The 72089-nt window shown below is 36.4% G+C and overlaps 4 protein-coding genes and 1 pseudogene across 6 annotated transcripts; 2 read left to right on the top strand and 3 right to left on the bottom strand.

Annotated features, from left to right (window-relative positions):
* Window positions 1-28722: 28722 nt before the first annotated feature.
* LOC122293999 lies at window positions 28723-28839 on the bottom strand (annotated as a pseudogene).
* Window positions 28840-29365: 526 nt separating this feature from the next.
* On the bottom strand, window positions 29366-30194 carry LOC122316098 (small EDRK-rich factor 2-like). The gene is made up of 3 exons (XM_043132639.1): window positions 30040-30194; window positions 29779-29881; window positions 29366-29657 (listed from the first exon to the last, which is right to left on the bottom strand). Exons 1-3 carry the CDS (start codon window positions 30044-30046, stop codon window positions 29558-29560), a joined length of 210 nt encoding a protein of 69 aa, XP_042988573.1. The 5' UTR covers window positions 30047-30194; the 3' UTR covers window positions 29366-29557.
* A 9909-nt stretch (window positions 30195-40103) lies between these two features.
* On the top strand, window positions 40104-51827 carry LOC122316080 (ubiquitin carboxyl-terminal hydrolase 2). 3 transcript variants are annotated; one of them, XR_006244244.1, is made up of 4 exons: window positions 40105-40293; window positions 40819-43595; window positions 50713-51059; window positions 51100-51827. XR_006244244.1 is itself a non-coding variant. In XM_043132616.1 (3 exons), the coding sequence occupies exons 2-3, from the start codon at window positions 40825-40827 to the stop codon at window positions 50948-50950; spliced, it is 3009 nt and encodes a 1002-aa protein (XP_042988550.1). In that variant the 5' UTR covers window positions 40104-40293; window positions 40781-40824; the 3' UTR covers window positions 50951-51827. The 3 variants fall into 3 exon arrangements, 2 of the variants coding, with proteins under 2 accessions (XP_042988550.1, XP_042988539.1); XM_043132616.1 differs by having other exon boundaries at window positions 40104-40293; window positions 40781-43595; window positions 50713-51827; XM_043132605.1 differs by having other exon boundaries at window positions 50713-51827.
* A 2651-nt stretch (window positions 51828-54478) lies between these two features.
* LOC122316090 (PLASMODESMATA CALLOSE-BINDING PROTEIN 3-like) lies at window positions 54479-58047 on the top strand. The gene is made up of 3 exons (XM_043132626.1): window positions 54479-54983; window positions 55090-55123; window positions 57433-58047. The coding sequence occupies exons 1-3, from the start codon at window positions 54647-54649 to the stop codon at window positions 57644-57646; spliced, it is 585 nt and encodes a 194-aa protein (XP_042988560.1). The 5' UTR covers window positions 54479-54646; the 3' UTR covers window positions 57647-58047.
* Window positions 58048-58814: 767 nt separating this feature from the next.
* Window positions 58815-65841, bottom strand: LOC122316075 (purple acid phosphatase 15-like). Its single transcript, XM_043132596.1, has 9 exons — window positions 65595-65841; window positions 65228-65505; window positions 64369-64560; window positions 62574-62907; window positions 61348-61565; window positions 60903-61093; window positions 60143-60427; window positions 59496-59612; window positions 58815-59069 (listed from the first exon to the last, which is right to left on the bottom strand). Exons 2-9 carry the CDS (start codon window positions 65490-65492, stop codon window positions 59055-59057), a joined length of 1617 nt encoding a protein of 538 aa, XP_042988530.1. The 5' UTR covers window positions 65493-65505; window positions 65595-65841; the 3' UTR covers window positions 58815-59054.
* Window positions 65842-72089: the final 6248 nt, after the last annotated feature.

Genomic DNA, 72089 nt, shown 5'->3' with positions numbered 1-72089 from the left:
CAATGCTAGCCTAGTAAAGACCCCTTAGAAGAATGAAGAGATGAAGAAAATACATCATGACTTACTGAGCTTAATGGATAAATAAGAGGAAATGGCCAAAAAGACAGGGACATCTTCTTCGGTCGATCAATTGATGTCTAGCACAAATTTGCCATTCCCTATGGAGATCATGGAAGTACCTTTGCCTCCGAAGTTCAAAGTCCCCACAGTGGATCTATATGATAGCTAGGGGTGTAACCGATCCGATTTGGATCGATTTTGGACAAAATTTAGGACTGAACTGGTATGCACCGGTTTTACATTTTCTAAAACCGATTATGCACCGGTTATCCTTCTAAACCGATAATCTGGTTTTACCGATTTTTGATCCGGTTCATTCGTTTTTCGATTTTAATATATTATAGTATATATTATATAATATATAATATAGTATATTATAGTATATAATATTATAGTGATAATATATTGTAGTATATTATAATATATATAATAATTGTATTATAGACTATAGTGATATATTATAATATATAATATAGTGATATATTATAGTTTATTATAATATATAATGATATAATATTAATATAACTATTAATACAATAAACTATAGTGATATAAGATTTTAAAATTTAATATTATATTAATTAGTAATTTATCATATAATACAGAACTATTTTATATATAATTATATATTATATATAAAAATTATATACAATTTAAAAAATTAAAATATATATATGAATCGATCCGGTCCAATCTGGTTTTAAAAAAAAAAAAATTGAAATCAAACTGATTTTGACCAGTTTTAAGAAAAATAAAATCAGTACCGGACTGAACTAAACTTGGTACCAAACCAAACCCACCGGTTCGGTCCAGTTTACCGATTTACCAGTTTTTTTTACACCCTTAATGATAGCTCCCTCTAGAGACTTTTAAAGCCCATATGATACTCCACAGATTCTCTGAGGAAATTTATGTCGAGCTTTCCCTTTGACCCTGAAAGGAGTGGCGAGAGGTTAGTTTGGGACACTGCAACTAGGGGTTTGTAGACAGTTTCAATGAACTGGGTTGGCAATTCTTAACCCAATTCATGGTGAGCAGAAGGTGTAGGAGACTAGCCGTGTACTTGTTAACCGTCAAGTAGAGCGAGGATGAAATTCTGAAGGCGTATCTTGTTTTAATAAAGAAAGAACGTTAGTCGATGATCAAGATGAGAAGATTATGCTGGCAGCACTGCTCGAGGATATTTGGCCGAGGAGCCCTTTCATGGCTGAATTGGTTAGGAAGACCCCCTCCATGTAACAAGAATTTAAGGACATAGCATACAACTTCGTCAATGTCGAGGACACACTTATCGCCCTAACTACCCGATCTGAAGGAAAGAACGATCATGAACCGAGAGGGAATCAAAAGAAAGACCGAGAGGGAGGACAAAAGGCGAGGAGGGACCAATGGGACCCAAGGCATGATGGCTATTTAAAAAGGCATAATGGATTTTACATACACTACTCCAGTGTGCATAACCAAGATAAGGCAAAAGATGTAGGGCAAGATGATGAGAACAAGCGACAAACTTGAAAGTATTGCACCTATCATAAAACAAATGGTCATAAAACTGAGGGCTACCATAATTTGAAGCGAAAAATCAAAGACATGAGAGATACTGGTGAGTTAGAGCGACTAGTCGCCTAGAATGCTAACCCCCCCCCCCCCTACGGTGTACTAGCGACCGAAAGCTTAAGCGTAAAACTCGACGAAGTGAGAGCCCTAGGCAACAAGAATCCCCAAGAAGGGGAAGGAGATCGTAGGAACCTCATGATTAGAGACCAAGGATGAACATGGATTGGAGAAACCCACCCTTGGTGAGAGATACACACAATCGTCGGCAGATATGCTAGAGGTGGTCTAATCTCCTCAGGGAGAAAGGCATATGCAAGATGGGCAAGGTATGAAGAAGTTTACAATATGGAGAGACCTGTCAAATAGCCTTGGGTACAGGAGTCTCCCACAATATCTTTTGGCAATGAGGATTGCTGAGGGGTTGTATACCCACATGATGATGCTTTGGTGGTAACCATGTTGATGGCAAATTACAACACAATGAGGATATTGATCAATAATGGAAGTTCGGAAGACATCCTGTTTTGGGATGCTTTCAGCAATATGGGAATTAGTGCAGATCAGTTGCGACCTACACCAACTACATTAGAAGGGTTCACCGAGCACACGATACAACCCATGGGGTCCATCACGTTGCCAGTATCCGTGGGCATGGATCCCCATATCGCCACTAATATGACAGAGTTCTTAGTGATAAAAACTCGGTCAACATATAATGCAATTATCGATTACCTACATTAAATGCGTTAAAGGCAATTACCTCAATACACCATTTGAAGATGAAGTTCCCAATGAAGACATGAGTGAGGGAGGTGGTCTAAGAATGCTATGTACAAGAACTCAGGCAGGAACAAAGAGAAGTGAGTATAGTAAAGTCAGGAGGAGTAGTAGACATGGTCCCAATTTTTTATGACCGAAGCAGAAACAATGGATGAAGATGCCTTGAAATAGGGAGAAGTGGATGAACCTCTGGAGCTGGTCACTTTTGATCCAGTTCATTTAGAGGGTTATGTGAAAATAGGAACCAAGCTAACAAAGGGAGAAAGGCACCTATTGACCAACCTCCTCCTAGAGTACAAAAACATATTCGCATGGAGCCACAAGGATATGCCCAGAATAGGCAAGGAGATTATGGAGCACAGATTGAGTGTGGACCCAAGAGTACACCCGGTCAAACAGAAGAAGATGAATTTCAGTACTGAGAAGTACGATGCATTAGCAGAAGAAGTAGACAGGCTATTGGTGGCTGGATTCATCAGAAAAGCACATTACTCAGAATGACTGTCAAATGTAGTGCTTGTGAAGAAGTCCAATAGAAAGTGGCAAATGTGCGTAGATTCCATGGATCTCAACAAAGCTTGCCCGAAGGACACCTATTTGGGATACAACCAAATCAAGATGAATGAAGCCAACTAGGTGAAAGCCGCTTTCATAACAACCCGAGGATTGTATTGCTACAAAGTTATGCCCTTTGGTTTAAAGAATGCTTGGGCGACATATCAGAGGTTAGTAAAAAAGATGTTCAAGAATCAGATTGTGAGGAACATGGAAGTGTATGTCGATGATTTGCTAGTGAAAAAACATGGAGTTTACCCAGCATACAAAAGATCTTAAGGAAGCCTTCCAAGTTTTACGGTGGTATCGGATGAAACTCAACTCAACCAAGTGTGCTTTCAGAGTACATATGCGGAAGTTTCTCGGGTTTGTAGTGTCAGAAAGAGGTATTGAGGCCAATCTTGAGAAGTTGTAGGAAATTATTGAGATAAAATCGCCCATGAATTTAAATGAGGTATAGATGTTGGCAGATAGAATAGCAGCCCTCAACAGGTTTGTGTCCCAGTCAACAGACAATCACCTTCATTTCTTTCTAGTACTTAAAAAAGCTCACAACTGGGATGCCAAGTCCGAAGAGGCATTTAAGCAATTAAAAGAATACCTGGCCCACCTGCCATTGCTCAGCCAAGCAAAATAAAGAGAACCTCTGTCACTATACCTAGCCGTGACCCTAGACATTGTATCAGCAACATTAGTAAGAGAAAATGGGAAGGAAGAGAAGAGAGTATACTATATGAGTAGGGCCCTAAGAGGAGTTGAGGCCAGATATCCAAAAATTGAGCTGGTCGCCTTCACCGTAGTAATAGTAGCCCAGCGATTATGACCTTACTTCCAGGCCCACCCGATAAGAGTTATTACTTTGTTGCCTCTACAAAAGATACTACAGAAGCTTGACACTTCTGGCTAATTAGTCAAATAGTCCATTGAACTCAGCGAATAGGACATTTGTTATGTACCCAAAATACTGTGAAAGGAAAAATCCTGGCTAATTTTGTAGTAGAATTTTCTAGTTTCTGAGAGGAAGTCCCTAGATCACCCAAGAAGAAACCACGGCAAGTAAATGTGGATGGGTCATCTTGCTGAGCAAGGGGAGGTGTTGGTGTGTACATGGTGTTGAATGAGGGAGAAGAATCGTACCACTCCATACGATTTAGCTTCAAGGTGACTAACAATGAAACCAAGTACGAAGAAGCAGTGCTCGCGAGATTAGCCTTAACGAAGGTATCTAGAGGCAAGGAGATACAAATGAAAGCCGATTCGCATGTAGTAGTCAGGAAAATCATGAGGGAGTATTTGGCAAGGGGAGTCAAACTAATAAAATAACTCCAACGGGTTCAAGAAAGTTGCAAGTGCCTCAAATACTTTCCGATCGAGCGAACACCTTGAGGAGGCATTTTTAAAGCTGATCAATTAGTATGAGAAACCTTAGCAAAGTAAGAAGAGGCCTTGTCGTGGAAGGTTAACCTTCGAGGGGTAGACAATCCAGCCATAGGGGAGGAGGCTTTGCAAATTGGAGAATGTATACTAGGATGGGTTGATAGACTAAGCAAATATCTGGAAACGGGTGACCTCCCCCCATTTAGGGAGGAGGCGAGAAAGGTGAAAAGCAGGGCAGCTAAGTTTACTGTGATAGACAGGATACTATATAGACGAGGTTTTACAAACCCATTGTTGAGATGCATAGCGAAAGAAGAGGCATAATATATGATGAGAGAAATACATGAGGGAATATGCGGCAATCACTCAGGAGGACAGTCGCTTACTGCAAAGATTATCAAAGCTGGATATTATTGGCCAAATGCACTTAAAGACGCAAAAGAGTTCGTAAGGAAATGTGTCCAATGCCAATTACATGCACTAGTCTTGAGCGCACCTCTTAAGGAATTAAGGTCAATAACCTCGCCGTGGCCATTCGCCCAATGGAGAATAGATTTGGTCAGCCCCATGCCTCAAAGCAAAGGAGGGACCAAATTTATTATTGTTGCTGTTGATTACTTCACTAAGTGGACAAAGATTGAGGCAATAGTGACAATAATAGCCCGAAGTGTGACAAAATTTTTGTGGAAAGTTGTAGTGTGTAGATTTGGAATATCCCAATGCATCATATCTGACAACGGCAGGAAAATCGATTTTGATTACTATCGTCAATGGTGTACGGACCTAGGAATCAAAGTCAAATATTCTTCGCCCAGGCAAACAAGCAAGTTGAAGCAACCAACAAAACCATCATCAAAATACTGAAGAAGAAGATAGGTGAGAAGAAGGGATTGTAGGCTAACGAACACCCAGAAATCTTGTGGGCTTACAGAACCACACTGAAAACCTCAACATGAGAGACACCTTTCACTCTGGCATATGGGAGCAAAGCCATGGTCTTGGTGGAAGTAGGGTTGCCAAGCCACAAAAGGAAAAATTTTGACGCATAAGGCAAGATTGGAGGAAAATTTAGATTTGCTAGAGGAAAGCTAGAGCATATGTAGAGGCCATAGTAGAAGCTTCTAAAAAGAAAGTAGAATAATACTTTAACAAAATGGTGAGACCCAGGTCATTCAGAACCTAGGATTGGCGACTTGGTTCTAAAAGAAACATAGGTGACCACGGCAAAAGAGGGGAAATTGGGCCCACGGTGGGAAGGCCCAAATGTGGTAGTCCCAAGTCATCGACTGAGAACCTACCACCTCAAAGAAGCCACAAGGTGTGAGCTACCTCATCCTTGGAATGCAGAACATTTAAGGAAATACTACACTTAAATGAGAGATATGTAAATTTTTATAGTTTGTTGATCCGTTTATTCAATAATAAATGCCAGTATATGCCTCCCCTTCTTTTTTTTATCACAGCTCTTCTTGCCAAGGTGACGTGGTCGAGGAACTCTCCCACTAGCATAAAACTTAAGATAAAACAATCGATAGATCTCCCGTTACACCTTCTCGCCAAAAGAGTAGCCCAGTCGAGTGACTCTCCCTCCAAGTTGACATGGTCGAGTAACTCTCCCACTAGCCTAAAACTTAAAGGTAAAATGGTCGAGGGATCTCTCCTTACACCTTATCACCAAAAGAGTAGTGCGGTCAAGGGACTCTCTCACCAAGCTCTTCTCGCCACGGTGGCGTGATTGAGAAACTCTACCACTAGTCTAAAACTTAAAGGTAAAATGGTCAATGAATCTCAGGTTACACCTTCTCACCGAAAGAGTGGCGCAGTTGAGAGACTCTCCCGCCAAACTTTTTTCACCAAAGTGACGTGGTCGAGGAAATCTCACACTAGTCTAAAACTTAAGGGTAAAATGGTCGAGGGATCTCCCGTTACACCTTACCAAAAGAGTCGAGCGGTCGAGGAACTCTCCCGTGAAACTTTTCTTACCAAGGTGAGTAGGGGAACTCTCCCACTCGCCTAAAACTTAAAGGTAAAACTGTCAAGGGATCTCTTGTTACACCTTCTCGCTGAAAGAGTAGCGCAATCGAGGGACTCTCTTGCCAAGCTTTTCTCTCCAAAGTGACATGGTTGAGGAACTCTCCCACTAGCCTAAAAGGCTAAAACTTAAGGTAAAACAGCCAAGGGATCTCCCATTACACCTTCTCACCGAAAGAGTGGCACGGTCAAGGAACTCTTCCACCAAACTTTTTTCACCAAAGTGACGTGGTCGAGGAACTCTTTCACTAACCTAAAATCTAAAACTACACATTTGAGGTGGTTTCCCATTACACCTATCGCCTAAGGATAAGGCAGTTGAAGAGTTCTCCCACCACACCCCTTTCGCCAAGGGAATGTGGTTGTAAAACTCTCACACTAACCCATCTATGGAGTCTTCTCGCTGTCCTAATAAAAGGAAGGAAACAAATGGAGATGAGCAAATAAACATCATCCTCAGGATGGGCAAGGAGGAGGAAAAGCATCCGACATCTCGGCCTAACCAAGGGAGTCAGAAACATGGTAAGCAACCTTGCTGGCACGAATAGATTTCCAATCCAAGGTATGCAAATTTGTCTTAGGTTCACAAAGGAGTAGCTCACAAAGCTGCTTAATACTGAGCTTGAGATTGAGACCCTAAGCTCACGACTGAACTTTGGGGGCAATCGCCAATTGAGGAAGGATCCGAGTAAGTTTGTGCTGGGATTTCCCCAAAGCAACGTTCAGCACTCTGTCACTCTCTTCTCTGAAAGGACCAATTTATTCTTAGCGGTCTCAACAACCTTACTGAGTTGAAGGTACTAGCAATCGCTATCTTTAAGATGGCTCTTCACCTCAACCAGTTTCTTCTTGGCCTCACCTTTCTCCCATTCTTTTATGCTCAGCTTCGTGCTTAGTTCTCGTCGACCATCTTCAAGAGAAGCTAGGCGAGAGGCATAATCAAACTTGGTCTTCTACCCGCGCCTGATCAAGACTGATAGCCAAATCATCTCGCCCTTTTAAGGAAATTTTTGCCCGAGCAGCTAGGTCATCTCGTTCTTTTAAGGCAATCTCTGCCCAAGTAGCCAGATCATCTTGTTCCTTTACAAAGGCTTCAATCTATGTAGCCAAATCATCTCGCTCTCTCACAGCTACTTCTAACTGGCTGAGGTGAGCAGCTAAGTTATCGTGCTCCTACTCAACTGCCACCACCTAATTTAGGCGAACGGTGAGATTGTCTTGATCCCTTCCAATCGCCACCACTTCTTGGCAATAATGATCAACGTTTGCTCCGTAACTCTCTAGCACTTCCCAAAGCAAATCAAATTGAGCATGGAGAGAAGCCAAATTGCCATCAGCCGCACCGGAATGAGCCTCGATTTGGGCTAACTCATTGTCATCTGATCCTTCTTGGCACGAGCCGCGCAGACGACACTATGGGCTTGATCGATGAAGGACAGCATAGATTGATCCTCCACCAAGTCGGTAGCCAAGCGATCAACTCCCTGTTTTTTTTTTTTTTTAATCCTTATTTTTTTGGAAAAATCCTTGAACATACAAAAGCGACAAAATATATACAAGGAAATTATTGGTTAAAAAATCTTCCTAATAAGTTGAGCGATGGCATTGAAAGCCTTCTTGCAGCAAGCATGTGGGGATGGCGATGAGCTTGGTGGGCAAGAACTAGAAGACCCTCTCGAATTAGGAATCCGAAAAGAGACATTAGCAAAAATCACTCGGGTAAAAGGTCCCTCCATCGATTTGGGAGGAGCAAAAGAAGGAATGTTGGTAGGTATGTCAGCATGCAGACTCAAAAGCACCTCAACATCATCAGTCTGGGGAGGAGACGTCCGATTAATCGAAATATTCTCCCAAGGAAAACTCAAGGATGCTTTGCCATTGCCTGTAGGAGAAACACTAAAGGGCGGAGAAGGAATGGAGACTCTGCTCCTACTAGTAAGAGACACCATCGAAAAGATGAATGGCAAATTAGGAGTAAAGACGCCAGAAGTTATGGGAGCAAGGGGTGAACCAGACACTGCTACAATTTCCTCAACATGTTTGACCCGAGGAGACCTCATGAGAACATCGAAAGATTGAAAATTTGCAGGAGTGGATGAAGGCACGGTAAGCATATCAAGATTCGAAAGGACAATGTCCTCATCCTCCTCCAAATGGATGCTATCGCATTCCTGACACACCACAATGATAGGTGTGACCGGGGATTGAGTGGCCCGGCCACCATTACCTTCAACGACGATTTGAGCAGAGGCTTTGGCGGCTATCATGGCCTTTAGGTCCTCTTTAGCCATAGCTATCACATCATTAAAGGAAAAGATGAGGGGTGTCACAAAGGAGGTCAATCCGCTCAGCTGCACCTGAGGAACAGTTGACTTAACACAACCACTCGCCTGAGGATGGAACGAGGGATCATACCTTAACTTAACATCATCACTCGCCTTAGGATAAGGTGAGGGATCACGCCTCGACTTAACACTACCACTCGCATGAGGAGGAGGCTAGGAATTGCATCTCGTCGAACGGGGTAAAATATAAGCTTTCTTGCTCTTCCTCTTCTTTTTCCCACTAGCACCAGGTCGGGATTTCCTTTTCAAATCACTTGCTGGTAAGGGGGCACCCAAAAAATCATGACCCAATATATGTGCCCAGCTAGGCACCATCACAAACCTTTCGATGTTACTGAGAGTCAAAATAATGTCCGAGAAGCATGATTTGTGATTACTGGTAGTCCGGGTCATCACCAGTTTATGCGGGCCTCTTCACGAGGGGAAAGGATGACTCCAAAATTACTCTCGTCAGGAACAAGGCCCCAACAAGCCCTAAGACGGAACTCTCAATCAGAAATTTCATATGAGGGAAATTCCCATCCCGTACCAAAAACAAAAAATAATTTATTTCCCCAATCTTTGGCGTGAGAATATTTGCGTTCCAATTCAACTAATTTATCATGGGATCTAAAACTACAAAGGTTCCCTTCCAAACGCCTGAACCCGTGAAGCGACAAGAATTTACGGGCTGTGAGATCGGGATATTTGTCACCCGTTGTCTCCAATACCCTTTGCCAAAAAACACAACAAGCCATCAAGATTCTTCAGGCATTGGGTACCAGTTGGGCAGGAGCAAGTGCTAGGAAATCCAACACATTGCGAACTAGCTGCATAAAGGGCAATCAAAGCCCCATGGTGAGCATAGCAAGATAAAAAGCAAGGGAAACAACCATACCTCTCATATCTACTGCTCTCTGATTTGGAGAAGGTGCCCTCAAAAGCACCAAGTCAAGAATATTGAAGTTCTTTCTCACGTTCTCCAACTCGAGAGAAGAAATGCTTGAAGACCATTGGTGACCTTGAAAGATCGATGGCGGAGCCTCTCCGTTAGGGTTTACAGGAACATTTCCAGCACACGAAGGAGAATCGCAGGGTTGCGCAGAACCAGCCCCGCTCAAAGAGGCCAAACCCTTGCCCTTAGAAGAAGAAGAAGCCATGGAAAGAGATTAAGAGTTCACAAAAAAGGAACAAAAGAGAGAGCAAGAACCTAAGAGTAGCAAGAAATTTGCAAAGAGGAGAGCAAAAGAATCGGGAAAGATGAAGAATAGGAAAATGAGTTTAGGAGCCTTAAGTAGGAGCAATAGTTGAGGCATAAAAGGGCGAGAATACAAAACGACGCCCTGACACACTCGATTCACGAAACAATGCCCTAACAACAGCACTCAGTTTGGGAAACAACGTCATAATAATTAATCCCGATCTGCAAAACGGCGGCGTGGTTTTAAGTCCCATCACACCACATGTGATGAGACTTCACGGGGTAACTAGAGAGTATTAAATATCTATATACGAATCAATCTGGGCCATCGATTGCCTCTTGGCCCATTGCGTTTGTAAGAGCAAGGATGGGTCTAAGAGGCCCAATTCATAGGTCTAGCCCATCTCTTATACCGATAAGCAACTATTTGAAAACTACGTTGGATAAGGACGGTTACCATTTAATTTAAACATCAAATGTGTCTCTTATCCACAAGATCAAATTTCAAATAGCAGATAAGTCCATTATCTGCTAAGCAACATACTGATTACGAACTATATATATGAAAAGCCCAAGTATGAAAAGGATCTGATTCATTGGTATTCAAGAGTTTATTCGATCGATGACTTAGACATCGAAAGCATTTCCTCGAACCCTCCAAGCCGTCTTACTTTTTGGTTGTAAGTGATCATGAGTCGATGGCGGTGAAACACGTCCATAACAATATATATATATAGTATCCATAATTTCTAATGTCTATATATATATATATGAAAAACTGATGAATTGGGGAATTAATTATTACTAATATTTATGTTTCTTTTAAGCAGAAATCCTATACTAATGTCTTATGATCAACTTCTAAGGGATGATGGATGAAGTCAAATGCCTATAACTTGATTGGCATTGCTCTCAACCTCCAAAATGGAGGTCTGGAGTTCAAAAGTCCCTCCCAAAATGTATTAAAAAAAGGGGGATGATGGATATAATCGATGATCACTGAGGGATAATTACAGTCTAATCTGAGTCAAATTAGGTTGCAGATCGATGTAGCATTCTTCTTTTTCTTTGTTTAGACCCTAGGGTAGTATATTATATAATATATAGAGGCAATGAAGGAACTAATAGAATTAAAAATTGCAAAAAAAAAAAATCGCCTGACCTATAGAATTAAATATGGATAGCATAGTACACATCTGCAAGCTATTAATACTTGGCCCATGTTAATTTTATATTTTAAACGGTAACGTTTCTCTAACTTTCAGATTACCCAAGCAACCTACAGACTACCACATCCGCATGATAAAAGAATTCATGAAAACTTCGCTTAAGTGAAGTAGAGACATGTTCATGATTCCTTCATATAGCCAACAGAAACTTCTTCAATACCCAAAGCTTTGAGTTAGCTTATCAATGTAACATATTATTGGATATATTGATACTAATCTTCATCTTTAAATTTTCTTATATCTTTAATCCTATAAAATAATATGTAAGCATGACATATTTTAAATGACTTCATAAGTCAAATCTTAATAAGAAAGCCATTTAAAATGAGACACTTTTATTAATGTGAAATAAAATTCAAAATAAACACTTTTCTAGTATTTGATAGTGTTATAAAGCCGGGAGTGTCCCTGTTGCACACACGTTATCCATATTGTAAAATGCCAAACATTTATATATATATATATATATATATATATATATGTTATGTTAGGGAATCTCTTCAAGGTAGAGTGCCCTTCAAATCTACCCCTGCAAAGTAAATCTCGGTCCCGTGCACCGCACCCTTAAAAGTTTTTCTATATAAAACTAGTTAAATCGTTGGCTTTTCATAAGGAGGTGTGGCCCTAAGGATTGTTTGCATCCATGAGGTGTTGAACTTTGGATTTTGAAGATATTAATACCCCAAGACCTTGGGCCTTCACTACTTGGACCAACCCCTTGAGATTTTGTAAAATGCCAAACATAACCTCAAACAAATTTGGATGTGCTATATTTCCTAGTATTTCATGAATTATTGTAGGATTGTACTAATCTCAATTTCGTATGTAAATTTGTGCAGACACTTGCAAAAGACGTTTTTTTTTTTTTTTAATTCATAATTTTTGCATCATAGCAACTGGTACATGTATACTAAGATAGGGTTGTGCATGTTACCCGTATACCCGCTTAATCCGATTAGGATGATCTGAACCGATTCGTATTTTTATCAGGTTATTATTTGAGCGGGTCTCCAACCCGACTAATAGCAGTTTGTATAATTGTACTCAACCCGTCCAACATAATTTAAGTCCTCAAAACCCTAGCTAGTAGCCACCCAAGTCTTGTTCATGAGAATCCCAGCCTCCTTCCATCGGATCAGCTAAAGCAGCTCAAGAACATCTTCCTAAGCTGAAGCATCGAAATGGATCAACATGTAAATTACGCTACCCATTGATTTGCCAAAGAGAAAAGAAGGCAACCTGCAAAACCGAGTCTCTTGTTTGAAAAAATTGCATATGAGGCCACAAGTAGGAGATAAGGTGGAGAGCGGAAAACCTTGGCAGCGAACGGGCACCGAAATCAATGACGGCAATATTTTTCTATGGGTCTTGAGTAGCGAATTGAGGGAACCCAAGTTCAGCGAGGCAATCTTTTTTCCTTTAGCCTTGCGAACGAGCTCATTGGGTAGCTGCAAAATAGTCTGGCCAATGAATGCTAACTATTGGATGGCGAAGGTTCCAATAATCTAATTAGCCTCTTGGAGGTGGTGGTGTTGTAATATTTGCAACAAAGTGAGAGAGGGCAGTCTGGAAAGAAAGCTGATACATGGAGGCAGAGGGTGGGATCCGAGTCTGCGTGAACGACCTTGAGGGCGTAGACATTGTGGGTATGTTTGTGGCGGACTGTCATGGCCAAGGACTTGAAGCTTTTTAAAGTTGGAGAGGAAGATTGCAGCAGAGGTCGGAGGCCTATTATGTGATTGTTTCATAATTTAAACCCAGGTCGAGTCATACGGGTTTGACCCGATTTCACTCTGATGGATGCAGATCGGATCGAGTTGCCTCCTTGTAATGTGGTTGATCGGGTCGGATCGGGCACAAACCCGATTGAGACGTACCGGGTTGCAGGCCTATATTGAGATATAGATCCCTCGCTATCAATGTCTAGCTAGCTCTTTCACATAGTAAACATTAACCCACTATATATAACATCTTAGACGACTCTCAAGCATCCAGCCCCAAGGGGGAACATGAATGCATCCTCCATGGAGTGTGGATCTACTACAAAACAGACACAATGCACCTAATGTAAACATATGGTTTAAAAGAGAACTTCTTGCTATTTGCAATTAGGCGTGTCAATAAACCACTTGCCGTAAGACCTATTACAACCATTAAAAAAAAAAGTCAACACCAACGCTTTTTCATTCCAACTGATGTAGCACCTAAGATTGACCTACAATAGTCCTCAAACCATTAAGGAACCTCTTACTTACGACATCCCATCTCATCACAACTACTCAATTGACTCTAGTGATTTTGCATCCTCAGTATGATTAATGATACTACTGGTAAGTACCACTGCAGATACACCATTGAGCATCTTCCAAGGAATAAAGCTCATGATTGCCCAAACAAGAAGTACCACAACTAATGTCAAATGCCACTCTCTTACTAGAGTCTCTCTACACTGTATAGTGTCTTCGAGAGTCTCCAAACTAACCATTTCCAATAACACAGATCTTCAAACCTTTCCAGCAATTCGAATTCTCTTCCTATGAACTCAAAGCCACCGTACTGAATCAATCATGGATGTGGAAAATCTGATACAACAAACAGAGACCCTTTCTTGGGAAGATCTCAATCTTACTCTAGAAATAAACACTACAAATGAAAACTTTGAGCTCTCTTATTGGAAGAATAGTGGCTACTCGTCCTCTTAATAGAATATTCCTACATTCAACTTTCAAAGCAGCTTGGAGTTTTATCAAAAATTTCCACATTGAAGATTTGGATGTCAATCTTTTTTTATTCACCTTCCAAACAATAGGTGATAAACAAAGAGTTTAGAACCAGGCCCATTGGAACATCAGAGGCCACCTTCTCATTCTAAAGCCGTGGCCAGCTAGTTATAGTTGGCAAGAGGTAAGTCTCAACTCTTCTATCTTTTATGTTCAAGTATATGGATTAACAAGAGATCATATGACTAAAAAAAATGCTGAGAAAATAGGAAATGCACTAGGGATTTTTCTAGATGTGGATGTGGACCCTTAGTTTGATATTGCATACAAAAAGTCACTCATAATCAAGGTTGAGATAGACATCATAAAGCCTCTAAAAATAGGCTTTTGGCTCCCAAGAGATTACAACATTGATACTTGGGTATCTCTAAAATTTGAACCCTATCAGATTTCTAGTATGCCTATGGTCGTATAGGACATTCCCAAGTCTTCTGCACTTTCTTGAAAAATATTCTCAATCCGCTTTCATTCGAACCATGGCTTAGAGCTAAGTTCCAAAACTCATCCCCATATATTCCACCCCATCAAAATCAGGCTATAATACCTAGTTTCTTCCAATTGGAAAGTTTAACAAAGAATGGAAATCCCCTACTGATATTGGGTCTGAGTGAAAACATGATACTAGATATCCCAAATCCAATTATGCCAAACCCACTTCTCACGGACCAGATTTGCACTACGGAAAAAAACATTGAGGATTAAACTCCATACCCACAGGTAGCTTAGTCATCAGCTACAAGGAAGGAAAAAAGGGAGAAAAAACCCAACAAAGGAAAAAGGTTGATGGTTGAACATCAAAACCCATTACTAGCCGACACAGTGAGTTGGAAGCAGTCAAATGAAAGAATCCAAAAATCCATCAGAGTGTCTCCTCCTCGATGGCACCAATACGAGTCAACTCTCCCAAAGATCTCCTCACATACACATCTAATACAAACATGAGAATGAGTGAAATACAGAAAACCTTTCAGAACAAATGAAAGATGATCATTATCGGGCAAGAAATTGCATTAAACCCAACACACTCGGATCCAATTGGAAAGGATACAATGGATGGACACCAGGAATCAGAAAGGCCTTTCACGTCAATTGAGTGGAAGCCACTCACATCGGGAGATGATTTTTCTGAACAAATTCAGCGAGCACCGCTGTGTATAGGAGCTTCGTCCACTGTAGCACACTACAGTGCTAAGGACATTGTTAGCAATAAAAGCCCGACACCAACCAGTGTATACTCTGCTGCTCCGGGTGTTTACTCCTTCCCACCTAATATTGTTCCATCAATCATTCATTTGCATCACAACACTCAATTGATGTCAACACAGCTCCTCTACTCCAATTTAATAGAGTTGGCACTTCAACGTTTTACACACCTGTCAGTTTTGAACACAAATGCTTAGGCAAGTCAATGGTTAAAGATACAAAAAGTAGTTATGAGTTTTAAAACTCTTCCAAGTCAACAACAAAGGATTGGGCCAACTTCTTTTTCTACTAAAGCCCAATTCTCAGAAGCTCAAGCAAAGCCCACGATGGAGCCTAAGGATGCAAATATTTTTCATAACCAAAAATAGCAGGCTAGGCCCTCGATTTCTGTTTTTATGGATCAACCTTTGGAAGCATCTATTGAGCAATCTATGGAGTCATTTCCAATCAGGTAAAAAATACCCCCATCACCCTTTCTCGGCCCAAGTTCTCTTAATCCTCTTTCTAAGATCCAAAAAAACCCATCCAACCCAAAGCCCAAAGCAACTAACTTCATTCCTACAATTTCTTTTAGCCTAGTCCACCTCATTTCACCCAACCCACCGATAGACAACTTGCAAAACCAACCTCATGGTACAAGACAAGCCTCTTCCTCAGAGTTCAATCTCAAAGGCAAGTCTCTTGGCTTCTCCCAAGCACACATTTCAAGTATTTCAGTGACTTTGACCAAGCCTTTATATACGAACAACCTCCCAATAACAATTGTTATTGGTCCTCACGCTTTTGCTGGTCCACCCCTCTCCACTCCCGTGGGTTCACAACAAATGTTAGTGCCAAAAAGAGAAAAATCCCCAAGTGTTGAAGCAGATTATCAACCAAGCCAGAAAATGAAAAAAAATATCTCCGGGTAGTTCTACCCAAGCATTACTATCAGAAAAAGAGATTAATCAGGAGGACAGGGAAATGGCACTCATGATCTTATCAATGCAAGCCAAAAAATAGGGAAAGTTTAGAAACAAAAAGCAACTGTCAAAGCAAAGCCATATAGCCACACTGCAAGAAAGACAACTACTCTAGAAAATCCAAAAATTTCTGACGATGCGAGCTCCAAGCCTCCAACCCCTTCATGAGAGCTTTGGTATGAAATTGTAGGGGATTTGCCCGCCCCAAAGCAATTAAGGGCAAATATTAGACTACATAATCCTGATATTATCTTTTTGTTAGAAACCATGGAGTCACATGACCAAACCAGTACTATTGTAAATAGTCTAGGTTTCCACCATTTTGTAAACTCCCTTACCTCGAGAAAAAAAAGGAGGCATTTTGTTACTTTGAAGATCAAGTGTTGATATTGAACCGGTTCAAATTATAACTAATGCAATATCTATTTTGGTTTACTCTGATCCTTCTAACAATTCTTGGCTAGCTACTTTTGTTTATGCACCAGCTCAATGGCAAAACAAAGCTCGCTTTTGGAAGCTACTAGAATCAACTCATAACTCTTTCGTTGGACCTTGGCTTTGAATTGGTGATTTTAATGATTTAATAAGCCAAAGAAAGACTGGATCGCAGAATAGCAAGCTCAAAATGGTGATTACTTTTTCCAAATGCAACTATATAGCACCTCACAAATTCAGTCTCGGATCATCATCCTCTATTAATAAATACAACAAAAATAGAGAGAAGAGCTACATCCTTCAAATTTGAAGAATTCTAGACATAGGACCTACTTAGTAGTCTTATCATCCAAGAAACTTGGCAGAAAAATTTCAACGGCAACCCAGCCTTTATACTCTGCATTAAGATTAAGGCTACAAAGGAAGCTCTCAAGCTTTGGAACAAAGTACACTTTGAAAAAATTTAGGTTATTATTCAGCACATCGAAAGGGAGCTCAACTACTTACAAAGTAATCCTCCAACACAATAGAGTTTGCAAAGAGAAAAATATTTGCAACTTAAGCTTCACAAACAGCTTAAACATGAAGAAACATTATGGAGACAAAAATCAAGAATAAATTGGCTCTCGACTTTAGACCTGAACACAAAATTTTATCATCTCTCAACAACAATCTGAAGAAGAAAAAATGGAATAGACTCCATCAAAATAAGCTCAGGTAATTGGAACATGGACCAGGATATCATTGAATCAATTTTCATTAACCATTTCAGGACAATCTATAATTCGTCAAACACCACCGTACCGGAGGAGCTTGAAAATATTTTTGAAAAGCAAATCTCAAATCAAGAGAATGAATCACTTACAGCTTTGCCTACAGAAGAAGAAATATATGGAGCACTGAAGAAAATCCCAAATCACAAAGCCCAGGGTCCAAACGGAATGACGATCCTCTTCTACAAACACTACTGGAAGATCGTTAAAAAAGAGGTTATCGCAGCAATCTAGAATTTCTTCAGAAGTGTAAGATTGCTAAAGTAAATGAATCATACAAACATTGCCCTCATTTCAAAAATAGAAAATCCAAATTTCCCCCAAAATTACAAGCCAATTAGCTTGACAAATGTTATCTACAAAACCATCACAAAAATCATGGCTAACCGTTTGAAGAGAACCCTCCCAAACATCATCTCCCCCCTCCAAACAGCCTTTGTTCCAGGTCGTAACATCAAAGAAAATTCTATCATTGCTCATAAAATGTTTCACTACCTCAAAAAATCTCCTGGGAAAAAAGGATAAGTGGCTCTAAAATTGGATATCATTGCTCAAGAAATTGGATAAGTGGCTTTCGACTACATAGAATGAAATTTTCTGTTCATCATTATGAGAGCTCCGGGATATAGCCAGACATGAATCAATCTAATCAGTGAGTATTTACTACAGCTACTTTCTCTATCCTCATCAATGGCTCTCCAAGAGGTTGTTTTCAAGCTCAAAAAGGTCTCAAACAAGGTGACCCAATCTCCCCATTTCTATTCATTATGTGCACAGAGGTGCTCTCAAGACTCATAGCTAGATCTGAAGCAACAAGGCAAATTGAAGGTATCAAAATTAGTTGTAATAGCCTTCTATCTCTCATTTATTATTTGTCGATGATCTGCTAATCTTTGGGATAGCAAAAAAGAGAACAACAAGATCGATTAGAGAAAATCTGAAAAAATATCAATTTTGGTTTGGGCAAAAAGTCAACCAATAGAAGTAGTCAATCTTTATCACTCAAAAATTCAAAATACCAACATCTCAGCAAGAACGACAATTCTGGCCAACCTACCGTATAAGGAAACTTCAGCCAGAATGAAACATTTGGGGATACAAACTGCTTTTAGTAGATCAAAGAAGAACAACCATAGAGAAATGTTTGCAAAAATAAATAGAAAACTCAAAGGATGGAAAGCAAAGGTATTATCTTAAGCAGGAAGAACAATGCTCATCAGAACGGTGGCAAGTACCATCCCAACATATCAAATGTTGACTCATAGGCTTCCAAAGTCGGTATGCAAATCTCTTAATACCAGTTTTAAAAACTTCTAGTGGGGTACAAAGAAGGATCCAAAGCATAAGCTATATCTTAAATCCTAGAAATCTATTTGTCAACCAAAAAAAGTAGGAGGCTTAGGATTGCACCTCATGGAAAATATGAATGCAGCTTTACTTGCAAAAAGGGGATGGGAAATGAGTCTACCTAATACTAGTATCTGGAAAACACTCCTCTCTAAGAAATACTTGCATTCCAATTCTTTTGAACAAGTTACAATGAAGGCCTCAAACTCAAGCCTTTGGAAAGGCATTCTCAAGACGCAAACTCTTCTAGAAACAGGTACTTGCTTCCAAATTGTTAATGGTTCATCAGTAAGGGTTTGGCTAGATCCCTGGATACCAACTCTGGAAAATTTTAAACCCATTCGACTTAGCCATATTACAAAATTCCCATCAACTCTTAAAGTCTAAGATTTGATAAACCAAGTTTCTAAAACTTGGGATGCCCAAAAAATGAAAACCTTATTCCAAAGAGAAAGCATCACATAAATACAAAAAATACATCTGCCTACCTCCAATCGTAGAGAAGATACCTAATATGGACAAAAAAAAATGAAAAATTCTTGGTTAAAACACCTTATCATCTTGCTTATGAGAATGAGAATATAGCAGTAAATACGCCCTCTAGCTTCCCCATGGAAAAAATATGGAAACTAAAGATTCATGACCGGCGCAAGCTCCTTTGGAAAATAGCTTGGAATATTCTTCCCACAAAAGAGAGACTCAAAAGCTTTATCCCTCATATTTCAACGACTCAATGTCCACTATGTGATGGTCATGAAGAATCTTTAACCTATCTTTTCATTGAATGTCCAATCACTAGAATTCTATGGAGTCAAAGTAACTAGACTCTAAATATCTATTCGTTGATGCTAATTTCTATAAATGACTGGATCATTTTCATCCTCAACCCAAAGAGGAAACTGGGACTAACCTCTCAAGAAGAACATCCTTTCCAGATTTTTACAGCTCTGATCCTAGATTTTATATGACGACTACAAAATGATGTAACCCACAACCAAGTGGAACTCTCTGTAACATCCCGATCCCAAAAGTGTAATTTATTATTATTATTTGAGATATGTTTTCAAATAGCTTTTAAGATGGTATTTGATGTTGATTGAGTTGCATCCCCTATCTCGAACTTTTATCCTGTTAGTTTTTTTTTTTTTAGTTTGAATACGATCCCTGAATCAAAACAAACTCCTAACTCCAAACTTTATCCAATTTATCCTCAAGACTCACAGCATCTCCCTCTCCCTCTCCCTCATCTATAAAAATCTCACGGGACCTTCAGTTTTAAACACAAGAAAATCCAGTTGACACATAGAGAAACTTACTTGTGCAACCCCCTCATTTTTTTCAGCCACCACCAACCACCATATAGACATCGGAGCACTTTCCCGACTGCCCAGAAACTGTCGATCAGGCACCCTGCACCATTTTCGGTAAGTTCCCGACAGGATCTCTCTCTCTCTCTTGCCTCACACCATTGCTTTTTCATCTGCTTTACTCTCAGCGATATCACTTGTTGTCTTTTACTCTCATATGTTTTTTTTTCCAACCTTTGGAGTTCTAGAAATAAATTATATGTTTAAGAAAGTGGGCGTTGGGCTTAATTTTCTAGTTGGTCAAACTAAAACATGGGGTCTCCTTTTATGGTTTATTTCTTCTTTTTCCCAAAATAACCATGTTGTTTTGAGTTAATTCCAAAAAATACCCCTTGAGTTTTGTCGTGTATCACCGACATGACTTTCAAACCTTATATTTTAACTACAGTAAGAAGTCTCTAGATCTCATTGATGGTGAAATTCCATTTGTGCCCATAAAACTTTCCTGTTGAGTTTCCAAAAAGCCAATTATACTTCCAGCCTTTTAAGGGTATATGACAAAATGAGCTTTAAAGGTGTTTTTATTTCGTGGGCTTTGTTGTATGACTCGAGTCAATTTTAAACTCGGGCTAGGTTTGTTTTAAATTGGGCTTGATTCTAGTATATTTCAGAAATTACCATAATGGTTAAGTAGGTTGGATTCATATGGGCTTGATGTTTAAAGTGGGTTGGTTATATTTCTTTTTTTACCAAAACTGTTTAAGTGTTTAAGTGAACAATTTTCTTTAATTGGGCCTTGGGCTTTCCTTTGTTTTAAAGTATACTTTTAGCCTACTATTTTAGTTAATATTTCAATTGACCTTTAACTAGATTTTTATAAAATTATTAAGATATACGTTTACACAGAATATTAAGTAATATGATGTGATTTTTAAATATTATTATTTTATGAAATCTTTGTATAATTGAATATTTATTAAATTAACCCTTTGGTGTTATTTTAAGTATTTAAAATGCTACGACACGTTAGTGACAAATAGTGTCCCATATAGGTAACGAGTTACGATGTAAGATTTTGAAAGTAATGCTAAGAGGTAATTAGTATGATCATATAATTGCATGTGTACTATAAATTTTCTAATGGTGTATGGAAATATGATATTTGTCTACGCTAGGTTACAAGCTAAGTGAATGTTAGATTCCTTTCATGATCTTTGATGAATTATGACATTATGTTTGTATGAATGAATTTGTTGTTTGATGGAGTGAATGATTCTAAAATCACATGGAAGCCATGAAATGTTCATGCAGTAATTTAAATCAAGTATGTCACGTAATAAAATAGCTAGTTTATGTATGTCATATTCATGTAGTACCTAGATCATGTATGTCATGCTCATGTAGTGATTAAATCATATATGCTATGTAATATCATGAAGTATTTACTTATCAAAAAAAAAAATATCATGAAGTATTTAGATCAAGTATGTTAGGTAAAGTTCATATAGAACTCAGATCATATATGCCATGAAATGTTTATGTTTAGATCATATTATATCATGTACAAAAATATGCCCTGTTATGTTATGCCACGAATAAAGATATGTCATATTATGCTATGTCATTTACAAGTATATGTCATGCTAGAAAAGTTCATAATATTAAATAAGTTATCATGCATTAAGAAAGATAAGATGTCCATCACAAAACGGCGCCGTTTCATTTAGTGGATTAACCCTAAGTCCCCAGTCCCCCCCCCAGCGTCGTCCTCTCCCCACAGTCGAAACCCAATCTTCTCGAAAGCTCTCTCTCCCTCCCGTCACCCCCGTGTTCCCTCCTCCCTCTCGCAACCAGTCAATCTGCCGCACGTCGTGTTCCCTCCTCCCTCTCTCTCGCACGACGTCGGACGCACGCCGCACGGTACACGATAAGTTAGCATGTTCTCCTCCTCTTTTGATTTTCTCCGTTGATTTTTATTTTTATTTTTATTTTTATTTTAGTTTTGATCGGAGATTGGAGGAATGATGGGTTGAATCGGAGATGGAGGATGGGATTTGTGAATTGTGTGCTGTGGATTCGTGACTTGTGTGATTGTTGATTTTTTTCGGATTTCAATTTTTTTGGATTCATTGGATTGTTTTTTTTTTTTTTTTTTTTTTTTGTAAATTTCATTGAAACCCCTAAATCAATTTAGGGGTTAGGCTTACGGATTGGGACCCTAAATTAAATTAGGGTTCTAATCCAAAACCCTAATTTTTTTTAGGGGTTTCATCAATTGATTAGGGTTCCAATCCGAAACCCTAATTTTGATTTAGGGGTTTCATTGATTGAAACTCCTAAATTGATTTAGGGTTTCGGGTTCCAATCCTAAACCCTAATTTGGTGGTTGGGGTTTCATTGATAATTAGGGTTCCAATCCGAAACCCTAATTTTGATTTAGAGGTTTCATTGATTGAAACCCCCAAATTGAATTAGGGGTTTCAATGATTGAAACCCTTAAATTGATTTAGGGTTTTGGATTGGAACTCCAATTATTTTTTTGATGTATGCAGTTTTTGATGATTGTGTTGGATTGCACTTTGAAATTTTTTCTTTTTTTTTTTTGTGTTGGAGAATCAGGAATGTCTTCGGATTTCAGTGATAACTCGCATTCCCCAGCCAACACCCCTACCCCAAAACCTAACCCTACTCCTACCCCTATAACGAGTACACCTTGCCCTGCCCCGAAGCCCACACAGGGCAAGAAACCTGTATCCATAGTTTGGCAACACTTTACCAAACTAGAGGGTGATGACCCCAACAACCCACAAGCTAAATGTAATCACTGTGGGAAAATGTATGGATATCAATATAGGAAACATGGTACATCCCACTGAAGGTCCATCTAGAGGAACAATGCAAGAAGAGTCCAATTTTAAAATCTTTAGTAGAGAATGGTCAATCTAGACTAGATTTTAAAATGGCGGATGGGAGTAGTAGGGCCGGGGGGCCAACATTGAAGGGGTATACGAAGTATAACCCCGATGAGTGTAGAAAGAAGTTAGCTCATATGGTATGATTGTCATGGACGAGCTGCCTTTTCAGTTTGTGGAAGGTAAAGGGTTCCAAGAATTTGTCCAAGAGTTGGAACCGAGATTTGTACTTCCTTCTCGTCACACTGTGGCAAAAGATATTAAGAAGATGTACATACGTGATAAAGATGTTTTGAGGGGCCAATTGACGGGTTTGGTAGTTTGCCTCACTACCGATACTTGGACTTCTATCCAAAATATGAATTACATGTCGTTGACTGTGCATTTTGTTGATGTTGATTGGGTTCTGCACAAAAAGATTATTAAATTTTGTCAAATAACTGATCATAAGGGTAAGACGATTGGGAAAGCATTGGAGACCGCAATAAAGGAGTGGAGGTTGGAAAAGGTTTTGTCTATGTCAGTTGATAATGCGTCATCTAATGATGTCGCCTTGGGATATCTAAATAATTATCTTAAAGATGTAAATAAGACATTCTTGGATGGTGAATACTTGCATGTTAGATGTGCTGCACATATTTTGAATTTAATTGTAACTGAGGGGTTGAAAGATGTTGATAACTCGGTTGCACGAGTTAGAATGGCTGTGAAATGGGTGAGGTCTTCTCCTTCTAGATTGGAGAAATTTAAAGTTGCTGCAAAGGCTGCAGGCATAACATCGAAGAAGGGTCTTTGTACTGATGTTTCTACCAGATGGAACTCAACCTTCTTGATGTTGGAGGCAGCCCAAGAATATAAGGCAGCCTTTCAATTATTGGGTGATGAAGACATCCAATATGTCAAATACTTTGATTAACACGGGGGATCACGAAAGCCTAATGATAATAATTGGGTGGTAGTTTCTACTTTCGTTGATTTTCTTGGATTATTTTATGATGTCACATTGAATATATTTGGTTCTTTGTACCCTACATCCCATGAGTTTTGTTAACAAATATGTATGATAAAAGAAAAATTAGAAGATATGCGTAGGAGTTCCAATGAAATGATGAGGGGGATGGTAGTGACCATGATGCTAAAATATGACAAGTATTGGAGAGATTTGACTAGAATGAATATTTTCTTATATGTGGCTGTTATTCTTGATCCCCGTCTGAAAGTTTCAGGCTTGTTATATAGGTTGAGACTTGTTCACGATCAGGTATGGACTGAACTTATTGGTGAATTGGCCCGAGATACCCTGAAAAAATTGTATGATGAGTTTAATGCAATTAAAAGTGGTACTACATCGAAGACACATACATCGACCCCAACGCCTTCTACAGACACCGTGACCGGGCCTCCTACAAAGAAACGCAGAATGTTGTGGACTAAGACCCTCGCACAGAATACCACACTAGTCCATCAATCTACGGAGGTCGTTTCTGAGTTAAACAACTATTTGTCAACGGATATGATCCAAGATGATGATGATAATTTCGATATATTAGGATGGTGGAAGAATGCCTCAAAAAAATATCTCATCATTTTTTAGATTGCCCGCTGTATTTTGGTCATCCCTATTAGCACCGTTGCCTCAGAGTCAGCTTTTAGTACCAGAGGTCGTATATTGGATCATTTTCATAGTTCATTGTCTCCTACAACTGTAAAGGCATTGATATGCACACAGATTTGGACGATAGGAAAGGATATTCATGTTCCGGATATTTTAGATTTTAAGGAGACCGATGAGGGTGGTGATCAATCTGGATCTGGACCACCTGGTAATTGTTTTTTATTTTATTATTTTAATTTATTTATATTTATTTCCGTTTCATCGTTATTAATTTTAATATTAATTTTTGTAGTAACACATGAGACGTCTAGCACCTCTGCAACATAAAAATGTGCTCAAGCCCGGGCCGCCCCAACTGTCACACCTCTTAACTCAAAGACAAACCACAGCTGACAAGCCTCTTTAGAATATTCAATTTTTAATTATTTGTTCAAATTTTCTATTCAATGATTTGTAATGTTGATACAATGTCCCTTAAACACTTTTATGTTTGTAATTTTGTAATTGTTTAACCTTTCAATTTTGTAATAGCTTAGTTATTATTATTAATTTATTACGTATTAGACTCTTAGACTAGTAACTTTTATTAGCCATAAAATCAATTACCATTCATAACACTTTTTTTTAATCTGGTTTTTAAATTTTTTTTTCCTTTTTACTTATAATTTTATGGGCTGAAAAATGAAAATGGCCTACAAGCTTTTTTTGGGCCATAAATACAATCTTGTGGGCCATTTTTGACCCATTCATGAGGTTTCTAGGCCCAAAATGGCCTAGAAATTGCTTCTGGGCCATTTTCGGCCCAGAAAATGCTTAGGGGCCCAAGGCCCAGAAGAGGGGTGCAGGGGGCGGACGAATTGCCCCCCCACACCGTACCCCATCATGCGAGACGGGATACCCCACCCCCGCACACCGAGGGCAGGGGACGGGGAAACATTTCCCCATCCGCCCCATGCGAGGGCGGGGGGCGAGGGGATCTACCCGCACCATATGGTGCGAGTAACACCCCTAGTTCCACGGACTCAAGCGTGATTCACCATATAATAAGTGAAAGACAAGATAAACAAGTAAATTATGCATTCATGTTTATATGTTCGCCATGATTATGTATGTTTCTGCCCATGTTGATGATGAATAGACATGCTATGAGAATATATGAATACTATATGTTTGTCTGAAGAGTCTTTAAAAAAAATGAAGTCTTGTTAAGTTATGTTTTACGGTATGATGTACTATTTATTGAATATTCGACTAATTTTTTGTTTGTTTGTTTATTCTTTATTCTCTTCTACGTTTAACTATCACAGATGATAATTGTAAAGACGTAAAGCTAGAGGACCAGGAGTAGATCTAGTGCAAAGACTTAGTTTCTTTTATATATATATATATTTTTTTTTTTATAAAAGTCACGCATAGGGTTAGTTTATGTTTTTATGTTTACATTTTCAATTTTATGTTTTTAAAAACAGTTATGTTTAGTTTAATTAATGTTTTCAATAAATGAGATATTTCAGGATATGAATCTTTTTACCGGACATTATATTATGTACATTAGTAACATCTACATCCTATGAGAACGAGGTGTTACACTCTCTCTACAAAAAGCATCAAAGCAACTTAACTTCTTATATCAGGAAAATCTTGAAGCTTGGGCCAAAAAAAGAGTCAAAATCGGCAACTAAGTGGCAGCCTTCCTCTATTGATCATTTTAGCATTTCTTTTGTTGCAGCAGTTAGAAATTCATCTTCAACAGCATCAGCAATTTGTAGAATCCTTCACTCATACCAGTTTTAGCGGAAGCTTCAGTAGTAAGTTTGGCTACCAGATTGGCAAAGCATCTAAATTTTCCATTAATTTCTCTAGAATGAGATGCTCAACTAGTAATTTCATCTATCAGGAGAGAACTTACTGATTGGAGAATTTCTACAATTACTAAGGATATTGCATCTTCACTAATTTCTCACAAAGGCTGGTACTTTAAAAAAATCGATCGTTCTCAAAATCAATTTACGCACTCGGTCGCTCAATGGGCTGCAACCAACTTTATGTTTGATAGCATTCCTTTAGCTATTCTTCCCTCTAGTTATGTATATATTGATAGTGGAAAGGACCCTCCTTAGACTATTATCAGTATTTTTCCTTCAATGAAGCTTGAAAAAAAAAAAAGTACAACAGCTAATACCATTAGCATGCTTCAATTGCATGTACAAAATTCACAAGCTTTGTGAAGCATTATTTGGTACTAATACATATTAGGATGCATCACAGATTCACAATCGTTGGTATTTAGACCAACACCTCCATAGCATGGGGTTGGCTCAAGTAGTAAAGGCATTTGTCTTGATGGTATGCATCATCTAGGTTTAAGGTTTGAATTCTCTAAAGTGCAAATAATTTTTAAATTGGACTGGGGGAACTTCCCATTGAACTGCTCAATGTGCACTTACGGAAAACTTATTGTCAAATGCCTATGCACTCCCGAGATTAATCAAGACTTTATTCTCAGATACCTAGTGCCAATCAAAAAACACAATTTCTTAAGAAAATCACGTATATCAAGTAATCTATCAAAATTGTCATTACTTCTTAGTTGTGCAATATATTACTTTTGTAACACCTCAATCCTACATTGAAAACAAAAATAACTTACATGGAATGGGGAAGTAATAAAAGTAGTCATGAATCAACATTAATCCTACATTGGCTACTTGCTAGGTGATCAGCTCTAGTGGGCTTTATAAGTAATTTTAGGAAAATGACAATGCTAGGACCACAAAGAAAGGTGACCCCTACGTTGTACTAATAGTGCAAATTGCACTTTTTTTTATCTTTTTTTTTCAAACATTTTTTAAACGCCTTTAAATATTTTGAAAAAACATATATAAACTCATTAAAAAATATTTTCTTAACAATTAAGAAAAAAAAAAAAAAAAAAAAAAGGCGCACAAATAGCTAGCTTCTCTAGGTGGAAGAAGCATTTTCCTTAGGAAAATTTCAAATTGACGAGTTTGGAATAATGACACAAATATGACTAGCACTTTCCCTGGTTTATTACATTTGACATCAAAGCCAAATTCTCAACTAGAAATGTAGTACTAGAGCCGTGTCACCTACAATGAATGGCCTGACAAGGAAGTCAAGATTTTTTTAAGTAGAAGTCAAGAATTTAAAGAGTGGTGAACAGATCCCATATTGCCTGATTTAGAGAGGTTATTGCCCTTTATAATAATTCTAATGGGTTGTAACATTGACTAGTCCTTTGGAATATAAGAGAAACACTACTTTGCTGCCCGAAGTGTAACACTCAAGTCTACTGCCCGTCGTTTTAAATTTTTTTACTTAATAATTAAGGAAGTGATTTTAAGTGTATGAGTATATTTTTTTATTTTTAAAATATTAAAATATATCTAAAAATGTGAAAAGAAAAGGAAAAAAAAAGGTTTAAAATTTACTAACGGTAACAATGAGCGGTGCTACTCATGATTGTTAAGTAGCACCGCTCGGAATATAAACCCAAATGTGGCTTGTACTTTCCTTGGATATAGAATAGACCTAAATAAGCCTTGTGAAGTTGAAAGATCTAATCCATAATCTAAGGCATCATGTTCTATAGGCGAGCTTTCCAGGCTGTACGATGTCTATAAAATTGCAGCAAAAGAAAGAGTGGTCTGCCTAGAAACATGTTGTCATTTGCTGAACTTCCCATGTGACTGCCTCCCTCCATGTATGTTACACACAAATGAGAATTGTAAAAGTCCTGCTTTCTCTTCCTAGGAGTAATGTGATTGATAAAAAATAGGGGGTATATGTTTTATACATCATTACGTATTGCATCAGTTTTAATCCACATTTTCCCCTGTAATATTCCTAAACGTGGCACAACTCTTAACTCTTTCAATGCAAGGTAACTTCACTCTTAAACACCCCCCCCCCTTTTTTTTCTCCCCTCCTTCCCCTTTCTCTTCTATCTCTTCTATCATGTGAAACATGTTGCTGACACTCTGTTTAACCCAAATGCTGAGTAAAGACACTGTTTTAACCTAAAGGCTGAGTAAAGACACTCTATATAACCTAGAGGGTGGTGAAAGCCACATGTATATTTCTTTTTATGAGTAATGCTACTCATCATCCTATGATGTGGCATTAGATGATTGAAAACTATTTATTATCTTCCATTTGTGAACCTATCATTTAATGACATATCATAAAATGATAAGATGATAATGAGAAAATGGATGATGAGTAGATTTTTTCTTTTTTTATTAGTAAAGTGAGGGATGCAAAAAAGGACTTCCAGGAGGTCACTCATCATAGTACTACTCTCACCCAAGCACACTTGACTATAGAGTTCTGATGGGATCCGGTGCACTGGTGTTGGTATGATCGCACCCAAAGCCACGTGTGTATATATATATATAGGGGAATTACGACCTAATCAACAGACTTCATAGATTTATGCCCTTCAATTCTTATAATCTGTTTCTCCTAAGTAATAAAAAAGATTAAACTTCACATAGTAAAGAAAGAGAGCCCTTGAGTACGTGCAGTGCAAGGAGACTAGGTTTAAGAAAATGTTTTTGCAGTAAAATGTTCATTCAACCAAACCCCTCACACCTTCAATCTGATTGCACGCTAAACCTTCTTTTCACCATCCATTAATGATGGTAATGCTCCACAACTCGGCATATGATGAACTCCATATGAGTCAAATTCACAGATCAAAAATAAAAATAAAAAGCCAATGCTTGCAGAAATGGGTAAAGAGAGAAGAGCCTCGATAATTAGGTCAACTCTCGAATTAACATACCATGCTTTCACGATTCGAAGGCAAATAATACATTCAACAATTTAGAAACTAAAACAACCTAAAAAGAAGAAAATTAAAGGTAAGGATAACTAAAGAAATCAACACAAAACTTCAAAATATTTCTAATCTTCTCTCATTACCGGTTAAAACACAAGCCAACAATAAGATTTTTAAACATATCCACAATAATTATGTTTTTCAAACATCAATAATTCATAGCATGAAACCACAGAAGATCGACCCACATAAACCTAGACAGAACCAACAGCAGATTACACCTCCACGGAAATACTATAATTTTTCTATTTCTTGGTATTGCTTTTACCTCCACCGGAGGCGTCCGCTCCCGAACCCGACTGTGCCGCTTTCTTCGCGGTCTTCTCTTGCAGCGCCTTTGCGTCCCTGCCCACATAAACCAAAATCAAAACCAAACTTATAAAAATTTTCAGAAGAGTGAAAAAATAAGAAGAAAAACAACAAAGTAAAGCGGGGAGAGAGAGAGAGAGAGAGAGAGGAAAACGACCTCTCACGACGCTGTTCAGGGGTCAAACCATCGTCTTTGCCCTTGGCACCCTTGCCGGTGCGAGCCTGAGCCCGCTCGCGATCGCGCTCTCTCTGGTTGCCGCGTGAAGATCGGAATTAAGGGAACCAAAACGAACTGAACGAACGAACATAAAGACAAAAGAAATTGTTAAGTCGTAAAGCAAGTATTCTAACCAATTAGATGCACAAAATTAAGGAATTCAGAAGCATAAGAAAACTCTAAAATCCGGAAAAAGGATATGAGTCATGGTCAGATCTGATCTGATCGAGACGAAGCAGAATTGAGAAATCGGAAGGTAAAGGTCAATGGGAGTGCTGGGAGATTGGATTATTCTCCTTTATTATTGTGCACCACGTATTCTTCATCCACTCTCTCTCTCTCTCTCTCCCGATTTTTCTCTCACGAGGTTAAAGTCAGAACGTTGTCGTTCTGAATGAAAATCGTGATTTAAATAAGTGCTAAATATCAAAATAGTTTTTTTGGTTTTCTCGTAATTCTTGTTTTGAAAATTCTATTTCGTGTGCTTTTATCTTTCATTTAAATCATTTGTTCTCATATTAATAAGTTAATTATGGATAAAAATTCAACGTAAGCACCAATCATTATTTGCCAAGTATCATCTAAACAATAAATATTACAAAAAAAAATCATAAAATTTTTAAAAATTAAACAAATCAACCCAAAAACCAACCTTGGGGCACCGATTAAGATGGTCTACTAAGTACAGCTGGGCAAAAATTCAAAATCCGACTTTGTTCCGGCTTTGTTTCGACTTTAACGTTGACTCTAACTTTACCATCTGAAGAGTGTAAAAATTAATCAAGAAATTGGAAAACTAGATCGGGCTGCCCAAACTGTGACGCCCCCAAATCCCTACACACAGACACGGGAAAATCGAGACGTCCGAATGATGACAACCCGGGTCACCACCCTAAAACGAGTGCCAAGTATGTGTAAGAGCAACAAATGTGTAAAAGGAAACGCAGCGGATAACGAAAGTCATATAACTAAGTACCAGAATTTTTCTTAATATAATACAAGCTGTTTAAAACATACGTAAATAAAATATTACATAACACAAAAATAGTTTTAAAAATAGCTACACAGCACAACTTCAACTCAAAACTCCGGCGAAGCCGCATCCTCGGACTCAGCCTTCTCCTCCTCCTCGAACCCTGCACCAAAATCTACGGAACCAAAAAATGGCGCCGCAGGTAAGTAAAATCCAAACACCACCAGATAAATACATATAAAACTCAAACAATATGCATGAAATATGCCAATGCACATGTCTCATAAGCCACATCTCAAAACCCATAAAAACATATTTTTCCACACACGCCAAAAATCTCATTTGGCCTAAAAACAAACCCTTTCCAAATATCACGCCAAAAGTCACATTTGGCTCATATCCATCTCAAACCATTATCCAATTAATCCATATGCACCATGACCTCCTCTAGGGGTCATCCGCACACCCTGGCTCCAGTGCCACACCGCAGGTTACGACCACGCATATGACACCTAAAGAGCGATGCCCAGTTCCGCGCCCCGCGGGTTCGTAGCCAAGCATCCTCTAGCCCTCGCCAGCGAAGGGCCACGGAGTCGGTGCGTAGAGCGATACCCAGTTCCGCGCCCGGCGCGTTCGTAGCCAAGCATCCCCTAGCCCCCGCTCCCGTCGTCGCCCAGCGACAACTCAGGGGACGTCACTCAGTTTATTCCTCTCCCGAGTGACCAGAGGAGCTCCACCGAGATAATACCTCATCCCGGCTTGGGGTCGTGATACACATGCACCCGAAAATCCACTTATGCTAATAAAACAGGCTTTTCTCAAATTAAATAAAACGCACACGCATGCACCATATAAATGCGATTTCAATGCACAAAACGATCAACCAACCATAAATCAAATAAACAAGCAACTCCGTCCTCCATCCATCCAACCCATGAACTCCTCGGACTCAGTTCGGAATCAGCCAACCAACAGATAAATAAATATTGAATGAGCAAAATATATTTAAATCTGAAAGTAGGATTTGGAAAATACTTACAGCGCTATACGGTATTTTTAGAAAACACGCGGCGTTGCAAACAGCGGAAGGAAAGCAACGTAACAGTAAAAATTCACTGTAGCCGTGGGTTGTAAAATACCCACTTTTGAACGGGGACAAACCAAGGCTTGGGATTGATAGGGAATGGTCTAAGGATGATTATGAAGCTAATGGAAGTGGTGGTTGGCCGTGGGTGGCGGCGAAAACGGTGGTTGATGGCCGGATTTTTTAAAATGGAAAGCTAACTCGTGGGAGCTGTTCCGGTGGCTATTAGAGGCCGGAAATGGGTGGGTTAGGACGGCAAGGAACCGGTAATGAAGTGGTGAAGAGGTGGTGGCCGGAGGTGGAGCGACGGCGGCGGATCGGGGCAAAAATCGTGGGGCTTCTTGGGCGTTTTCCGCCAAACGGCTGGCTGGATGGGGCTGGGGTTCAGTGAGGTGGTGTGCCGAAGGGAGGGGGTTCAACAGATGGGGGTGGTGTCGACCACGGTGGCCGGACGGCTGTGGGTCGGGGCTGAGGTTGCTTCCAACGTGGGAGAGGAGAGAGAGAGAGAGAGAGAGAGAGAGAGAGAGAGAGAGAGAGAGAGAGAGAGAGAGAGACGATCGGGGGGGTTACACGCGGGAAGAAAAGAAAAAGAAGGAAAAAAAAACAAAGAAAAAGAAAAAGAAAAGAGGAAAAAGAGAAAAAGGAAAAAAGGAAAAAAGAAATGTATGAAGAAATGAGGTTCAATCCTTACTCCGGACAACAAAACAAATCCGCCGAGAACGAAATTAAAAACCATAAAACAAATAAATAAATGAACACAACATCCAACAAATAAAAACCAAATTTAAAACGCAATAATTTAAAATAAATAAAGCAATATATTAATTAAATTAAAAACAACCCTTCAGTGAAAATACACGCAAAAGCGGGTCATCACACAAACTGGTGGAACTAGTCTAGTCTGGGATCCGTTTCCTTAGTTTCAAAATCGGCCGATACCGATTCGGTTCTAGTTCTATATTTTTTAGGATCGAATTGGACCGGTTCGCTATATTATATATTTTAAATTAATTTTTTTAATAGTATATATAATTATAATTTATATTATTATATAAATTATAATTATATATAATATAAAGATAATGTTATTATATAAAAAATATTATATATAAGATAATGTTATTATAATTTATAACATAAAATTTTAATTTTAAACATGAAAATTTATTTGATCATATGCTTTAATCATAAAATATATATATTAATAACATTTTATGGCCTAATAAATTTTCAATATATTCTTTTTGATAAGTACATTAGTAAATTAGTAATACTAATATATGTTAGTATATAATGTATATTAATTACAATTTACATTTTATGGCCTAATACTAATAGTCTAATACTATATTACTATTAGTAATATATTTTAAGTCTATATATAAATTACTATATAAATCACTATACTAAATAATTTTATATGAAATAATGATATAGTAATATTAATACTATTACTATCAATGATATAGTTATAATAAATTAAAATCACTATAACAAATATTAATATATAGTTATTCTAATCACTATAACTAATATTAATATATATACTAATACTATTAAAACTGGAAAACTAGACTAAACCAGTAAAACTGGAGATATTGGTTTAGGAGGGTAATTAGTGCATAATCGGTTTTTAAATATACAAAACAGGTGTATACCGGTTTGATTCCAAATTTTATCCAAAACTGGACCATGCTAGACCGATTACACCCCTATGCCCTCTGACCCAAACTCAAACTCTGACTCTAACTCCAATATTCTACATATCTTATAAAAATATGTATTTGTTTATATATTTATCATATATACTAGTATAATTATATAGTTATATAACTAAAACTTATATAGTTAAATTCAATAATATACTAGTATGAGCTAATTTTTAACGTCATGTTTTATACACTTGGACAAGATTCTAGCAACTCAGGCCGGGATCTTCACCTGCAAATAGAAAGAAAAAGGCAGGATTGTCCAGAGAGCTTCAAATGCCTAAGTTAGTCTCCTTGTACGTGTATTGATAGTTTGAGTATTCAGAGTTTAGAGACTTTTTTATACTTGGGTGGGAGGCTTTTATACTAAGTCACTAGGGAACATTTTATTTCTTGTATCAAGGTCAAGTCATCCTACCCACATCCATCTTAGCCCGGCATTTAATGCGACATGGTGACCCAAGTCAGGGCCTTCAATGTGGAGTAGCTCCCAAGGCGACTCATGGTGGTGGGTGAACTATACAATCACTTATGGTCCCCTTCATCAGCGAATGGAGAGTCATCCGTGTCTTTTGTTTATCTTACTAATCTAATTCCTCAAAGCTAAGTGTAACACGAGATGTCAGAGTCGGCAGGTCTCATCTGTACCATGTGTATGGTGTCCCGCATTATATATCCTTCTTTCTCTGTTATGATCTTGAGGGGCTGGATCCTTTTAGTGACTCTAGAGCCTCAAAGTAGTGAGACTTGGACTTGAATGGGACTTAGTGTTGGGCTCAAGCCCATCCAAAATGGGCTAGGTGAGAAATACCCCTCCTAGTTATCCCACCAATTCTTGCTTAACTGGTTCAACAGAAATTCCATTGTTGTTTTCTTTTCTTCTCATTTTCTTCTTTTTCTTCTTCTTCTTTCTTCTCTCTCTCTCTCTCTTTTTTTTTTTGATAGCACATTTCTGACAGATCTAACATGCACTTGATTGAGCCCATTGGGTTCCTCTTGCGTGGGTTGATTGAGAGACAATCCCTCTCCCACGTCGCATCGTGGAGCGCGTGTAATGGACTCGCATCCGTTCACCTCCCTTCGCGCAATGCATGTCTTATACACTACATGGGTCAGTCCAACCATCTCAAGAGGCTATTTAAGGGCCCCCTCCCTTCCCATTTCTAGTCTGTTTGCCTCTACTCTCTTCTGGTGCCTTAGATCTTACCTTCTTGTTTACTTTTCTCTCCATTTCCTTCTCCTTCCTTCATAACCCTAACCAGTTCTATTCCCCCACTTCGATGGCTACTAAGAACATTTCTCGCCCCACTATTTGACACCTTGGTGATGATGACCACTCACTAGTTTGTGAGGCGCCTCAAACCTTTGAAGGCTCCAATTGGAGGTTAGAGGTGTCATCCATGATCCTACAGTCGCTAAAGGTCCCTTATGGGCTTCCAGACTCCGTTGTTTTGGAGGTTCTCGGGGCCCGTGAAGGGGCTGTGGATTCATAGGGCTTCGCATCAAAGGTGGCCCTATACCCTGGTATGTTTACCAGTGGGTTGTGGCTCCCTTTCTGCAGACCAATTCTTGAGGTTTTAGACTTACTCAAATTGGCCCCTGTGCAGCTCCACCTTAATGCATGGAGGATCTTGGTTTGCTACTGCATAGTTTGGTATAGGGCACTAGAGGAGGTTGACCTAAGCACACAGATCTCATTGCTAGGGAGTTCTTCTTGACTCACAATATTTTAAAGTACAAGGGGAACACCTATAGCTTTCCCATCCAAGGCATATGGTGGCCATTTAGGGTCGCAATACCAACAGATCAAAGATTAAAACTGATTGTTCTTCTTCTTGTCCGCCAAGGGGAGGGAATTCCCCTTTGGGCAAACTGTACGAAGGGAGTACCATGTGAGGGCCGTATGGGGGATTATGCCCTATGCAAAGAAATTAGACTAAAGCTAACTCCTGCAAAGGTGAGTCTACTTGAGATCATGCGAGCCTGGGCCAAGGCACACCTGAACGACATTTACTCTGAAACCTTGCTTACTGAGGCCAACATAAGGCGATATCTCACCCCCTAGCACACACTTGTTATGATGATCGTATTATCCCCATGCGAGTCACAACGCTTCAAGACTGCAAGCGGCCCCCAAGCCCGCCCCTAGAGGAGAAAAGGAAAAAAACCCTAGGGCGCAAAGTCAGCAAAAAGAAGTTCTGACTACAGTCTGTTGCCTCCTGTTAGACAGCCCCCCCTCCTCATCTTCATTTGCCCTCCAAAACCTTCCACGCCCATACCAAAGGTTACCATTTCCATCCCGCCAGCTTCTGCTCCTAAGCCTACGTTGCTTCCTACCCCTTCAAGTAAGGCAGGGGCCAGTGAGGTAGTCTAGGAAGCTCCAGTAGCCATTGAGATTACTCAAGTCCCTTAGGTCACGGTCCCTCTAACTACAGTCCCCCCCCCCAAACTCCTCCATTTATGTCTTCACTCGTCTAGGTAGGTGATGTGAGGGTGATCGAAAGTCCGAGACCAAACCATTAATATGACCCAACTTTTTAATTTTGTCTTTTTTTTTTTTTTTTATTACGGTGTTATAAACTTATAACACATTTTAGTATGGCTTTTGTAAGCGAGAACTTCCAACTCATTCTCTTCTAATTAATATAAACAAAACTTTATGTGTTGTTATTTTTATGTATTCCTAATGTATTTCATTAATGTGATTAAATGTATCACTTTTTTTAACATAAAATAACTGTTTTGACCAATCACATTAATAAAGTGTACAAAGAATACATAAAAATGATTATATGTAGTATAACTCTTAATATAAATTGTCTATAACAAACGACAAAATTCAGCAAGCAAATGTAGTCTAGCAGCATGGAAAGCATTGCCCAAATGGCTCATACTAGGTGAATTTATGACAAGAGTTTGTGTTTTTTTTTCCAAACATTAAGATACAAGTTTTCAATTTTGAGAGTATAGGATATGAGTTTTGTAGTATAAAAATACAAAAACAAAAATATTAAGAAAAGGAAAAGCAAAATATTTTACACAAAAAAAAAAAAAAAACCATCTACCATCATTGCCCTGCAATTCCAAATCTCTCAGTCCCAAAGGCTCTCTCTCCTTTTAGAAAACAAACCTAGCTCATTGAAATAGTTAATAAGGCTTCGATTATATTTAGATGTCAAGATCATTTTAATGCATTTCAAATCAATTATTGATGGGATCTACTATTTTTTTAACTTCCCATTAAATATTGAATTTATTTTAACCTATTTCATACATTCAAACACATCAATGAAAGTCACAAAACACTACTATTTATAGATTAACTTAAATCATCTGAGATCACCTTAGCATTCAAACGTAACCTAATTCTCGCATCCTCCACTCCTACACTATTCCAATTTCCAACCCTTCCTTACTCTCCTTTTCCTATTTTTCACTATCTTTTTCCTGCATTTTCATTCCACGTTCATAATTCTTCAAGGCTCTCATCACTTTTGGAGGTTTGAGGATGGATCTATGGCTTTTCATCCACCAAAATATTAAACCCACATTAAAACCGTCTTGTATTTGCTATTTTTTTTAATGTTTGATGGGGTCACGACCCATCTATATATTTCTTTTTATTAACAAATAAATTATCTTATTTAGGAGTGAATTTGGTTTGATTCGGTTAATCCCTAGGGGATTTTTGGGATCGAACCGAATTCACATATAGACCAGATTAGACCATTGCCTACTTGTCCAATTGGTTCGTTAGTCCATTTGGTTCAACTATGTCTAAATGGGCCAATTTTTTGACATTTAATTAGCCCAACTGATATTGCTAGTCAAGTTTTGGCCTAAGTCGTTTTTATCACATTTTCAGTATAAAGTATTATTAACATACAAAAAATAGAAAGAAAAAAAAAACTTGAAAAAGATGCAATATGCCAATAACATTCCAACTCTAAATAAAGGGAAAACATTAAAAAAATAAAAATAAAAATTAACCATATCCATCCAAAAATAAGTTATCAATCATACTTAAAAAAAAATGTGGGTGGGATGGTGAAAGTGAATGTATCCAGCAAAGCCACCCCAGCCCCAACAATCATAGATTCATGTTGTCTAATCCTCCATGCAGGATTGCTCGTTTAATTGGTATTCAAACACAGTCAAGTTATAGTCGTTACCAAATTAAATTTGATGTTCATGAACAGTTTAATTAGTAAAACTGGTTTTGTTTTGTTTTGTTTTGTTTTGTTTTGTTTTGTTTTGTTTTTTTAAATAAAGTGAAAGCCAATGCCAAAATGTACTTGTTTTGTGCTTATATTATGCTTGGATGAGACTGAAAAGGCTAGAAAACTGAAAATGTAACCTATATACGTTTGAATGTTGAAATAAGTTGAGTTAAGTTGTGAATATTAGTATTTTATATATTTGATTGAGATAAGTTTAACTTTTTTATGTTGAGATGAGTTTAACTATTTATGAAAAATTTAAAAAGTACTTAATCTCATCAATAATTAGTTTAAAATGAATTGAAATGAGTTAAATTTGGTTGGGTTCAATAACTAAACACAACCTAAGTCTTGTTATGTGGCAAGAGTTAATGAAAAGACAGAGAAATGCATAAATGTATAGTTTCATCCTTGTCTTCATATATAAATGGTTTAAGGTATGAGTAAAAAGTAGAGTTTAATAGTATACCTACAATTGTTTTTATAACGACTATATTTATATAAAATGATGTTATTTTTATAAATTATTTTATAAAATTATTATTTATTTAAAATATAATTATATAAATAATTGCAAAAAAGTTATATGTCTTTCATTTTTTAAAGGAAAACACTATAGACATAAATAAATCTTTTCCTCACTTTTTTTCCTTTCTTCCCCTTATCTCCTCGTGCCTTTCCACTCCCCTCCTTCCCCATGCCTCTCTCTTCCCCTTTCCTGCATCAGCCATGGTGGTCGGGGACCACCTCAAGGTGGATAGAAGTCGTCGGCGATCTAAGCGATACCACTGGCTAGGACATGGAACTTACAGTAGGGGTGGGGTCGCGACTTGCCATGCACATTTTGTGCACTGTGGTTGGTTGTTGTATGGTCGCGATTGCATGGCAGGGGTGGTCGCAGCTTACATGGCCGGCGTCCAGTGACCAAGGTGGTCGCGGCATGACTAGGGTGGAGCATAGTGTGGCTAGGGTGGTTGCAGCATGAAGAGGCACGGGGTGGTTGCAACGTGGCTAGGGCGGTCACTAGGGGTGAAAATTTAAACTGGAAAATTGAAAAACCGGCTCGAACCGAACCAAACCGGTTGGTCCTCTTTTTCAACTAGTCCAGTCTAGGACTAGCGGTTAAATTCGGTCTAATTTCAGTTTTTTACTTTTCGAAACTGGACCGGTTTATAAAATATATATAATTAAATTTTAATATTATATAAAATATTGTTTATATATAATTTTTTTTATATATAATATATATAATGAATAATTTTATATTATAATTTATAACATGAAATTTTAATATTAAATATGAATATTTGTTTGATCATATGTTATTAATGTAAAATATATATATATTAATTACATTTGTTTGGTCTCAAAATTTGTACAAAATTGAACTGAACTGGACCAGTTATACTCCTAGTGGTCACAGCATACGTGGTCGACGGGCATTATTCGGTATCCAAAGTGGTTGATGGTCCGATGGGCAGGGTGATCGGGAACCACTAGCGTAGGGAAAGGAGAGGGGAAAGGGGAGGAAGAGAGGAGAAATACAAGGGAAGACAAGGGGGAGAAAGAGAAAAAAAAGACACAAGATACACTAACACATCAGTGTATGAAATTCTTTTGTAAAATTTTTTTGTATCTCTAGCAACCCTCTTTTTAAAAAGAAAATTCATATACATTTGTGAAACAACTAGTTTCTTTCCTTACACAGCTCAACTTTGGATCCAAGTGATTTTAGACTTCTAGAATGGATAGGGGGATGGACCCTAACTCCTCACTGCCCCACGCAACTTCTCTTTACCCTTCATTTTTCACTTTTATCATATATTTTTCATTCTTTATTATTTTCATTGAAATAAATAGAAATATAAAAAGCAGAAAATTATACTATCAGAAGCAAATAGTGTTAAATATAACAAGAAAATTAAAAATATTTAAGACATAAATAATAAAAATTATTATTTTTAAGACTTTTCTAATTAGAGAAAAAAAATTAAATATTCAAAGATAAAAATTATAGGTCCAAAAATAAAAAATATATTATATAATATATAGAGATGATGAATAAAATTATTCATTCAAAATTTATCAGAGTTTACCTATCAAATCTCAACGGCAAAGCTCGTTTCTTCTTCGTTATGATGTCGAGTGTTTTACTACAAGTTAGTAATCTTTATAATTTTGTAAATATTAAAATAAAATTATAAATAAAGTAAAATAAATTCAATAATAATTTAATTTATTTAAAAAAAAAAAAAAAACTCACTTCCTTCGTTATTAGTTGCCTTCGGGGACTCTAGAGACAGGAGTAGGAGGTGCGCCATTCAAATGCGAACACCTCAGTCTGTGTCTCTTAAACTTCGTTAGATCCCAACCCTCAAACATCAATCATCGTTTCTTTCCTATGCAAGGTTGTGTCTGAATCCCGTGCGAGGTTCTGCAATCTTTGGTCTTCTTTCTCCAGATTCTTAGGTACAAATAAAATATCTCTAAATCTGTTTATAAAGTTTTTTTATTTTTTATTTTTTTTGAAAAAAAAGGCAAGACTACGTTTGTGCCCAAACTTACGCTTTACTTCAGCTTATAGATTGCTCTGAAACTCTTATTTTCACTTTTCAATCCACTGCGTCGTGTAGGTTCTGCTTCGAAATACCTGAATTATTAAATTGCTTCTTTTACTTTTCTATATCCGTTTTAGCAGATAGTGGGATTTGGGTTTTTGTTCATTTTCGTTGGCTCTCATTGATTATGCTTGAATTTTTTCTGTAGTAATAGAAACCCTGTAATTTTTTGTTTCCTGTTCTATCACTCTTAGTGTATATTAGTAACATACGCGTGTATTTTCGTCGTTGTTTTGCTAGGCCCATTAATGTATATGTGAGTGGTTCTTGGGTTTGGATTATTGTTTACTGGGGCTTTTGTTGATTGTTTGTGGTGGTTTCTTTGTTTATTGATTTAGTGATGTAGTGCTTATCGGTGGTCTTGAATTGGTATTAGGGATAAATGGGGAAGAAAGTCAAGAAGAAGAGCCGAGGTCCTCTGAAGGAGAAGCGGGTTGCGGCCCATTCCCCAAAAAAAGTTCCCCAACAATCTGACCCTAGTCCTGAGACTGTTGGTGATGAAGTTTCAGTAGTAAGAGAGAGAAAACCATGTTTTCATCTTGAAAAGGGCGTTGATTTGAGTAAACTGTCAGCTAGAATTGGGTCTTCAGAACCTATTATGTGTGAAGATTGTAGGGTTGATGGTAAGGGGAGTAAGGGAAAAGGTAAACATGGGAAGAAGAAAAGTGGGGCTGCAGTTGATTCTATATCGGACTCGAGACCCATATGGGTTTGTTTGGAATGTGGGCATTATGCCTGTGGAGGGGTTGGACTCCCAACAGGCCCTCAAAGTCACACCGTTCGGCATGTTAGGCAGACTCATCACCCTTTGGTAATTCATTTCGAGAAACCTCAACTCTGTTGGTGCTTTCTTTGCAAAACACTCATTCCGATTGTGAAGATGGAAGAGAATGGCGACCATAAAAATGTCTTATCAGATGTTGTGAAGTTGATAAAGGGGCGATCATCGGAAGGGTCCTCTGTGGATGTTGAGGACGTTTGGTTTGGGGGTGGCAGTGTTACAAGTGAAATTAAAGCAGGAAGCAGTGTACCAATTGATTTGGATTTAGGTGTCAATTATGTGATAAGAGGTCTGGTTAATCTTGGGAATACTTGCTTCTTCAATTCAGTCATGCAAAATCTTTTAGCCATGAATATGTTGAGGGATTATTTTTTCCAGTTGGACACTTCTAGTGGCCCCCTTACGATTGCTTTGAAGAAGCTCTTTATTGAAACCAAGCAGGAAGGAGGATTGAAAAATGTGATTAATCCAAGAAGCTTTTTTGGTTGTGTCTGTTCAAAGGCTCCACAGTTTAGGGGATACCAGCAGCATGACAGCCATGAATTGCTCCGTTGCTTACTTGATGGTTTATCTACCGAAGAGTTGGGCTCAAAAAAACAACATAAGTCCCCAAAGGGAGATGGCATTTCTTCAAATCCAAGTACTTTTGTGGATGCTGTATTTGGGGGCCAAATATCAAGTACTGTTTGTTGTGTTGAGTGTGGGTACTCTTCAACTGTGTATGAGCCCTTTTTAGACCTTTCCCTGCCAGTTCCAACTAAAAAACCTCCATCCAAAAAGGCACAACCAGTCACTCGAGCAAAGAAAACTAAGCTGCCACCCAAGAAAGGTGGAAAGACTCGGCCCAAAGTTAACAAAGATGCAGATTTATTACCAGCTCAAAGTGTGTCAAACCTAGCAGCCAGCAATGATATTTCCTGCCACGAACAGGCTGTTGAGGCTGTTGCAGAAAAGGCGATGGCGTTTTCGTGTACTTCTATGCCATTAAGTTCCAGTGACCTAATAGTTGTGGCTGGTGAAAGTGGTTCGGCTTCACATAATGTCTTAGCTGTTCAAGCTTCTGAAAATGAGCAAGTCTTTGAGAATGTTGTAGAGCAAACATCAGCTTTATTGAATGATTTTACATGGTTGGATTACATTGATCCGGAGACTGTATCAGATGAATGTCATTTGACACAAAGCAATGGTGTTTCAATAACTCAAGATCCTGAAAACAAGGATATATATCTGAATGACGCACCATTACAGGTTAGCTCTGATTCTAGCAGTCAGACTTTTTCAGCCAACGTGGAGCCAAATCCAAAGCCAGATTCTTCGGTGAATTATTGGGAAGATGAGCTGCCATTACAGGTTCAAGATACCGATGTGCTGTTGCTGCCATATAAAGAAGGAAGTCCCACTACTGGGGAGATAATCAGAGGGGATGAAGCATCCTCATCAGTTGCGGGCTATGGACCAGATGAATTGGACTTTGATGGCTTTGGTGACATGTTCAACGAGCCTGAGATTACTATGGGGCCTGCCCCAAGGCCCTCTTTCGATAACGTGGTTGCAGAAACTGTTGTTGTAGGAAACAACAGTGATTCAGATCCAGATGAAGTTGATAATACAGATTCTCCGGTGACTGTTGAGAGTTGTTTGGCTCAATTTATAAAGCCAGAGCTTCTCTCAAATGAAAATGCTTGGCATTGTGAGAATTGTTCGAAAACTCTCCAACATGAGAGGTTGAGAGCAAAGAGGCAGCTGAAAAATGCGTCGACAGTTTGGCTGAATGGAGATCAGATTGGCAGCCAAAATGAGCAACTGCTCTGTCCTGCTGAAGTTGGAAACTTGGCAAATGGTTATATTAAAAATGAGGCTTCTCTTGAAGATGCTGGTGAAATCTTGATTTTACATAAAGCAAAAATGGATTGTGCACAAATCGAAAATGGTCAAACAGGCGAGCTGAATCCATTTGTTTCTCAATGGGAAGAAGGAACGGGTGTGATAAAAGGTGCACTTCCAGAGAAATTGCATTCTTCAGGTTGCTATAAAACTTGTCATCAAGAAAGTTTCTGCGGTCAAGCAATTGAGTCATGTAACGTTCATGCTCGAAATAGTGTGGAATATACCACTGGTAAAGTGCATCACGGTGAGTCCCTGTCGTTGGCTCAAAGCTGTGAATCTGAGGGAAGTGAGGACGAGGATATGAATTCCAAAAGTGTAAAGGTGAAAAGGGATGCCACCAAAAGCGTTCTCATTTACAAGGCCCCGCCTATTCTCACCATTCATCTTAAAAGGTTTAGCCAAGATGCTCGTGGCCGCTTAAGTAAATTAAACGGACACGTCAGTTTCAGAGAAAGGATTGACCTTAGGCCGTATCTGGATCCCAGGTATTCTCCCGTCCTCTAATGCTTATTTTGACTTATCAAAGCACCATTATTACATTCCCCTTTTTTTTTCTCTCTCATCATGTTTGCATTTTGTTTATATTTACTCAGACAGCCTCTGTCAAAGCTATATTTTCCTCTATTTATAAAGTCAGTAACATCTTAATCAGGATCATTTATTGTTGCTGTTGCTGCAGCAGCAGCTGTTGCCGCCCATTCTCTTTTCTGGTGCATATTAGATTTTTTTTTTTTTTTAATAATATAATGAGTGGGATGGTATGAGCCACTTAAAACACAATACTGATTTAGTTGGCTTGAGCCAGTTGGCTGGAGTGAATAATTGAAAGTCGTGGAAATTTGAATGTTTGGCACAGGTAGAAAAGTTGTGGTGATATAATTTACTGTAGTGGCATAATGTAATATCGTCAAATGTAAAAGTGCCGTGCAAATACAACCTGGCTGGATAGTGTAGAAGCTTTCTGGTCGAAATGCTTATTCTATCCTTGTCTTGTTTTCCCTATTTATAGTATCCATGCTTCTGTTTTATGATGATCAGAAGACTTACGGCTCGTTTGGGGAGTGAGACGAGATGAGAATTTTGTGAATGGTAGTAAGATAGTTTGTGAATAGTAGTGAGATAGTTTGAGTTGAGTATTTTTTGGTTTTGGGAAAAAAGTTGAATAAAAAATATTATAAAGTTAAAATATTGTTGAAATATAGTTTTACAATATTATTTTTGCTTGGGGATTTGGAAAAATTGAATTTTTTTTATTTTTTATTTGAAAGTTTGGGAAAGTTATAATGATTAGTTTGAAAATTTTGTATTTGAATTATGTTTGGGAAGGAGATGAGATGAGATGAGATGAGAATTTTGGGATGAGATTTATTTCCAAATAAGCCCTTAGTTTTAATATGAATAATATGATTCTTGAGAGTGTGGTTTAACATTATTTTCAATTGCTATACTTTTTGAAAAGAAGAAAATAAAATTATAATGTAATTAGTGTCAATCAAAATATTGATGTCAAGATGAGGCTTTGTGTACACTTACCTTTACTCAGGGTAGGAGCTTCATTGTGTTGAGTCAACTCTTTAAAATGAAAAACTGCTCTTGTCAAACAAAAGGGACCCACCAGTAATCAAAGAGAGAGACACTTCAAAATCTAATTTCTTCCATCTAATTAAAAGCTAAGAATGGCATTTTTTTGGAGCTTGTAAATATTACTTTTTTTATTAGTAAACAATTTTATGGATCATAAGATAAGGGCAAAAGCCCAGGTATACAGGATATATACAAGAGCATCATTTGAGCGTGCTATTTCAGCGATACAAGAAATTCATGGAAACATTTTTTTTATAAGAGATAAATATTATTAGAAACTCATTCCATTGAAATCAAGTACAACTGACCAATGAAGTAAAGTATTGAAATACAATTTCCTAAGCTCTTCCATTGATTGCTCTTGATCTTTGAAGCTTCTGTCATTCCTTTCCCTCCAAATGTACCACCATAAGCATGGTGGGATTGTCTTCCATATTGCTGCAATATGAGAGTTAACCTAAAGGCCCATCAAAGAAGCTAAGAGATTGATCACCGTTCTTAGCATCACCCAACAATGTCTTGTTGGTATTGTTCCTCCTATGCTAATTTGCCACCTAGTGGAAACTTTTGGTGCATTTGTCCCCCTCCTTCAACCATAAGGCTGTCGATTTTTGCCTCCAAGATATTTCCTCTAATAATGTAACCCTTTCAAGTTCTGCAAACACTTGGACTTGACAAGCTATCTTCTCTTCAGATAGTTCCCAAACCTCCACAACGTCCAATCCTTTTGAGTTCTTCAAATAGAGTATATTTTTGGCCTTCCACATTGCCAAACACTTGCTCATTCCAAGCCTTCAGGTCCTTCTTCAAAGCTTTCAACTACTTGCCATGACATAGCTTGGGTTTCCTTGAAATTGGTATGAAGACCACAACTATTGGACTCTCTTGATGAATCCTTCTAATTTCAGCCACATATTTTCAAACCTAAAGTACCTTGGGTCCCTCCACAATCGAGGAGGATGGGAAAATGGTCTAAGCAAAGCCTGGAGAGTCTCTTCTGAATAAGATTCAGGTAGTGTGCTCCCCATTCAGGTGATACCAAGAATCTATCAAGCCTTGACCAAGAGTGGTGTTCTTGGTTATTCAACTAAGTGTAGGAGCCACCTGCAAGAGGAAGATCTAGTAAATCTTGTTCAAATATGAAGTTTGAGAATTCTATCATTGCCAAGTTGAAACTAGAGCCACTTGATCTTTCACTCAGAAACTGAGTTACGTTGAAGTTACCATCAATACACCAATGTAGGTCCCATATGCTGTTTACACCAGCCAACTCATCTCATAATAACTTTCTTGCATGGTCTATATTGGGACCATAAACACCTGCAAGGGTGCATTGGAATCCATCCACAATACTCTTGACCGAACAAGCTACCATGTAGTCTCCCACACAATCTTCCATCTACTCCACCACCCTTTGACTCCACATCACTAAGATTCCTCCCAAGGCTCCATTGGATGGCAAATGAAGCCACCCCACTTGACTACATCCCCACAAACTTCTAATTGTATTTAAAGTGATGAGTTCTAATTTCATGTCTTGTAAACATACAACATCTACTTTCCATTCCAAAGCCCATTTCATCTTCCACTCTCCTTAGAAGTCGAGTCACTGCATATCTCACTTCCAACAATTGCTTTTTCAGAGATTTGAGGTCCCCTATTCACTCAACCTGCACAGCCAGCAGTTGCCCATTTCGTGTTTGCCTTTTTCTGAACCACAGATGATTCAAAGTATGTCCTCTTTTGGTTTTGCTGTGTGCTTTTACCAACGGATACAACACCGCCCTCCATATTTTTATTTCTGCCCCTGTCGAACCTACCAACACCGCCTTGTACGATCTTCAAGCCACCATGATCCCCCCTGCCATTGGTGGTTCTCCTTTACCACCTTCGCTTATCTGTAGTGCTCTTCCATCTTTTCCTACTACCATTCTGTTTGGCACACCAGCAATGCTTTTTTTCGATGCATTGTCAGGGGATCTTTCGCATGGCTCCCTAAGCTCCTAGGCTGTCTTTCTCCACCCCTTCCTTCTACTTCTCCAGGGATGAAAAGGATGCCTCTTCTCCCACCACCGCTGTACTCTATAATTGCCAAATATCTGCCATATTCATTAGAGCTGTGTTGTGCCATGAAGGATCTACTGCCATCACGAGAAGTTCTGATAAACTCTTTTTCTTCCAACCAGGAGCACTCCTCTAGTGTCTTCACTACCCATTTTACACTAAATGTTCCCAATACTAGCTCCTTCACCACCTTTCTGCCTCTCTCTACAATACGCACCCATAGACCACCTTTCACATAGAGTTCAAAAAAATTTTATTCTAGGAGGATCAGTTTGGTTGTCCCATCTTTAAAGATTACACCCCTTAATAACACTGACAAAATTACTAACACCAGCACAAATCATTGAACAAGAAAAATGGAATTGAGAAAGGAAAATGGAAAAGTGAAAACAGCTGTTGATGTTCTGTCTCCCTAAAATTTGATAATTGAAAAGTTATCTGCATGGCACAAAGTGTGTTTTATCTTTAGTAACATCTCCATTAATTTTGGAATCAAATTATGGAAATATCTTTTTTTTGGTTGTTGAAGCCTGTTAAGTAGGCTGCAACTTTTTTTTAAAAGGCTAAACTTAATATAAAAGAAGCCGTAGCCCGGGTTCACTGTACACAGGAAAAGAGAGTAATCAAAAGGCAAGCCAGCAGTTCGTTTAGTTGAGTCACTTGTAAGAAGACCTTTGAGAATATCATGGTGGGAGTTAACGGTGATGCAAATATGTGGGAAATGTTAGGCGCATGATAAACTACTGATCATGGTATTCAAAGTAGTCCTTCTACACTACACCAGCCATTTAGTTCTAAAAATAAATTTGGGATTAGTCGGGACTAAGTTCTTGGACACCCAGTGCCAATAAAAAATAAATATATATATATTTGCCAAGCATAAATTAGTCTCTAACAAAGTGATGGTTTTATGTGGTGAGAAAATAAAGATGAACAAACATTAGAATTGGATCCTTCAAGTGACTTTTCCATAATTTTGATATGTGTGCTAGTTCTTTTTCTTATGTAAATATAGAAGAGTCCAGCTCCTGTAGTGTTGTAACACCCAGTCCCACATTGGGAAAAGGAATGACTCACATAGAGGGGGCAAGTTATTAAGGTAGTCATTCATGTATTAAATCCTATATTGAATATTCATTTGGTGAAGCTGGGTTTATAAGTAATTTTAGGAAGTTTCAAATTGACTATTTTTTTTTTAAATTATAGCATAAATGTTAACGCTTTCCCTAAGTCATTAAATATGGTACCAGAGCACTTACTAAGGCCCATCGTGTGATAATGGAGCACTGTATGACATGGTATGGACAACGCCAGCAGAAATTTAAGAAAAAACTTTGTAACATCGCAGTTACATATAGGGAAAAGGAATAACCCACATAGAGTGGGTAAGCTATAAAAGTAGTCATAGGTGTTAAGTCCCACATTGACTAGGTGGTGAAACCAAATTTTATAAGTAATTCTAGGGAAACTTAATATTGACTAATCGTTTTGGGATTATAAGGCAGATGTGACTGGCATTGTCTCTGGATTGATACAAGTGTACAGATTGTATGCAAGAGGTCCTACTATTTCACCCACTCTATAGTTTAACAAATGAAGTCCAACAAAAGATAGCAGGTTGCCCTAAGCTGTCATTGATTCATACATGAATCCTGGCATGGTAGTAGAAAGCTGCACTCCATTAGAAGTCCAGTTATTATGTCCACTAAATAATCCCCATTGTGCATGAGTTGTGTAACAGACATTAAAAGATTGTAGTAACAGGGCAATGGCTCTTATAACCAATGCCATCTTCTCCCTTTTGAAAGGATTGAATGTGAGGTCACATGTCCAATTTTATATGGGTGCAGGATTTGTGTATTTACCTTGAGTAAAACCTAAGTACAGATGATCAATTGACTCTCTTATGAGATTTTGCATGTCATGCCATGTTCATATGCAACTAGCTTTTAACCTACTTTGAGTATTTCGGGAGAAGTTGCTCTCCTTTGTCTTTTTTGTATGTGTCTGTGTCTGTCTGTCTTATGGCATAATAATGATTTACAAGTAGCTGGACCTGGATCTTTGTTGGGTGCGTTGTTTATCATTATCATGTGTAAGCTCTTGATTCGCATAATGTTTGGTGAAAATCTTTGCTGTTCTTATGTGCATTTTCTGTCTTTTTCCTATCCGTCTTTTTGGATTTCTTTACACTTGTTTTTTATTCTTATTTATCTTCAAGACTAAGCTTTGGATTTTGGTTACAAAGTTCTTTTGTTTTTTGCACAAAGACCCATCAGGTGCAGCCTAGTGGTCAAAGACCCATCAGGTGCAGCCTAGTGGTCAAAGAGTGGGCTTAGGATGAGCTGTAGACTCGGACATCCTGGCTTCAATTTCACTTTAGCAGTTCCCCTAAATCACCACATACATGGCTTTGATGGGCGAGGGTTTTGTACTCTAGGTTTACTCCCCAGGGGTGGGTCTGGAGGACCCTACCTTGGTGCTTGGTGAGGTTGTACGTCATTAAAAAAGGCACAAAATGTTACGAAGTTTTCTGCTGGGAGTCCTCTTTCTGATTTAGTTTTTGTTAAGTAGTGGAACAACAAACGTCAAAGAATCTGTACATATTCGTGTATAGGACGAATCTGATAGGGATGACAAGTCGTGTTCGCAGGTCAGGTCGTGTCGTGTCGTGTCGTGTCGTGTCATGAGTATTAGACTATATGGGTCAATCCAAACATACTATTTAATTAAATGGGTCAAATCCTAAAGCCCTAGCACGACCCTCTTAACCCGTTTAATAATTAACTTTTATTGGGTTAACCTTGACTTGACGCATTTAATCCGTTTCATATAAATGGGTTAAGCTTACCCATATATTTAATTTTTAACCCAATTAATATAATTGCATATATGATACAATGATAACTATATAAATCATTTACAATTACAACTTGACTCTATCCTCAGACACCTGGTGTCAATTGAAAAAACAATTACAACTAGATTCATGATAAAATATTTTATTATCAATATCCAAACCGATAATATATAAAGAAAATGAATATTTTCATAAAATAAAATTACATATTAACAAAAAAGTTTAATGGTTTGAGATATTAAGTAGTCAAATACTAGTATCAATGTTACATATTCTTGACAACATAAAAAGACATATAAGAATAAACATTTATAAAATTTAAAAATAAAATTTATTCATCTTATACTAGTTGATTAGGGGTTTCACTGGTTGACTTGCAATTAATCCATTTAGTAATCGTGTCCTATCAAACCTGGATTAGCTTATTTCGTGTCAGGTTCACGGTTCATGTCATATATTGCCATTCCTAACAAATCACGATGTCATGGGCTTTCTTATTAGTTCTTTGTTTGTTATTCATATGAAGGCATGATCCTAGAATATGTCAATTTTAGGTCAAATAAGCACTCTGCTGTATATTCAGTTGCTATGGTCACCCGATTGCCTCTCATTATTGAAACAGCAGACAACATATTTGAAAATTTCTAATCATAGTTTGTTGAAACATGTTGGTGAATGAGCCTTGCCAGTTAGCTAGGTGGTCGCTTGTCGTATTTGCAATGTAAAATGCTTTTTCCTGCACAAGGGTAATGTAACAGCATATGAAGCTGATTATGAGTACACGAGAAATGTTTTTTATATAATTTTATTTGTTTCAACCTATGACATAGAAATACACTGACTTTGTTATAAAAGTTTTAAGATTAATTTTTTCTTGTATGATACAATCTAGGCTTCATTCTTTTAATGCTGCAGCGGCTTAATTGCTCCTCTATTGTTTTTAAAGATTTTAATAACATCCCAAACGCACTAGTCATCATGTCCAGCCACAAGTTTTTTGGTGCCAGAATAAGTTTTTGACACGTTTGTGTCTCGTGATGACTGATTCTTATGTATGAAAGAACTCCAATATTTTCTTTCTTGAGCATGTCCAGGTGTATAGACAAAGAGAAACACCATTATCGCCTAATTGGAGTAGTGGAGCATTCGGGGACCATGAGAGGAGGCCACTATGTTGCATTTGTGAGAGGGGGTCAGAAGAGCAGAGGAAATTATCAGAAAGAAAATGAGGGTTCTGTGTGGTATCATGCCAGTGATGCCTATGTGCGGCAGGCTTCCCTGGATGAAGTTCTTGGTTGCGAGGCCTACATATTATTCTATGAAAAGATTTGAGATAGATCTACTTTTGATACATATACGTTTCCCAGAGATACAGTCTGGGGATAGCTTGAGATAGCTTGAGCGCCCCCAGTTAGGAGAGAGAGAGAGAGAGAGAGAGAGAGAGAGAGAGAGAGAGAGAGAGAGAGAGAGAGAGAGAGTGTGTGTACAACAGCAATTACCCTTGTCTCAATACCCAATTTTTGACATGTCATGAGTTGTAAGATTTATACCTTCATATTATTTCATCAGAAGTTTTGGATCCCATTGCCCGGAATCCTCCCCTGCCCACTCCCACGCCCTATTTTTAAAGGGTAGGTAAATAGCCAGGGATCTTAGCTGCATGAATTACCAATGGTTTTCAGTACGATGCTCAACTGTACTTGTCCAGATTCTTCAATTATTGATGCTGGCAATTCCTTCAACCAAAGCTCATAAGATGTGCATAGCCTTCCCCTCAATTGTCTGTGAGGTGATCATCTGCTCAGGATGGAAGTTCAAGAACATGATTATTCTAAAATGGCGTCTGCATCAGCTCTTGCATCGTAAAGATGATGGTGCAGCTGTCCCTCGCGACGAATTAAATACCGGTGCATCAATCTACAGGTTCTGAAATTTGATGTATTTATTAATTCATCTACAATGTCTTGAGCAAGTTATCTTTGGTTGTGATAGTCTTTTGCTATGAGCGTTGAGGTAGGCCACCTAGTTCCAGGAAGACGTCACTTTCACCAATTAGTAGGGATTGCTATGTCCTATCTCATCTAACCGTGATTTTATCTCTTTGATATTCCTGAACTTTGTTTCTTCAAGGTTTAGGTTTAAACTTCTGCAACCAATGAAGATACCAAGTGATGTGTGCATGCTTGTGTATGGTTTTTAAAACGATAAATGAACTTCTCAGCTCCTCTGCTTTGGTTATTTCTAATAAGATGGCTCCGCAAAGTAGGGGTTTTTAGGAGTTATAAAGCAATGTTCCACTAGAACAAAAGGGAATTGATTTCAATAGAATTTGGGAGAGATGTCCTCCCAACTAGTCAATACTCTGGTAAAGATTATCGAGATTCGAGAATGGTTTTCTTTAAGAACACTAGGCTATATTTGGATGTTGAGATGAGCTGTGAATGGTAATATTTTGTGAGTCTTATTGAGATGGGTTTAATTTTTTTAGGTTGAGATGGATATAACTTTTTAAGTTGAAAGGTATGAAATAGGTTGGGACGAGTTTAACTTTTTTATGAAAAAAAAAAAAAAAAAACAAAAGGAAAAAAAAGGGGTAGATTTCACGTTTAAGATAAGTTGAGTTTTTCAGCCTAAAAAGTCAACTAGATTTGTTTTTACGTTCCTTTTGGACATTGAAAATCTAGTTAAGCTCGTTAAGCCCATTTTCTAGAGCATTTTCATACCCAATTGTAATAATTGGGGGTGAATTTGTATTTTAGTTTTTAATTCAGAACCCTAATTATTTTAGCCCAAATTTAAACTAAAGAAAACCACCCAAGGTAAATAATAAAATACAATACTTTATAATCTCAACACTAAGGCTCGATTAGACACTAAGAATATTTTAAAATTTTGTAAATATTAGTGAAATAATTTGAATTAAGATTTTTATTGGGTTTTAAAAAATGAGGAAGAAAAAATTGAATAAAAATACTATTGAGTTAAAATATTATTTAAATATAATTTTTATTTAAAAAAAATTGTATTATATTTTATGTCCTGTTTGGTAGTTCAAGAAAGTTGTATTGGGTTTTGTGTTTGGATACTGAGTAGGTAATAATTTATTCATCATCTATACATCACGCACATATTTTTATTTTTTTATTTTTCATTTTTTTTCCCTTAACGAATATGTGATGTTACATTTTTTATCTTTGTTACAGTAGCTCCTCAAATTTAGGGATCGATCTATGGTAGCTTTTCCTAAACTTACTTTATTATTGATTTTGTTCTTTGCTTCTTTTAAATGTTTTTTTCCCCTACATATGTGATAATAGTTCTTTTGTCTTTTTCTTAAACTATTTTATAACTTAATTTTACTTCTGTTATTTATATTTTTATCATTATTTTTACATTTTTATCATCATTTAAAAATGACTTTATCATTTAATAGAAAATTATAGATGTCGAAAACATTATCCTATGGGAGAAATAAATAATTTGGAATTTTTAAAAATTAATTGTCAAGATAAATAGTTAAAAACATGAAGAAAACAAATAACTTTTGTTTGAAGGAAAGTTGAAAATAAATGAGTTAAAATAATAATAAATAAATAAAGAATAAATTATTATTATTAGAATAAAAAAAATGGATAGTGAGACTATGAGATATTGGAGAATTTAGGCTTAGTTTGGATACATAAATAGTTTTATCTCATTTCATCTCATCATTATAATTTTTTCAAATTTTCACATAAAATATAATGAATAATTTAATTTTTTTAAATTTTAAAATAATAATATTATTAAAAAATAATATTTTATTCATATTTTATTAAAATTTTAAATTTTATATAAAATTATTTTATCTCATCTCACTATCCAAACAAGATCTTAGTCTGTAATCGAACCGAGCCGAGCAGGTCTTTTCTTGTTGGGCCTAGCTCAACTCAATTAAAAATACTCGAACTCGAGCCTGAGCTCAAGATTTTTTTTTTATTCTTTGTTTGAATTGGACTCAATAAGTTAAACTGTTAATTCGAACTCAAGGTGCTTGAGCTCATACCACAAATGAGTTTTGAGTCGAGCCGAGCTCGAATTGTTTCTTTTTTAATAAGATTTAATAATTAATCAAATAAATAAAAAAATCTAATTTTAAATTTATACAACTAACAAATATAACCTCTATTGAATTATAAAATTTAAAAAAATTGATAAATAATTAATATCTAATTAGTTTATATTTATCTAAAATAACAATATATTATGTGTCTATATATATTATTAATACATACATTTAATATGATAGTATATATTTATTTTATATGTGGTTTCCACATATTAATATATGAAATTATTAAATTTTATTGACTAATTATTATACAAATTAATTATAAAATATACCTATAAAATATATTCACTATATAGACATAAGTAATTAGATTACATATTAGATATTTAATTAAAAAAATTGTATGTTTATATTATTAGCTAATACATATATATACACACATAGGTATATGTATATATTTATTAATATATAAATGAGTTTTAATCGATTTGATCTAACAAGTTGACTCGATTATAAATAAGCTAGCCTTAACTAACCTTAATTGAGTCGAGTCGAGTTTTGTCGAGTATGTCATTTATAAATTGAGCGGGTATCTATTTTCATAAACGAGTTTTTTTTTTTTCATAAATCAAATTTTATTCGAATTTAACCGAGTTAGTTATCGAATAGACTAGTTCATTTATCAAATTTTTATTAAAATTTAGTAAAAAAAAATATTGATAATATAAAAGTATATTTTTTAAAATTGATGATGGCAATTGGCATTTCTTCCGATGCTTAACGTTCGTCCCGCCATACTATAAATACAGGAAAAAGAAGTAAGGACCAGAAAAAGCGAAAAAAGGCAAATAAAGGGAAAAAGAATTCTCTGTCTCTCTCTGTGATATTCTTCCCTTTTCTTCTGGACATCTCTTCCCTCCTTTACCAAGCCATTATCTTAACTCCAGCTCACTCATCACCTTATAACTTTGTCTTCCATGGCCGCACCACCACAAAAGGCAGTGTCGTCTCTTCTGCTGATCGCCATCTTCGCTGGAATAATCGAAAACAGATACATATTCGTGGCCGTGGAAGGAGCGTACTGGTGCGTTGCACGAAGCGACGCGAGCACCCAGGCCCTGCAAACGGCGTTGGACTACGCGTGCGGAACCGGCGCCGACTGCGGCCCTATTCTTTCGAATGGGCTCTGCTATCTCCCCAACACCATCCAGGCGCACGCCTCTTATGCCTTCAACAGTTACTTCCAGCGGAAGGGCATGGAACCCGGAAGCTGTGACTTCTCCGGCACCGCCACCGTTGCCCAGACCGATCCCAGTACGTATTCTCTTCTTTTTAGGAGCAGTGTTATTTTCCTTTTAAATATTAGGTTTGCCGGATGCTTAATGCTTCTTCTCTCTCGCTTTTGCGCTTTTGGGTGTAGGTTATGGATCTTGTGTGTATCCATCTTCCGCAAGGTATGTGCCATTTTTTATTTATTTTCTGAGCATATTTTTTCTTGTTGATTGGTTCTTTGCATGAGTATATTGCAGCCAGGGGACAACGTTCTCTTTCTTTTTTCTCTTGCCTTTAGAGGTTTCAACTTTCATGGAGAGTGGGGTTTCTTCGTCTTCACGTAAAATTGTTTCTGTTTTTGAGTTAATTTTTTAATAGGATTTTGTCAGAAGTTTAATGTTATTTTATCAAATATTAATTTTCATAAATTTCGTATATATTTATTTTTTTAAATAATATATATTTACTGTTATTATCATTATTTTATATATTTTAATAATTAATTTTATCAGCACTAGACCCAAGAAAATAAATAATTTAACTTTATTCTCAACCTTAATTTGGTCATGGCTGAACCTGTTTTCCTCGTCGGATGGCTCAGATAACAACGTACATCCATGATATATCTCACAGTTTCTCTGTCTCTTTCCATTTTATAAGGGTAGCTCTGGCATTTAAGAAATTCTATCCTCGTTTTATTTTATTATTATAATTATTTTAAATTTTTATATAAAATATAATAAATAATTTAATTTTTATAAATTTTAATTCAATTTTTTAAATTTAAAATAATAATATTATAAAATAAAATTTTGTTTAATTTTTAATTCTCATATGCCAAAATCTATACCTCATTTTAGATTCTCAATTCATTTCAACTCATCATTATAATTTTTTCAAATTTTAACTTAAAATATAATAAATAATTTAATATTTTTAAATTTTAAAATAATAATACTATTAAAAAATAATATTTTATTCAATTTTCAATTTTTATTTCAATTTAAATCAATTCAGTTTAGCATTTAAATATAATCTAAATCTAATTTATTTTTAGAAATGAGATAAGATAAATTAAGATTAAAGTTAAAAGTTAAATAAAATATTATTATGATATATTATTTTTAAATTATAATTTAAAAAAATTATATTATTTATTTTATTTTATTTTATATAAAAAATTATAATAATAAAATAAAATGTGGTGAGATATTTTGTGAAAGCTAACAACGGCACGTCTTGAATTCTTGGCATTGTTGCTTGAACTGGACGGGCCATGCATGGCTGGCTACGTTCATAATTTATCTGTGATTATACTTCTCCTTAATTAATTAATCTTAATTTACACCGTTGGATGGGCCAACTACTCACCCACCACGTTGGATGTGAACTGGGATGCATGCAAAATGTAATGTCGTTGTCATTCTTTGGTCCAAAAAAAGTACTGACTTCGACGTGACACGACAGCCTCAGATTCACGACTTTTCATGAAAAACGATGTTCCAACGGCCAACATGCTTAGGAGTTAGGCAGGCAGCAACTCCAATTCTTTTTTTTTTTTTTTTTTTTTAAATTAATTAGAAATTGACTTTAATTAAAATGATATATTAGATTTATTTTAAATAAAATCTAAAATGTGACTTATTTTTCAAAATCTCAAAACATTTTCCATAAAACTTTTTGCTCATCATGACATGCTTGAAATTGAGTAATTAATGAAAAAGAGAAGACCCTTAGGGTCGTAAGCATAACATGAATTATAATGATAGGAAAATGTTAATATGCAGTTTGCACTATTTATGTATTTAAAATTTTTTATTTAATAATTAAGAAAGTAATTTTTAATGTATTGAAATATTTTTTAATTTTTAAAAATATTAAAATATATTAAAAAATGTAAAAAAAATAAAAAATAAAAAAATAAGAAAGCAAATTTATACTAACGGGCAGGCAAGCAATACTCATAATGATTTACTTAAAAAAATATTATTAAAATTTCTCATTATTACTCTGCCCCTTTGATATATAAGAAATTAGGGTATTTTATATGAGTAAATGTCCCCCAATTACTTGTATAATTGATCTAATATAAATTTAAGTGTGCACTTGGGGTTAGTACTTTCATTTGCTTTCTCACCGTCTTCAGTGTGTTCTCAAGACATAACAGCTAGCGTTGCAGATTATTCTCATCGATCATTGTCGTTCATGTTGTTGATCTTGTTAAGAATAGGTAGAGAAAGAAAGAATCATGATGAGAACTTGAAACGGATAATCTAGGTAATGTTGTAATGTTGGGACAAGGCTTTTGACGATTTCATGTGGTGACTCCAAATAATTTACTTTTACCATTACTGCTAATCTTAGAATTAGTAGCCAATGTTTAATGTTTTGGTCATAAATATTTGCATAAAATGGGTCTCTCCTCTTTTCTTGGATAACAACTTTTCGCAGCATGTTAAGAATTAATTGCTTGAATTATGCGACATTTCAGCGCGGCTGGAGGGACTACGCCAACAACGCAAAATCCGTATAACAATGGGACAACACCAACCATAGCGGGCAATGGCGGCACTCCCGGAGTGAGTTCAGGACTGACCCCACCATTCCCGGACAGTTCTAAAGCCTTTTCAGGGTCCAAGATCCCCACGATTTTAGTGCCTTTCTCCTTTCTAGTTGTTCTCACACTCAACTTCCAAGCAATTTAGGTCTGTTTAGCAAGAGTAGATTTGCCAATAGGGTGGAGAAGAGGCTTATTCAGTTTTGTTAGAAGTTTGGCCTTCTTTATTTGCCACCCCATTTGGCTTTATAAAATACCGTTTGATCTTTTGAACTGTTTTCTCGACTCATTGAAAGGTTCTAGCCAGAGGCCTCCATCATGGTTCAAACCTTGTAGGCCTCATCATTCAATTCAATAGTTTGAATATTGGGATTGCAGTATGACTATAAGCAGTCAGTCTGCTAAGCATTTTCCTTATACTGCTTAGTTCAAGTGCCTTTCCCTAAATCATTGTTTGTAAGTTTCAGCTACTAATCATTCACTCTTGTGGATGGATTCTTAGCATTATAATGATTTCTTAAAAAATCTGATGGGTCATATTGACACCAAGCTTTGGTTTTGTGGATGCTAGTTCTTTTATCTGCAACATAAATCAGGACAACTTGGTTTTTGGTTTGTGTCAGTGTTGGTCACTTCCTTAACAAGGTCTGTCTTCTCAACAACAATGGTGGCAATCAATCCAACTGTTTTCGGCTGAAACGACCATAGGTCTGGACCCTTTTCATTGACTCCTTTAATATGGAAAGATTTTCATCTTCTGATTCTTCAGAAGTTAATGATTTGCCAGTGTTTTCACAAGACCACTGTCAAAAGCCAGTTAAAAGATTCAAGGCAATTCATCTTTAGAGTCATCTACTTACAACTTGAGTGTGTCGAACATGTTACTTATATAAGTGGGATCTATTCGCTTTGAGGGATACTACTCATCGTCCCACACTACAACACTTCACATATTTTAAAATTATTTATTATTTTATTATTTATTATTTTATTTATTCTTGTTAAACTAATTGAGTTATTCTACTTGTCATTTATATACCATATACTTATTATAAGAAAAATGAATTAATAAAAAAAAAAAAGGTGTGGTATGCAATGTGTGGGGATGAAAAATAGAATTATTCGCTTTCAAAATGCTAAATGGTATCTAAATTAATCAAAAACCGGGTAGGAAAGCACATGTAGCACTTTTTGCAAGCAATCTTTCTGGTATTGTTAACTGTTAAGCGTCCTTCACAGCAAATGATTGCTTGAGCACTATTTACAGTTCCACCATTCAAATTCGAATCAACTTATAAACCGTTACGAGATGCAGATGCAAAGAAACCAGAGCAGCCTTTCTGTGAATATTGGTTCGCATGTTTCACTGAATTACAATCTCTTTTAAGATTACAAAAAATATTTTATCATACTTCTATGTTGCCTTTCATCCATAGATTGTGTTGAGAATGCAAAATGATGTTAACCAATTGCACCTTCAATTCATTTTTAAAATAACGCTCCCCTCTGCTCCACAGTCCAAGGTTATCTCTATGCTTTCGTACTTCTTTCTGATTTCAGCACTTAGGAACCTTGAAGAGAAGAAGGGAAAAGGAACAAAAGAAATGCATTCAGTTCAAAATATTTTCCTTCAAGGCTCTTTAAAAGTAATGACCGGGTGTAGTTCATTGTTTTCAAAATAATTCACAAAGATAGGCGTTAAAATCACTTTCAAAACACGTTTACTTAATAAAAGTACATAAGGGGAGCAAATGCCTCTGTTTTCTATTAAATAACGGGCTAAAAACTTATCATAAAAGCCTCTGTGTTCTGTCTCAGTAGAGTTCTAGTGGTTCTTTGGTTAGAACTTATTGACATTCAAGGTATATGATTTCATTCTTTGGTTAGAACGTACCGACATTCAAGGTATATGATTTCATAGAATTGTTACTGAGGTAAAGATAACGTTATTTCCAGTTAGTGTGTTCCATATGCCTGTTCACCTAGTTCTCACGTACCTTGGGTTCAACCAGGCACCTATCAGGCTGCCTTACAATGTATATCTGATCTCCAGCGTTGTTGTACATATCCTGATTACGGTGCCAAGTCCACAAAGCATGAGTCTCATTTTTCACCTGCAAGACACATAAACAAACTATTGGGTTTGTCTTATTCAAGAAGGGTTGACATAACTAATTCCCACCATAATATAGGCACGAGCATTTCCCCATCAAAATCTTTGTATAGTTACAGATTCTAACTGATGGCTTTCTTTCAAGACCATCGATTTCGGCCAACTCAGAAACAACCTTGTAAGGGTTTTGCATTTGTGTCCCATGTCAATACTAGATTATAACTAGTTCTAGAGGTGTAATACTTTTTGGTGTTGGCACTATAATAATTGGATCGCCTTGCAAAACATGTTGAAATAAATATGCATCGAGTAGCTTTCACTATGCATGAAAACAGCTTTTACATGTGCGTAGTAAAATTCACGGGTGGATATTAATTTTTACATAATCTTTCTTCACTTTGTTCACATCTCAGATCCATTGCTGGTGTAAAAGCAACACTTTTAGAGAATCATCCATGCTAAAATCTAACAGGAGACTATGTGTGGATCTAAATGTGTACTTGTGATTGTGTGAGAGAAAAGAGAGAGTACCTCTAGAATCCCATGGCCAAAGCTACTTTCTCTGTACGCACTATAATCAGGCTGCTGGTCCCAACAGAACTTACCAGCTGCAGGGCCTGATGTGAAATTGAACGCACAGAATCCACCCATATATTCATCTGGTGTCGTAGATGGTTCTGGGCAGTTGCCAGCTTCATCAGCATGTGCAATTGCCATCTTCTCCCGATTACCCCCATCACCAACTGTAATATAAACGGCACCACATGGATCTAGAGTGTAGTTATACACCCGATTTGTCCTCTCATAGGCATGAACCTGATGATGATATCAAAAGAAACAACATTTATGCATACACTTATGACAAGGATACAAATAAATGAACAGATTCTCTGCAAACAGCTTGACAAGTTAATCATCATGCATAGGAAACCTGAAACACACCATACATCCCCATTCAGAAATCTGCAAGCCTTCAGGCTTTGCCTTTACATTATTATTATGTTTACATTGAGTTCACCAGATCTAACAAAATTTTATCTTGAATAAGTTAATAACTAAATATCAAAACTGCATCGATATTCAGACGCTATTGATTTAAGCATTCATCTCGGATTTGGTCTGGCATTTTTTACATATTTGAAGGAGAGAGGAGGTTATGTGGGAAAACTTTTAAGTATTTGTAACCAGAATAGCCTCTTACATTTTTATAATTTTAAGCTGACAAGATATCTATATTTGGCACCGTAATGGGGTATCGGAATATAAAGATTTTGCTGGAAAGTATACTTACATGTCCATTGAAGACAATGTCAACACCATACTCATACAGCAAGTCTTCCATCTCTACCCTCATGCACTCTGCTTCTCTGTAATGCGCCTTGTAGGTGCTGTACCAAGGTGGGTGCCATGCAGCTACCAACCATGGAGTCACTTCTCTGTCAACAAAAGTTAGGTCCCTTTCCAACCACTTGTATTGATCCGCTGGAATGGAAAAACTGGGTGAAGTCACCACGTAATTTATAGACATGGAATCTCTCTCTCTCTCACTCTCTCTCTCTCTCTCTTTAACATAAGAATTGGCAGCAAAAATCTCTAATGTTACATAAAATTGTCCCCGTACACATATTGAAAGATATAGCTACGGAAAGAAGGTCTTATATTTTGTTTTGAATCTACATGGCAATTTGTATCACAAAGGAATATGAGAAGTGAAAAAGACTGAAACATGAGCTCACCTGATTTATCATAGGATACATAGGCACCAAGCATGATAAAATGTATGCCACCTGCACTGAAAGAATAGTACAATGTGGATGACGATCCGCTCTCTTCAGATGGGAATGCAAATCTTGAACTGTAAGAAACAAAAGTCTGATTTTCAGCCTGTTGTTCTATTTCATGGTTCCCTTCTACCACCATTATGGGAACTTTAGATGTGATAGGCTGCATGTACCTGACAAAAATTATCCCATAATAATTCCATGAGCTAAATGGTAATGAAGAAATCAACAAACGCATGCCACAAAACTCAAACAATAACAAAAACAAAAACTGCCAATTTAAATTTAAAAACAACATTTTAAAAAATAATTTTGGCGGTTCACTCTCTTCAAGAACCAATCAAACTTTACTAGGATAAGAATACAGAGGACAGTTGTTGATGCAAGTTGGCATGTCTCACACAACAAGCAATCTGAAGTCATCACACATTAATTCTATCTGAAACAAAAATACAGAGCATCCCTCCATAGCCCCAGCGCAAGTATTGGTGATTCTCTAAGTCCTTAAAGTCTCTATTTTGTTGCTACAATGATTTCATATGTAACAACCAAGGAAGGCCTAGACCTCATTTGGACTTGTACTCTACAAGTACTAATCAAGTTTACAATTGGAGCTTCTTCGGATTCATTGTAAATGTCAATAGCTTCTTCGTCCTAGACAATGTGAGATTCCATTCACCAATATTCCATTAACCACCCTCCTATAGATATTGGGTGTTACAACCTCTCTCTCTCATATTTTTTGACATCCCTGTCAAGCCATTCCATTGTGGCACTGCTCAAATCTCACGCTTGTGGCTGGGAATGACCTAGATACCATTTGTAACAACCTAAGGGAAGCTCAAGCCATATATAGTCTGTACTGTATAAGGATTACTTAAGGTTACAATTAGAGTTTCCTTAGAATCATTGTAATTGACAATAACTCCTCCCTCCCAAATAATGTGAAATCTCATTCACTGAGTACTCATTCACATCCCTCCCATGACATGGGTGTTTACATCAAAAGTGCATTTATGATTCTAGCAGTTTTATCACCTGCAGGATTAATACGTCTGAACCTTTTGTAAACCAGCCTAGTTCCTACATAAAAATTTCTACAAGTGCTTGCTATTTGATAGCCTCAAAGGTAGAGAAAAGATGATTTGATAATTTTGAGCAAAGAAAATTTAGAATTTCACCTTCCCCAGTAATCCCAACGGGGCTGATAAGTTTCATGAATGGGAGTTTGCGGAAAGGAACAAGAGTAGCAATCAGTCCCAGTTCCATTTGTGAGATACATGTTAGCATAACTAACATCCCCCACCAGTAGAACAAGATCAGGGTGGTTACTCATCAGGTGGCCGACTGTGGATGTGGTATTGTATGTAAGACCAAGGTCCCCCACCACTGCTATTCTGCTGGGGTAACTCTTGGGTCCAGAAACTGGCATAGTCCTGAAATAGTATACATCACTCATTGCTGGTATAGAAGGATCTCCACACTGATACTGATATAGTGTGTTGGGTTTCAACCCTGCAGAAAGACATAAAAGAGTCATGACCTTAATAAAGAAATTCACAATTTTGCAAGCCCAATCAAACACAAATTCACAAAGACGCATATAGTGTGTTGGGTTTCAACCCTGCAGAAATACATAAAAGAGTCATGACGCCAATAAAGAAATTCACAAATTTGCAAGTCCTAGCAAACACAAACTCACAAAGATGCATAGACACGTAAACAAAAGGTTAGGCAACAAACAGGGGACTGCTTAGAAGTAAATTGACTTTCAGTTTCAGGTAAGTACATAAAATGGTTCTGTCAGAGACAGAAATACATGTCATGCCAGTTTTGTAAATATTTGACATTTAACCTAGATACCAAAGAAGGATTGAGGTGAAAATGCTTTTTTGAGCCTATCTATTTTAACATTTGTTTCTTAAGCCAATAGGACATGGTACATCAACCCAGTCTTGCAACATACATTAAACAAGATCAATTTTACATCTTCTGTGAATATCAAATACCTAATATGGTGAGCTAAAAGAAAAAATAAATTCTACACAGATTAAATATTTTGCATTATTTAACCAGTCAATCAATCATTCCTGGGTGGAATCCGTTAGAAAAGAAATTTGAGCACTGAAAGTGGTTCTATATGCATACCCTTTATGTAAATTATAATTATATTGATTCTATATATAGCAACAAACATGGAAACTCATTATTAGTTATAGTGATGCTATTAGGCTGAAAGTGACCAACAACTGAGGATGTTTATGAAGATTTTAACTTTACCAGAACTTTGTGGCTCTGGTGATTTTAATAACATGTCCCCCAGCAGATTTTATTGAAGTAACACCATGAAAGAAGATTCAATTAAAAGAAATCAATGCTCCAGATAATTTCTTTGAGAGATGTTTCCATGTGCATGGATATTTGAAGCGGGCTTCCACTATGGAATTTTCAGAGCACTAATTCCTTTGTTGTAAGCCTACTAGGCTAAGTTTATAGAAGTCTAAGGAGTACTAGTAATCAAGTAGTGCCAAGTTCTACTCGAGAGCTCTTTGTAGCTAACAAAATAGTTTTACTAGGTAAAATGACTTGATTGGACAGTTAATTGCATTCAATTCTATCCATTTAAATCATAATCAATAGCTTGTGATGTCACAATGGTTTGGGAGTTATTTGACACCATTTAGACATTCACCTTGATTGATTGGAAAGTTAGAGCTAATGAAATGTTATAGAACTGTCCCATAAGAAAATATTGCAAATGAATCATTAGACTTACCTTCAATCTAACCATTACCCTGTCTGCAACTGATGTTATGCAAAATGACAAAACCATGTAGTGTTCTATAATATACAAAACTATTCCGAGGAAGCATCCAATGTGAATAGAAGACAAACACCTCATGAGCAAATTGGTAGAGTTTAAAGATAAATATAAAAATCTACAAAAATGTGGACTAATTGCACCATTAGGTATACCTGTGAGGCGAACATGATGTATAATTCCAGAAGTATAGTTCTGAAGACCTTCAAAAGGATAAAGCTGATTGTAAATAAGAGAATAGCCCATTGCTTCATGAGTTATTGGCAGTCCATACATTCCATACTGAACAACACTTGCTGTAGTTCCAGGATCTAGCGGTGTTATGTTGTCCCCAATTTGGAATTCACCTGTGAAATGGAGTCCAAACATGTTTTATGATAGGCTAGCAAAGTAAAGCAAGAGAAGATCCTCTAATTTTGAAAGTTCTAAAAATATGAAAATGTGATGATGCATGTATGGTGGACCCAGTGGGATCCCCACGGGCCCCACATCTTAAAGAACCAAAACAGGTCTGCTTTACAATATGGCCATTTCCATACATTCATAGTTTCAGTTGAAACAAACATAAATTTATGTCAATAGGAAAAATTAGAAGACCTTAATTTACACATTCATGAACATAATAAAGAACGCTGTACTTACGAGATTGCATATTTATATGTTCTACGTAATAGCTGAAACTTTTTTGCACAAGTATCTGATTTTGAACCATAAACATAGTATTAGGGTGGAAGCAGGGTGAGGTTGATTTATTCTCCCAACAAGATAAACCAGCCCACATTGACTCAACCTCTGCTTTCCAACTTCAGGTCAATGTTTCGGCTTTAAAATTGTAAAAGGGAGCTCTATTGCTTTTGGGAAACACAAATCCCATTTATCATATTCCGCAAAGCCAGAGCCAAAATTAATTTCATGTTTCATTTTTTGGACCATTATCTAATGTTACTCAGCTCGGTTATAAAGAAGAAAGAATTCAACTAAGAAAGTACTAAACAGATTGAATATCAAACAGACCTGTGATCCAAGAGACCCATACAGAGTCATAGGTTGCAGAGAGTGATACTGAGATTTGCTCAGGCGCAAATCCTTCAACAATTCTTTGGACTCGGGGATCCGTATCTGGCAAGTCCACAGCATTACCACGGAAGCTTTTGTCAAGAGGGACAGTGACAGGCACGAAGGGTCCGTCAAGTGTTGTCGGGACACCACCATTAACGAATATGAAGCTTAGTGAAAGCAGCAAAAGAAGTTCCATTGCGGAGCTTGAGACCAAACCCATAGTGCAGTTCTAACTGCATGCATAAACAACAACTCAGGGATGATGTTTAAGGCTGGTATTGGAAATCAGTAAACGAACAAGAAAAAGAGGGTGGCAAAGTACACAGAGAGACAGGGAGCTCAGTTCTGGCCCAAAAGGAATAAGCAAGAGAATGGGGAGGACAATTGGTTTTCGAGGATTAACAATGCTAAGCCGAGCTATACAGAGAGAGAGGGAGAGAGAGAGAAGCTTGCTTGCCGGAGGATTTATTTTGTGATCTGACTGTAATCACCGGTTAGCCTGCAAGGCTGGTATAATTGTCAACCGGTTTGTTAGTGAAGCAGGAAATAAGACAAGGCCGCTCATTTTCATGCTTGTCTCCATTTTCTTAAAATGGTAATCTTTTTATTATCTTTTTTATTATAATCTTTTCAGATATGATATTTAATAATAAAAAAATGATGACACATAAATTTTTGCAATAAACGTCATTTTACTAAAAAAAAAATAGACAATTATGGTCTCGTGAGTTCACAGAGTTTAATGTTTGATATCGGTTTTATTTTTAATGAAAAAATGTTTACACTCCAAATCTATGTGGTTCTATTAAAAAGAAACTATTATTTTTATTTAAATTTATGTAAAAGTAATATTAGATATAAGTTTTAAATAGATAAATTTCGCCAGATCTTTTATAAAAAAACAATGGTTCCTAAAAAAAATTAATAGATTTTTTTTTTTAACTTTTCATTGTGGGGTTTACTTTTTTATATAGGAATTGCAAGATTTGTCTATTTGAAATTTTTACAAATTATTTATCTATATGTAATATATATAAGAGTAATGTTATATACAGTCATATAATGCACAAACGCCGTATAATCTATGGCGCCTGCGACTCCCACTTGCGAAAAGACAAGAATAGTAAATCCGAAATGATGATAACATGGGCCACCCACCCCAATCATCAAGTGCTTAGTGTGTAAATATGCACATAGGTATACAATAATAATCGTAGCAGAGAATAAAATAGTCATCTAAGTATCGGAATGTTTTTTAAAAATAAAACCACAATAGTAAAAGATCCTTAAAGAGGTTATACAGTCATCTAGCAAAATAAAATACAAAGCCAAAATAAAATAGCTAAAAAGGAAAACAAATTTCATAGTCAACAAGCGACCATAAGTCACTTATCCAGCGGAACCAATCCCTCAGACTTAACATCATTCTCTGCATCAAAATCTACGATTTCATAAAACGGAACTGCATGATAGGAATTCCACGTGAGATTATGAACCTTAGTAAGTAATCAATTAAATAATCCAAGAAAAAAAATACATTAATACAACCAAAGTGTATGTATCCACATGATAAAACATGCAAGAAACAAAACCATCATTTTTTTCAAAAATGACATATTTTTCCAACACACGTCAAAAACCTGTTTAGACCAAAATACATCTATTTATTACAATTTATCATTTTTTTAGAAAATAGTCCAAACGTATCCATTCATCATAATTTACCATTTTTCCATAAAATAATCCATAATCTACCATTTTTTTAGAAAATGATCCAAACATATCCATTCAATTAGTGTGGGACTTGCCACCATCCATACAGCTTACACCGCAGGCGTAAATCACAAGTAGAACTCTACCATTGTCTCTACTTACCACCATCATTACCGTTTCTTTTCTTTTATTTCCTTCTTCTCAATCCATTCATAACGCATGTATCCAAAATCATTTCTTAATACGAAAACTCAGTTTTCAAACATGATACATGAAAATACATGTAAATAATATATTTGATGTCATGGCATATCACATATCAAATAAAAATACACCAATTACAGTCCAACTCCACTAATAAACCCATCCTCAAATCTGGCCTAAGGCCCACATTTGACAACAACCACAATCCATAAATCCACACTTCTCAGACTCAAGGCCCGCCACAACCAATCAGATTGTAGAAAACAAGTTAGTATAAAAATATATTTAAATCTCAATAAATTCTTTGACAAATTACTTACAATGACGGAAAGGAAAACTATGGAAGATCATGAGTGCACAAGACTACGGGTGACCTCAAAAGTGGTGGACAATGTTTTTCAAGTGGCTAAACGTGTGTCTCAAACCATGGAAAATGGAGGGGGAGCTAAAGGGTGGTTGTGGCTGAACATGAAGGGGCTTAAGAAGGTCGATGGAGTTGATGTGGCTAGTGGCTGTGGTGACAATGCACAGTGGTGGACCTAGAGATCTTATGCGTGAAGAGTGAGGACTTGGGATGACTGTTCCAGGCCACTACGAGCTGTGTGAGGGAATGGGGAGGTGTTGGGAGGCTAGGGGAGGTCGTGGGTGGTTTGGTGTGGTGGTGGGGCTAGCCCATTGAGGCTAGGCCTTGTGAAAGGGAGAAACCCATGGGAGATGGGTTCGTGCGTGGGGAAGGTGAAGGAGCTAGAGGGTGGCTGGAGTTCAAGGGGATAATCGCTGAAGGGAAGGAGAGTTGTTGGTAGTGGACTACGCCACGACAGCGCATGAAGGAGAACCCATGAGGGAGCTACCTGGGGGTTGGGTTCAGTGTGGAAGGGTGGTCGTCGACATAAGGGGGTGGTGGTGAGGTGGTTGAAGCAACTGGGTGGCTTACGGCGGCGTGGGGATGGGCTGGACAAGCACACGACCAAGAAGGGGGATGGGGCTTCCACCGGGTGAGAGAGAGAGAGAGAGGCTTGGGATTTAAACGTAATCCTTCATTTTGGAGTTTTTAAAACGATCTAATGGTGACAATTAAAACACTTGTTTAACCAAAAAGAATATAGCAACTTAACAATAATAAACTAAAATAATAAAACTCAACAATAAAAATAACTTAAAATATAGAGCCATTAAATAATAGACAATAATAAATAACAAGAAAAGTACAGTAAAATAAGTTACACAGCTCAAATAGTGATAACGATAAAATACAATAATAATAATAATAATCAATTTAAAATAAAAGAACCAATAAAATAACTAATAAATAAATACTTAAAAACACAATAAAATGAGAATATTACATAGTCGTTTTGAAAAGAGTGGAGTCTATTATTAAAAATTAATTCTTTTTTATTTGGATATCATATTTATTCATTTTTTTAAAAATAATTATACGGCGCTTATATACTCAAGATTGTAACTATCATTTATCATATATATATATATATATGAAAAATTTTGATTGTAAGTGATTTTTATGCATCAATACTCACACTCATCTAACGTGATTGGTCAAAAAATTAAATTTTAATAAAAATAATATTAATTTAAATTTTAAATATAAAAATAATAATATTAATAGTACTCAAATTGGTTCGCAAATACAATTTATATAGCAAAACCCGACACCTGCCCCTAGAAGAAAAGTTAAAAAGCCTTTTGGCATACTTTTTTGCATGCCTTGTATATTCCCGAGAATCATTCGTCTCTTTTCATTCTTTTAAAGAGCATGTACCGTAGGCCGAGGGTCGAAGCGTTGCAGGTTTTGAAATTCGTTTCGTTTAAATTTGAATGACCAGAATTTTTTGTATTGAAATAGTAATCGATACACTGTAGATTACTATTCTACCAGGTCAAATTCTGGAATAATTTCTGTTAATTCTGGCCGAATTCCGATGTTTAGGCCATAAAGAACATTATGGTCCGAAAGAAAAATTAATGGCAAATTGGTGAATAGTTTTAAATAACGAGGACACTCTTGTCATTTCATGATGTTTTTCACTTTTTCTTCCATTCCCTACCGTGCATTCTGCCATGGCACTGGCTCTATAGTCTATATTGTACAACTACTCTTTAGATCCATTTTTTCTCTTAAATGGAATTGTGAGTTGCAAATTTAGGAAAAGTCTGCTTCCAAGCAAGATTTTTACTAAAATTTTCTATCGAAATTCTTTTTATTTTTACTTAATAATTAAGTAAATATTTTTAAATAAACACGTGATTTTTTTCTATTCACATTCGGTGATGCTTGTACGGCATCCACCGCTTCTGTCGTATATTGACTTTTTTCTCATACCGGGGATTTCTTTCGGATGGGATATCTGTTTAAGATATCAGTAGTAAAATAATTTATAAATAATTCTTATTTTATCTCTTTTTAAGAACGATGATACACTAAATTATCACTCATTTACAATTACACTTTATTTAAAATCTTTATTATCTTTTAAATAGTTTTTTAACATCTTTAATTCATTAAAAAAATAAAAAATATATACAATTTTATTAATAATCACTTTATTAATTGCTAAGTAAATAAAAAATTAAAAATATAAAAAAGAGAAATAAAAAGGTCACGAGAGAGTAGTAAATTTATCATTATTCCTTTCGTAAACATTACTTAAATATAAATATCTTTAAACTAATAATTACAAAATTTTCAAATTAATTATTATAATTTTTCAAACTAATCATTACAAATTTTTTAAAATTTTAAACAAAAATAAAAAATAATTCAAAATTTTTAAATCTCTAAATAAAAATAATATTACAAAAATATTTTAATTTTATAATATTTTTTCTTTTATTTTTTAAAACTTCATAATTCAAAATATCTTATTATTATTAAAAAATTATCTTATTACTATTAAAATAAGATCGTTGTTACGTCTACAATTCATTTTTACAAATAAATTTTATGGATCACTTTAAATTTATTTTATTTTAATTTTACCATACTTTTAAATTCTTTAGATATTTTTAAAAATAAAAAAATTATATATTTATTTAAAAATATTTATTTAATTATGAAGTAAAAATAAAAAATAAAAAAACATTTCGACAGATAATTTCTACCGAAATCATCTATAAACCTAGTATTTTCCTTAAAATAATTTCTATCTCACTCTCCCTACTTTAAACTGAGACTGCTGTCACAGGCCCTTTTTTTTTTTTTTTTATCGTTTTTTCTGTCGTTGTGTACTGTATCTGTCTCTCTCTTTCTGGGACAAATCAAAGTTTTACTCGAGAAAGAGAAAGGAAAGGAAAGGTGCGCACGAGTTTATGAATAATATAGAATAGAGAACTATGATCTCGTGAGTAGAACCGCCTTAATTATGTGATACTGTCTCCTTTGTGACTCCAGGAGTTTCTGCTCCTTGATGTGCTGTGCATGTGAACCATTGGGGCCGGATTCGAGGGGGGCGGGTCCCCCATCTTTCTTTCTTTTTTATCTTTTTTTTTTTAAATAAAAACACGTTTACATTGTTTCGTCTCTTTTTTAAAAAAATTATTAAAAAATATTTCTTATCCCACCAACAGTTTAAAATAACCCAATTATGTCCTTAAGTACCCCAAAAGATAACTATAATATTTAATTTTTAATTGAAAAAAACTTTGTCCTTATTATGTTTATCCATACGTGTTTAGAAGCTAACTGTCTCTTGTTTGTCAGTAAGTAATGTCATAGGCGGTCTCAAGGTGCTAAATTTTAAACACTCTATTTGAAAAAAATAAAATTTATTATTAAAAAAAATTAATTTTTTTATATATTTCATATTTATTTATTTTTAAAAATATATATATATATAATTTATATATTTTAAAATTATAAATATCATTTCTCTTATAATCTAAATATCTAGTACTTTTCAAAAATACGACAATGCACATATTCTTATTGAAAGGCCTTCGGTGTTCCGAGCATTTCTGTCAATAAATTAATTTAACAATTGACTCATGACGGTTATAAGAGCATTCTCATCCAATTTTTTATAAAATTTTATATAATTTAGTTAAAAACTATATTTCTTAAAATTTTTTCTTAAATTTTATTCATCTTTTAAAAATATCTTATATCTCATTTCCTATTATTTTTCTATTTTATTAAAATAATATTTCTCTATTATTTCTTTATTACTTTTTTCTCATTTCTATTTACAAACTTAATTACTTAATATTTTTTCTTATGTTTTGAACTATTACTCTCGTGAACATTTTAAACAAAAATTTAAATTATTTATTTGCGGGTATGATAATATTTTTAAAATTAATTTTTTTATATTTTCATAATTATTTAAACTATTATTTAAATCTATAATAAATATAAATAAAAGAAAAAGTGTTGATGATTGAAAAAAATATATTTTATTTATTAAAATAAAATATTGATAAAAGGTGATTTAGGGGATCTGGAACCACTATTCATCTCTTAAACATTTTTCTTAAAATAGAGATTCGGATGTAAGGAAGATTTTAACTAAAAGAAAAATATAGTTGCAAATATAATTGTACACTAATCAGTGTACTAATATGATGTGATTGGTCAAAAAATAAATTTTATTGAAAACAGTATTAATTTAAATTTTAAATATGAATGAATCAGTATTAATACACAGATTAATACACGACTGTATTTATATATAGCAAAACTCTTAACTAAATCCCTAAATTTTTTCTAAAATTATAAGAAAAATAGTGTTACGAAAAATGGGATGAGAATGTTCTAATTGTCGTTTACTTTTTCTATTTTCAAACACGTCTTTGATCAGCCCCAAGACAGGAAAAACGCTTAACTAGCTAAGTGGCTAAATTATTCTCAAACATAAAGAACCAGTAACAAAGGAAATAAGATAAA

This window comes from Carya illinoinensis, chromosome 1 (assembly GCF_018687715.1).
Source record: "Carya illinoinensis cultivar Pawnee chromosome 1, C.illinoinensisPawnee_v1, whole genome shotgun sequence".
Classification (NCBI taxonomy): domain Eukaryota; kingdom Viridiplantae; phylum Streptophyta; class Magnoliopsida; order Fagales; family Juglandaceae; genus Carya; species Carya illinoinensis.
This window is presented reverse-complemented; position numbering and strand designations above follow the sequence as displayed.

Bases quoted from the DNA above. Each gene is read 5' to 3' on its own strand.
- LOC122316075 (XM_043132596.1), bottom strand. From the start codon at position 65,492: ATGGGTTTGGTCTCAAGCTCCGCAATGGAACTTCTTTTGCTGCTTTCA. The intron at 61,094-61,347 runs GTGAGCTCATGT...TTTCCATTCCAG, and splicing joins TGTATCCTATGATAAATCAG to CGGATCAATACAAGTGGTTG. The intron at 59,613-60,142 runs GTACTCTCTCTT...TGTGTCTTGCAG, and splicing joins TTGGCCATGGGATTCTAGAG to GTGAAAAATGAGACTCATGC.
- LOC122316090 (XM_043132626.1), top strand. From the start codon at position 54,647: ATGGCCGCACCACCACAAAAGGCAGTGTCGTCTCTTCTGCTGATCGCC. The intron at 54,984-55,089 runs GTACGTATTCTC...TTTTGGGTGTAG, and splicing joins CGTTGCCCAGACCGATCCCA to GTTATGGATCTTGTGTGTAT. The intron at 55,124-57,432 runs GTATGTGCCATT...GCGACATTTCAG, and splicing joins GTGTATCCATCTTCCGCAAG to CGCGGCTGGAGGGACTACGC.
- LOC122316098 (XM_043132639.1), bottom strand. The intron at 29,658-29,778 runs GTCGTTTTCCTC...TTATGTGGGCAG, and splicing joins CCTGAACAGCGTCGTGAGAG to GGACGCAAAGGCGCTGCAAG.
- LOC122316080 (XM_043132616.1), top strand. From the start codon at position 40,825: ATGGGGAAGAAAGTCAAGAAGAAGAGCCGAGGTCCTCTGAAGGAGAAG. The intron at 43,596-50,712 runs GTATTCTCCCGT...GAGCATGTCCAG, and splicing joins AGGCCGTATCTGGATCCCAG to GTGTATAGACAAAGAGAAAC.